Below are 61797 nucleotides of genomic sequence, written 5' to 3'. Positions count from 1 at the left end.
GTCCAGAGAAGGGCGACGAAGCTGGTGAGGGGTCTGGAGCACAAGTCTTATGAGGAGCAGCTGAGGGAACTGGGGTTGCTCAGCCTGGAGAAGAGGAGGCTGAGGGGAGACCTCATCGCTCTCTACAATTACCTGAAAGGGGTTTGCAGAGAGGTGGGTGTTGGCCTCTTCTCCCAAGTGATGAGTGACAGGACAAGAGGAAATGGCCTCAAGTTGCACCCAGGGAGTTTCAGGCTGGATATTAGGAAAAATTTCTTTACTGAGAGAGTGGTGAGACACTGGAATAAGCTGCCCAGGGAAGTGGTTGAGTCACCATCCCTGGAGGTGTTCAAGGCAAGTGTGGACGAGGCATTGTGGGACATGGTTTAGTTGCCATGGTGGTGTTGGTTGATGGTTGGACTTGATGATCTTACAGGTCTTTTCCAACTGTAGTGATTCTGTGATACTTGAATGGTTTACTGCAAAAGGAACACTCAAGTTTGTGAAGCAAACTTGAACTCTAAAGGCTGCAATGGGGGTAAACATAATGACAGATCTGCTGTTAAGAAAGTGGTGAAAAAACTCAGGTAAAAAAAAATCCCAATAAGGCAGGACATAATTGCATTTTTGTTCTTTACATATTCTGTAGCATCTCTAGTTTAACTGAATGTTATATGTATTTATGACCTTTCTCAAAGAAACTTAAATAATCTCATTTTAAAAATTAATGAGGAGTCAACACGATATGTTTTTACTGATCTGTCTCCACAAGCTCAATGTTAATGCAAAAAACATCTTGTGGTATTATGGTTTAGTAGGTAGAGAGGCATAATTATTGGGAGCTATGGCTACACAATTTTAATTTCATGATATTTATTAATACAGTTTGAATGATCTTGGAATAACCCTTCCAGACTTTTCTGGTGAATGAGTTCTCCTTACTAACATAGTTTTTTTTCCCCTGTCATGCTTTCTAGGGAATTACAAGCTGTATTAAAGCTTCCCTAGATGGCAAGAGCCTTCCCCTAGCTGAACCAAAGGAGCATCTAAGAGTGATACATTTATTGCATGGCTCATTTTCCCGCTCCAGTTTATTCCTACGTCCCGTGGTCAAAACTCCTCCCTTCTGTCTAGTCAAGTCAGGAATCTGTTAGCTTCAGAAACTTAAGGCATGCTGGAAGAAATAACAGTGTTATCACCACAACAGTCTTCCACTGGCTCTGTTGGTGCTGTGCTGACATTATTAAATTTCAGAAGATTCAGCGGGGAAGCAGAAAGCAGCGCTTTTCTTGGTTTCATGTTGCGTGGTATAATTGGAGATTGCCGTTTCTATCTGTGACATCCATGTTTTCTGTAATAAGAAAAAATAATTTGTAAACCAAGGCAAGCTTAAAAAAGTTCCAGTAATTCAGATACATAAACACCCAGAGGTTTTAGTTTTATTTAGCCTTTCTCCAGGCCCATGCTCATAACTCCTGAAGTGAACATGAATTATCCCAGAACCAAGACTCTCCCAGTTGCTCAGGCCACTACATGTTGCTGGAGTCTGTGTCTGGGGCCAAGGATTTCCAGTGAAGGTTTCATTTTTGACTAGAAATTAGGATTTTAACGCTCTGTTTGCTTATAATGGTGAAGTTTGCTGCAAGCTATTTCACCCATTTTTGTGTAATATTTATTAGTTTAATGCTGTCCCTGCAGTTTGGGCTCCCTGTTCTTCAGATTAAGACAGCCCCAGTGCTATCAGCATCACAAGTCTGTCCCCCTCCGAGATCTGTTATGTGCTGCCACATGAATTTCAGTTTCTAGCATCACACTGGCAGCATTCAGCTCTCTCTCTGCTGTCATCCAGGTATGAGGGCAGGGGGTGATAGCTGGAGAGACGGCTTAAAAATACGTAACTTCCTTCTCTCTGTGCTAGTCCTGGGTTGCAGAAGTTGAGTTGTCTCTGGATTGCTATGATTAGACGTTACAAATTAATTGGCAGCAATACAAGCTTAAGGTCTAGCTGTGCTTCTCCCACCCCAGGGTTTTTATTTTGGCTAGTCAGGAGCTGCTCTCCCTGCCGTAATGCATATAGAGACACTGAGCTTTGATGCATAGAGTAGAAACGCTTGAGAAGCGGCAGCCTGTTATACTTCATGCTATGCTGGGATTCATAAATTTTGTTATTGACCCATCTGGTTGTTTCTTGTGTGCGTTTACACCCTGAATGAATTAAAGCATCGCTTTGAAAAACAGAAAGCTGGAGACATAAACTGGATGACCTAGAGGTCTAAGGATTCCCAGCGGAGTACGTGAGAAGAGTCTGCATGTGCAAGCTGTACATGCCTGGCAGAGCACAGAGCCCGGCTTTGGCATGGGGTGGTTGCTCTGGCCCCTCTGCGAGCTGCTGGCAGGGGAGAGTCTGATGTGCAGTGTGGTGGTGGTTACACAGGGGTTTGCCAGGCAGTAGTGGACGCGTAGGAGGCAGGATTTAAACTGTTGAGCTTTCCAAGGCTCAGGGAGGAAAGCGGGGGACAGGGGGAAGAGAACAGAGGGCAGGACAGTGGTATGGGTGGGATGAGCAACAGTAGTGTGTTTCAGGTCTGTGTTTTCACGTGTCTGCTGAGTATTGGGTCTCTGAGAGAGAGGTGGGAGTGGGGCAAGGGATTCACTGCATCTACGTTCAATGCATTGTGTGTGCTCCCCGTGCAGTCGGTAGAGCGCAGTATGGCAGCGAGGGGCAGGCGGGCAGGGTGAGCCTTGGCCTCGCAAGGGAGCCTGGAGTTGAGGCAGGCACTTCACAAAAATCAGGAGATCTAAGAGGCGGCTTGCAACGTAACAGCCCTCTGCTTGGGATGAGTCAATGGGAATATGACACATACGGCTTCATTCATTTTGCTGCCTCCCTTTTGATATAGCTTAGCTGGCTCGAGGCCCTGGTCTGACGGTCCTCACCAGTATCCATATTACCCAGATCATCTTCCTTTTCTGCCTTGCAGAATCACATCAGCTAAACTCATGAGCTCATCTTGGCTAGCAAAGTTTCTTTAAAAAATATATTGATCATGCTGAGATCGGGCTTCTTGGGAGCTGAAATAAAGTAGTTCACTTCATTCAACCAGTGCTGGAAAGTCTACCTTTCCTAGGGCTCAGAGCGCCCAAAGTCAACAAAATGTAGTAATGCCACCACATCCAAATGAAAAGAACCTTTCACTGCAGGGTTTTCTCCTTTGATAAACTGGACATGGGAGACATTGAGAAGATGGTAGCCACCCGGTGTGAAGGCAGCTTTGGAAGGGAAAGGTAATATTTCAATAACAGGAGAAGGGAACGACTTCTTGAGTAGATACCTATTGTAGATACCTACTCCAAGTACCAACCAGTGACTTGGAAAGAATTCACTCATTGCTTTTCCCTGAAAAAGCCTATCTACTGTGATTTACTTCTGAGAATTAGTATTAGTGGTAGTCAAATTTCTATGCATTAGGTATTAGAGAATTAAATTCAACTTACAGGAGAAAAAAAATACTTCTGTGAGCACCTGCCACACTTTCAGATGTTACATACAGTGCTGTTACTAGAAATGTGATGTGGTGTGAAAATGAGGGGTAAATTTATGTAACAGTGGAATTAATCATACCATCTGTTCAATCTGAAATTGCAAGATGTGTGTCATGCATAGATGAGCATGATACGGTTTTCTGATGAGTTGGGTTTGGGACGGTTGTTTTGGTGTTGACTTCTCTGGAGGGGCTGACTGTCTTAATTTCTGTGACACAAGAAATGGCAGTATTTTTTTTTTAGCAATCAGAAATGATAATGTTTTTCAACAAGAATACAACCTATCAACCCTGATACAAAATTGGTACATGTTCAACAGCAAAAACCTCTGTAACAAATGTGTGAGCCAGAGCCCTGGAGTGTTAGTTGTTTTGGTCAAATGTCACAGCTGTAACAGATTCTTAGCATAGCATGGCCACTTTTAGGCTGAGATCCTCCTTTAGGAAAAGCATAGTTATGTAATTAGAGATGAAAAAAAGGTGTGCTACTTACCTTGGAAGCCTCTGTCTGAGCTTGTAGCAAGAAGACTGCTATGCACTGACGATACCTATTTTCATGCTGTATTAGGAAAGCATTTCGCAGACTGAAGACTGTGGAAAAAATATGGAGAAATTATATAAATTCCCTCATGCAGCTGTCAGTCCAATTTTATATCACATTCATTATTATTGAAGAAATTATATATGTAATCATATTTTCTGATTCTTAATAGGGCAATGCACGCTGATAGGGATGGTTTTTTTGTTGTGCGGGAAGCTTTGTTATTTCAAAAAGTTAATTCTGGTTGCATTTGTTTTATTTTTAATACCTTATCATTGTGCAGCTAAGGTGCTTTTGAGTCTAGCTGAAGATCATTAAGAGAGGTTTCCGTTCAAAGTGGACTAAATCATAAGTGAAGTTAGAGAAAAACTAATATCAAAAATTAAAGATAAAGGCCCCATTTTTCTTTTATTTCAAATAGGTCTGTATGACGGCTGCTACGTACGGAAGTGTCTGCACTCGGGCTGATGGTGGGTTTGGGCTCGCTCGGGGGCATGTGCGTGAGCTGGCACTGCTGCCCGGGGTGCCCCCGGTCGGCTGCCAGCAGCAATGTCTCGCAGGGCCGGGTGTGTTGCCAGCAGCCCTTTGGTTCCTGCCGAACTTCTGCGGAAGTTAATCGGTGACTCTGGATGTGACAGCAGCATCTCCTGCTGACAGCAGCAGATGACTTTGGGCATTATGGGGCAGGTTTCCCTGCAAGGGGACAAATCAGCACCAATGTCGCATGTCCGGAGTGAAGGGGTGGCCCAAGTCTGCTATGAAGTAAACTTGGGGGAAGAGGAAGGGAAAGCATCTTTACGTAGCCAAAATCCTGTGGCAGATAGCAGGTGTGCTTGGGTGGGCTGGTTGTGGCAGGGAGGAGGGCACAGTAACCTGTTATAATGGACTGGTTTCACATGGCGTTGCTTTTTTCAGCTGGAGTTGACATTGCTGTAAACGAAGCAACGGTGAGCGAGGTGCAGGATTGCCTCCCTGTGAGCAGTGGCCCTAAGCGGAGCCCTGCTCCTGAACCCACGCAGCCCGAGGAGAGCGCAGATCTCGAGCTGCCAAGACAAGGCAACGTTTTTCTACTACAGTTGACATATCTTTTGGTAAACTTATCTAGTTCATATAGTTTGCTCTGAAGCCTTGTATTATGTAGAATATCTTGCTGCTATGTAATGCTGCTTGTCCAAGCATTTCCAAGTGCTCTACAGTCAGACCTCAAAATGATTCTGGAAGATAAAGTGATCTATAATCCTAGTGTTATAGAGAACGAAAGTGGAGCACAGACTGGCTAAATTACTGCAGCAAATCAGTTAGCAGTAGAAATTTGTAGCAGCAGAGGGGGTATGTTTCAGAACTCACGCCTTCTGTCTGTCTGTGGTCAATGGGAAATACAACTTTACAGTTCTAAAAATGAATTTTCTGGGCAATGCTCTGCATCAGGCTCTCAGTAATGTTTTCTAAAAGACATTCTGTGGCTGTAAAGATTACCAGTCTTTGATATAGTGACAGACTGCATCGATGGGCCCAGGCCAATTGTATGAGGTTCAACAAGGCCAAGTGCCGGGTCCTGCACTTGGGTCACAACAACCCCATGCAATGCTACAGGCTTGGGGACGAGTGGCTGGAAAGCTGCCCTGCAGAAAAGGACCTGGGGGTGTTGGTTGACAGCCGGCTGAAGATGAGCCAGCAGTGTGCCCAGGTGGCCAAGAAGGCCAACGGCATCCCGGCCTGTATCAGAAATAGTGTGGCCAGCAGGAGCAGGGAGGTGATCGTGCCCCTGTACTCGGCGCTGGTGAGGCCGCACCTCGAATGCTGTGTTCAGTTTTGGGCCCCTCACTACAAGAAGGACACTGAGGTGCTGGAGCGTGTCCAGAGAAGGGCGACGAAGCTGGTGAGGGGTCTGGAGCACAAGTCTTATGAGGAGCGGCTGAGGGAACTGGGGTTGTTCAGTCTGGAGAAGAGGAGGCTGAGGGGAGACCTCATCGCTCTCTACAACTACCTGAAAGGGGGTTGCAGAGAGGTGGGTGTTGGTCTCTTCTCCCAAGTGACAAGTGACAGGACAAGAGGAAATGGCCTCAAGTTGCGTCAGGGGAGGTTTAGATTGGATATTAGGAAAAATTTCTTCACTGAAAGGGTTGTCAGACATGGGAACAGGCTGCCCAGGGGGGTGGTGGAGTCACCATCCCTGGAGGTATTTAAAAGACGTGTGGATGAGGCACTTAGGGACATGGTTTAGTGGTGGACTTAGCAGTGTTAGGTTAATGGTTGGACTTGATGATCTTACAGGTCTTTTCCAACCTAAAAGATTCTATTCTATGATTCTATACCAGTGGGTCTGGCCCCTTCAAACTTAGTGTAAAGCATGATTAGAAGAGCAATAATAAGTAATTGCAAAGATTAAATCCAGAGCAGAATGTTAGAAGGAAAGTGATTTCCTAACCAGAAAGTGTTGCTGCTTATGATGTTCAGACATGGGTTCCTACTATTACACTTGCATGTAAAGTTACATCTCTTGTACAAGGTCCTGGCATTTGCAGATAGTTCTGCTTTTAGGGTAGCTTCCCAGTGTTATGAGCACACCATTATATCTCTTATTTCTTCACTGATATGTAGCAGGCTTTGGTTTAGAATTATCCTGCATAATTATCAGCCTCCTGCCTGCTGCCAAAAGGGTATTTCTATGATATTGCAATATATATATTTTTTTCTAGTCCTTGTGTTGAGGTACGTTTCTTTCCAAAGTGACATCAACCCTCAGCAAACTAATGGATGCAAAAGTACTTGTTAGATCAAAAATCAGGGTTTTATTTTTGATTAACATGATGGATCACTACAAGTCACATGCTGCTCTTTCTGAGAACATGCTGACTAATCTTCTACTGCCACCAATAGTAAAAGTCTCCTTGAGACTGCAAATAAATTGGCAGCATTCCTCAAGGTCATGCATTCCTGACAATATTTAATATTTTCTTTTTTTTTTTTTTCCTGCAAAGGGACATTTTCCATTGTCACTGGAAGTTTTGCTTGTTGTTTTACACAAAATGGTGGAAGTCTGAACTGCAAGCTCCCTATAGTAATTTTTCTCATTATTTTTATTGTACCCTGCTCCAAGGGGTCCTGTATTAGGATGCGGCTTCCAAAGTGTTACAAGACTGCCACAGCAACAGCTGTAATAAAGCTGGAAGGAATATATGGGAGAGAAATCAGTCAATGAGGTCCAGAGTGCAGGGAAGGGCCATAACCAGAGGGCAGAGCCTGGGCTGGGATGCAGCAGGTAACTTTGTGTATTCTGCTGGTTGCAGCTGGATCACAGGGATAGAAGGACCCTGGTTATAAATTTCTGAATGTAGGAAATGCTGGCTTGGAAAAAAACCCCAAAATCTTACTCCCATCTCCATTATAGCTTTTATGCCCAATCTTGTATGTGCAAACCAGAGGGTGGCTGCATCGTCCTCTCTGGCACCCAGAAGCTGTCAACCTTGCATCTAGTCTGGGCTTGGGCAGGAGCGTGGGGCTGCCCTCCCCACCACCCTGCAGGCGAGAGGCGGCCACTGCCTTTGCTTCACTTCTGCTGGGTTGGTAGGGAAACTCCTTAGGCAGACAGGCAGTGCCTGGAGCACGTTTGAAACAAGGTTATCCTTTTCTGCATTCATCTCCTTATCTCATCTTCAGTCATTTGCCTTTTGTTGCCTGCCGTTATTTCCTGTTAGCATTGATGCTGAATGCTAATTACTCTGGGTGAATATATTTCAAAGTTATAAATTTTATGGGCTCTAGGTTTATTTTCCGTATCTGTTGATTTCCTACAGAGCACTCTAGCTCTCTCAGCTTTTCCTCCCAGTCTTTAGGATTAGGATGGCTGACAGGCCCTGGAGCCCAGAGATTTCCGTTTCTCTTGTTTCTCTTTGGTATAGGAGGCTCTTGGGATCTGGGCAGTGTTAGATTGAGGTATGTGAGAGCCTGCATGAGTGGCTCAGACCAAGGGGAGGCCTGATTTTTCATGCCTGCTCCCTCACCCAAGCTCTGATCTGGTGACTCCAGGGACATTGTTTTGGCAGGGTAAGGCTGGTGACTCTCTGTGGAGGTCAGTCCTCCTCCCCTCCTCACCCAAGGATGCAGCAGCAGATGTTATTTGGGCAATTTTCCCTGGCGATGCGTTTGGGTGTCTGTGAGCAAGGAAGCATTGATGTATGTTGGGTCACTTCCATCCTCTCAAGAGCCGGTGAGGAGGTGAGTAGGAGCAGCAGCAGGAGGTAAATCTCCTCTTCAGCCTCCTTGAGAATTGCTGCTGTGCATGCATGGGGACACCCAGGAGAGCAGTGCGCTGGGGTGTTGGGCAGTGGGACAACTGAAAAACTGCTGCATAACTACTACAGAATTGAAAATGTACTTGGGAAAGAGGCCCGGGGTTTGACAGAGCATGCTAGGACAGTTAGGGCAAGGAAATACTTGGTTCATGAGAAAGAAGTCACTGGAGTCTTCGTACTTCCTTTGAGATGAACAGATAATACCTGACAGTCGCTGGTGTGTGCGTGAAAGTCACTGTTAGAGGCGGGGGGACATGGAGTGTAATGCCTGTGTTAGCAGGTCATGCCTCGCAGTAGGAGTAGAGCTGTGAAGCCAAACAGTGTCGAGGCACCAGCGTTTGCGCTCCAGGCATCTGGGGGTGGTTTGTGGGCAAACAGCGTCTTATCCTTACACTGCTGCATATGCAACGTACTGAGGTGGTATTTATGAGGACGTTCAAATGCACGTGAGCACGTACCTGTAACGTGGACAGGGTCAACGTTTTTCAGTATCAGCCTGTCTAGCGGGATGGCCTGGTCTAGGACTGTGCAAAACCCACCCTCTCTTATGAAGGACTGCAGCTCAGGAGTGAGGGAAGGACAGACAGGGATTAAGCCGGTGTCTGAGCCCCCGTATTTCTGGGAATAGAACATGAAGTTGGTTAGCTGGTTGTCTGCCATCTGCTTATGAAGTATAGGCACTAAACAGCTCTAAATTGTGTATTTTCTCTTATTAAAGGTACTCAGACAGCTTATTTGCCTGAGGAACCTCAGAAAAACTCATCGGTGCCTGGAGTTCTCCTGCAAGGTCACACCTTGTACTAAAAAAACACAATAGAAACGCAATACAAGTCCACAGGCAGAAAACAGCCAATCTAAGGTGTTCAAAGGTCGTCTTTTCCTCCTTCCCGCTACCCCTCCCTCCTTCTTTTAATAGCAGGACTTTTTCTCTTTTCCTTGGATGTGCGTTTCCCCATCTCCCCTTGCATACTTGCAGAACACAAAATTGCTGGGGCTCCAGCTGGATCACAGCCCCTCACAGAAGGTTCACCAACACGTGTGTGGGGCAACCCTCAAAGAGACTTGTCTGTGGGCACCAGGCCCCTTGAATCCCTGCTCCATTCATTCCCTCCCGTGCAAAGGGATGGTGCTGCTGTTCTACCATCTCTACCTGTGCCTTCTCTACCATCTCGTACAAAGACAGAACAAGTGCTTCTTTAAAAAAAAAAACAAGTCTTTAAATCAGACACAAAATTCTTGAGATTTATCACAGGTCAGCTTATCCTTAATTTACATCATCTTCATAGCCTTAATTTACATCATCTTCACAAACTTAATTAGCTAGATATACTCCTACACTGAAGCTCTAGGAATTTCAGGTCGTTCAGTGCCTTTTTTGGTGGCTAAATACAGATATTTATCATCTATAGAACTCTCACTATAGCATCTTTCATCAATCAAAAATTTCTTAAGAAGAGTCATTATATCTCCATTTTAAACTAGGGGAAATCAAGGCAAAGAGAGGACACATACAACAGGCTGTGTTGGAACTGAGAATAAAGCCAACCTTTCATCTATTTTAGCATTTCCCTTTTTTTTTTTTTTAACTTCTTTCCAACAGTTCTGATATCTCTGGGATAAAAATTTCTCAGGTTGCTGGACTGAGTCATGAGGGGAGCATTAGAAAACTTCTTACATTCTTGAAACTTTTCTGAGCTTTAGGAATACAGCACATCAGAACAAGACCAGGAATATATTCAGGTCTTGTAATGTAAATTCTGCCTGTCATAGTATTCCTGTAACATACCAGGCCTAGAAGCAGGGTTTTGAATCAGTGTTATGGTTTGCTATTAGCATAAGGAAGTATCACCCGTCCTTCATGCTGATTAGTCATCTTGGATTTTTATCATTAGTTCAATCTTTCAAAGTACATTTAAAATATCTAGCAAGCTAAAAGACCTAACAACCGCAACCATGTATATCTCTATCCATTATTACCTTTTTGTTACGTGTAATTTTGGTAATTAATAGGAAATCATCGAATAGGAAGAGGTAGACATCAAGGAATCTTGTGCTTTCTGAAGAGAAAACAAAACAAAAAATCAATTTGATGGTGTCATTATTTTAAGGAATTGCTACTTCTAAGATGAGGCACATCTATCAATCACTGCATCTTACAAAATGCTTTTAATAAAGAAGCATGGTTTCTGACATAGTACACAACTACTCATCCCCTAGTCTGCGCTCTCAAATGCAGCACTTAAAAAATCATTATGTCTCTTGATGATTTTGGCTACCAATACTTGTACCTTGTAGCAGCTACCTCTTTATGAAAAAACAACTACTTGCCTGCCAGGAAAAGTGACCTGGATCACCAGAGTACCTACAAATAAAACAATCAGCATACTATAAATTAGCAAAACCTACCAGGTAAGCAGTGAACCTTCTGAAAATGGCAGAGATAAAGAAATAGGAAAGTGACACTTTTTCCCAGTACCTTTGAATACGGGTATGCTGCCCTCTTCACAGGCTTTTGCAGCGATGACATGTTAATTGATAGCATCACATAAGCGTTTCAAAAACTACACAAAATACCGTTGGCTTATCTTTTCTTCCTAGCTTAGAGGTCGTGAGGATGTGAGGAATACAACAACAAATGTCTGTGAGAATGCTTCAGAGTCTTTCAGGTTGATCTCCGAGCCATGTTGAAAACTCGGGTATTATTATAATAAATAATAGGGAGCAATTTAACAAAAGCAAGAGTAATTTTTTTAAGCAACTTCCTGCAGGAAACCTGGACTCTGTACTGGATATGCAGAGTTTGGTCCTGTGACCTCTTCCTTGTTCATGGCTCCGTCTATTCCTTTCCATGACTCTTTCATTTCCCTTTTTGGTCCCAACTTGCTGTCCTATTTCACTTCCAGAATCACCTACTTTCTCTGCTTCAGGCTTTATCCTTTATAATCTGTCCTCTGGCTACTCTGTACCAATAGGGCATCTCTGGGCATGAAAAGTAGACATGAAATGCCCAGCTACTCTTCACAGCAAATGGGGCAGGTCAGAGCTATTGCTCCCAGGCAATCTTGCAGGGTCCTAAAATACTTTCTTGGGTGTTTGGTTCTGAAAGTTTTGGCTCGAAAACTTCTTGTCTCATTAATGTTGCACAAAGCAACATCAGTAACTACCGAAAATTAAAATTCTAACTAGGTCATGGATCAGCCAGCTGCACGGAGAATAAAGAAACAACTGTGAGGACCTTCTTATGTGCCACTGGCAATTCAGAAGACTGCGAACAAGCAAGTTAATGTGTATTAGACATCTTATAAAAACTACCCTTCTGTAAGTTTCTATGAAGTCAAAAACTTTGTAGAGGGTTCTGCACAGCATCTCTTGTACAGCAGTAGGCTTTTGTGGGTGTTACGCAGGAGAGAATTACTCGTAAACTCTGTCTGCTGCTGTGGCCAAACTTTTCTGTTTCTTTGATTTATACTGTGTTCACAGAGTCATTGAATGGCATCAGCTGGAAGGAACCTCCGGAGGTCTCTAGTCCAACCCACTGCTCCCAGCAGGCCAAGCTACAGCAGGTTGTTCAGTCAAGTTTTGAATATGTCCAAGAAAGGAGACTCTGCAACCTCTCTGGTCCCCTGTACCAATATTTGACCACACTAATTGTTAACAAGTTTTTCCAAATACCTAATGGGCGAATACCCCATGCTGCAACTTGCATTGTTACGTCTCATCCTCTCTCTGTGCAACTCCAAGATGCCTTTAGATCTATCTGCCTTAAACCAGACATCAGGCAGTTGAACACAACAGTAATGTCTTCGCTGAGGCTTCTCTTCCCACATCTGAACAAACCCACTTCTCTCAGCTGCTCCTGTTCAATTACAGGATTACAAAAAAACCATGCAACTGTGGTCTCAGCGATCTCAGTTTCATTCAAACAAGCACAGTTCACCTTAATGCTAAATTTGTGTGAGTCTGTTCAGAGTGGTGACTTTAGAACCCATGTCTTTCTGTTGTGCGGCATTGTATTTGAGTTGTGATTTCATTTTTGTCTTGAAAGATATTTCATTCAGACGAGTGGCCAAATGCCAGGCACTTTTATGTTGCAGACTGCAGGCAGCTGTCTGTCTGGGTGGGTAAGACTTACAGTCATACCTCCTTCTTCATTTTCTAATTACATAATGCAGAAAGGAATGTGGACACCTGATGGCCACTCTTACCTCCTGCATTGGGGGCTATCTCGTCAAGAGAGCAGAGGGAAGTGTTGGCAGGAGAGGACTCAGTGGCTTTCTTTCTCCTCTGCCTGCCACCCCCTAAACATCAGAAGCAACCTTTTCTTGGGCTCTCCATGTGCCTGATGTTGTGTTTTCTCCTCTGCTACTATAATTCTCCTCACTTGGGAAGGAAAACAAAAACACTGAAAAATGGACCATGTCCCTTTTGCTGCTCCCTTTATAACAGTAATAATGGTGGTGGGAGACAGAAAGTGTTGTGTGCTTATTCTCTTCACCTCTGCTCCGGAGGAGGTGGTGAAGGAAATGCACATGGGCTGCGCTTGTTTCTGTCAAACCACTGCTACAGCCCTGCAGCCACCGTAGCACGCAGCTTCCAGTATCCTTTCAGATGATGGTCTTCTCCAAACTGCGCAGGCTCTGCTTCCTGCTCATGCGAGGAGGAAATCCTCCTTGCCTGTGCAGGTAGAGATTCTGCAGCAGCTCCCCAGCAAGCAACCTGTGCCCTGCTACAAAATGGAGCCTGGTGATAGACAGCCAGCTGTGTTGTAGGAATCAACATGCTCGTGTGGGACCACTGTGCTACCTGTGGAGTTACGGGCACGTTGTATGAGTGGTCTGTTCATAAAAGGGAAGCCACCCAGCAGGATAACACCTTCTTGTTCCAAGGTATCCATCAAAACAGCAGTCTTAGCAGAGATGAAGTATGAAATAAAAACAGGAAAAACCTCTGGGCTTTTCAGTAATTTTCAATGAAACACATCGTGGATACGGTGCCAGAGAGGTGACGTATGTTGACATCAGTCCCCTGGCACGTGGGACACCTTGTATAGGACAGTATAAACTTCCTGTTTTCCTATTGCCTCATTCTTGAAAGTGACAGTAAAATGCTCCCTTTGAGTGGCAGGCATTGGCCAGTCAAGCTGATTTCTTCAGCACCTGGCAGACTGAATATCCAGAAGTGACAATAAACAATCATGCAGATTACTCATCCTTTTGGCAGTTTGGCTGTTTCTCAGTCTCTCTCAGACAAGATGTACATTTGCTTTTGCTTTCCCACACCTGACCAAATACTGTTGCAGAGGTTCATTCTGGACCTGCCATAACAAAATATGATTCTGTTAAGCTAACTCTTGATACCAGGACATTCAGGGACATTACCTGCTAGTGTTAGCCTCCCTTCATGAAGGAGAAGTCTGTTTGCTGAAGACAAAATGTTTTCACTGCTGTTTTCTCTTAAGCTTTGTTTCAAACACTTGACCCAAAAAAGAGAGAGAGAGAGAGAGAGAATGGGGAATCTTGCATATCTGATGATGAACTGGGAGGCAACCAGCAGTTAAACAAACTGAGGACACGTGTGCTCTTATCTCAGGCTAAATACATCACACAACTAATAACTGAGCATGGCTGTGTTTCTTCAGCAGTGCTATTGCTTAAATGTGTTTACGCTTTTGAAATGTTAAGCTGGGTTTTTCTTTTCTGGTGTGAGTTTAATGGTTTTTGCAGCCCTGCATGTGAACAGACATAATCCTTGAGGTGAGACCCACTTGATGATGTTACCATAATGCTGCTTAAAGTCTGTCTGTACGGGTAAGGGGGTAACCACAGCAGAAAGGTGCACATGTTCCCAGGTATGCTGTGAAATTTTTTGTAATGCTATTTAAATGTAAATAGAAATTTCTTTGGCTCACCTTGAGGAGTGAAAGAGGCAAATAATTTCTACTTGGTATCCTTATAAAAAGGTAGTAATACTTACATCTATCCCATTTCATTCTGCCCCCTAAAAGCAAACACTGGGAGAGTCCTCCTGGATCATGTGATCGTACTCTCTTGGATGCTAACTGAGAGCAACCCGTGCTGCCATCCAAGGCACTGTCTGCATGTTCAGCTACAGTGTTTGCAGTGCTCAGGCTGCAGATGCTCCTGTTAGAGCACAGCCATCCCCAGTAACTAGAATATAGACAACCAGTCAACTTTAGATCATGCTATAGACATAGATTGGAAACTAAACCTTCCTTAAGGAAAAATGCCCTTTAAAAAAAACCTGCTTACCTCTGGGACAAAGAATCTCTTGTCACGATCCCAGACCTGAGGCCAAATTATGACCTCTTGCAGCTGCCTGAACTTCTGAAAGTTGTCCAACCACTTGACTTTACCTTCCAGATCCCCTGAAATATGTGAAACATCAGTTACTGCCAAGGCTGGCAAAACTAGTCATGTTTCTATAAGATGCTGAATACTGATTTTCTCCAGTGGAAGTCAAAGCACCTCACATGTGAAGCCCCAGATGAAATCTTGGCCTCATTGTAAAAAATGTCTAAACTCTTCTTAGGTCAGCAGAGCCAGAATTTCAAACCATGCATTCAAACATGCTTAAATTCACTGCTAAATGAAAAGTTTGTGTTTACTAATCTGACTGGGGAACAGGGAGAATCATATAAAACTCAATTAACCTGTAATCTTAAAAAGTTCTTTAAAAAAGAAATCCAGCCTTTCTAAACTGTCTGGGATAGTGAGAGAAAAATAATTTTCATCATATACAGCCTGATCAAAAGACTGTTGACATTAATGAGAATTAACGAGAATTAATTTCAAGTGAAGTGGTGTCAGAAAGTGACTGAAGTATTTAACTGGGATGGGGGTACCTCAGAATGTGAAAAATGAGGTCTAAGTCTTTGCTGATTCAGGGCCATTATGGGGAAAACTTTAATGGACATGTGACTTAGATTCCAAGTTTCTGTGTTGAGTGATATCGCAAATAATGGTTTCAGACACACACCAGTAGGGGAATGCTGGGACTGCAACTGTTCCTTATGTCACTGATTCACTGGTCAAAAAATGAAGGCAGATCTTTGTCAGGTGTCTGTGAATAAAGAGGGGTCACCCCTCTATCATTGGTTTCCTTGGCCCAGAGGTATTTAAACTCTGGAAGGACCTATTTCTTTGCCAGTAATATTCCCCAGATATCCCATGGTCTTTTGGGGCCATACCTAAAATTCCTGTTCTCCCAGCAGAAGTCCCCAGCCTAGTGACAAAACCGTCTTATTTTCCTAGGGGACCCGTTCTGTGCTGAAAAGTGTGCTCCTTGTGTGGCCATTAGGTTAGACTCCTCATAGACTTGGCAAGAAGAGAAAGAACCAGAGTCTCTCTTTTAGGTGGTAATTCTGTCATTATTTACCAAAGAAGGAGGAGCCCCAGATTTATCTGTCTCTAGAAGACATTAACTCTCTCTCTGCCTCATCTCCCAAGGAGATGTTCGAGCTTTCAGCCTCCAGGTCGGGGAGAAGGATGGCAGCAGAGAGTGAGTGACCATGCTGGGTGGCTCAAGGCCCTGGTGTGCCGCTGGTGAGGATGAAACTGTGCCTGGCACCTCTCCCTGCCAAGATTAGCAGGATAAGTGTTTTGCACTGTCTTGTCTTTGATTTCAGTGGGGGCTGCATGAGGCCTTTGGGGAATAAACCTATCTGCTGATGTACTATGTGACCATAAGACACTTAGAGAAGCATTTATAGCTTCCTGAACAAGACTGAATTAATAAATTGTTTAGAATTAATACATTATTTACATAAAACAAACTGCAGGGAAAAAATTAAAAATATTCCTGGACCAACCCCTTCTTTTTGCACAATAGCTAGAGAAAATCTGTAGCTGAGATAGCTCTTCAGCTACTTTACATGGCGGGACCCTGTCATTTAGTGAAAGGTCACTGACATAATATTCCCCTTGTGAGTGCAATTTTATCCTATTAAGGATTAGCCCCAACAAATCCTCCCTAGACATAAATCCGACTCAAAGACTTCTTTGTTTGAGATCTTTCTTGATTTGTTCCAATTTGTGATCTGCTCTTAATTGTTCGCATGTCACTGCAGATGATTCTGAGCAAGTACCAGTGACTCGCTGATTTGGGAGTCCTGTGACCTTGCTCAGAGAGCCTTTGACAGCACAAGGGTGGCACTAATCATTTCCTACAAAATGAGGAAGGGCTCAGGATTGTAGAAAGGCATGCACATCCTCATTGCATCTCCGCAGGGAGACCAGACCCATTCACACTCAAAGGACATGCACAAAAAGGCCATATAACTTGATAATTGTTAATTGCACGCTTGACTTTTAACCTTAGCTACTTACGTATGGACTTTTCCACCTTCTCTTTAAGTGACCAGATAAAGCCTTTCTCTGTTTTGTCAGTGCTCCTCTTCCAGATGTTGTTAAGGAGGAGGGGATAGCGTGTCAGCCGATGCAAAGGAGCAACCAGCAGCTCCGGCAGATGCAGCCTCTTGCACTGTTCGTTTTGTTCACACCACTGCTCAAGACAAACAATACCTGCCTTAGGCCTCAGCTTGCTCCCTGGCAGGGAGGTAGCAAACAGTTTTCTGCATCATCAGCTGACTGTAATGAGACAGGGACTAATTAAAGATGAACTTCTCACACAGTGAGAACAAGGGCAGAGTAAAGGCTCTCTACAGGGGCAATCGCATCGCTCCTCCAGATTAACTTTCTGCATTGCTGCTTCCCATTTCAGATGCTGTGGCATTGCTACCAGATCAAGCAGTGCTCTTATTTATCTGCCATTTTAATTTCATCAGGGAAACATCAGTTACGTCTGAGAGCCACCTTATGTTTTAGGGTCACCTGCCACTTCCCCTGGGAAATTTTTTCCTAGGCATGAGTGTATGAAATCCTTGCCAGGGAGCAAGCGATGTGAAATGCCCAAGCCCTAAAAGCTGCAGAGTTTGTCTGCTACAAAGAGGTGTCCTCCCGGTTCTGGGCTGCCTGTGGGAAAAGCCCACTTCTTCAGGCAGGTGTGGTGTCAGCAAAGACGGAACCTGCTCTAGTGCTGTAACTTTACAAAAACATCACTGATAGCTCTTTCCAGCCTTAGAGGGAGGTAAATGCTCACTTACTGGTAGTGTTTTGATACCAAGTTCTACATTTGCTTTATCTGTGGTTAAGCAAAATCTGTCAGAGGAGCTAAAACACTGCCATTGCGGAGGGTTTACTTGCTGTTCTATCTTCCTGTGGGCACATGGGTCAGCGAATACCCGTGAGCAAGGAAAGCAGCCTGGCTTTCTTGTCAGGGCTCAGCCAAAACCCAACCCACTCGCTCATCATGGGCTCCCAAGACACAGGAAGGCACTGACATGCTCCTGGATTTCTATTCCCCTTGTTTTGGCTTGTATCATACACCCCTTTCCTTAAGCAGAAAGAAGCCATCATATGCTTCTTCAGTTTTGAGGTTTGTGCATGTCACTGCTGATGTGGCATAGCATAGAGGCTGGGGGCTGTTTTGTACTCAGGGAATGGGAGCCCTGTCATCTGCTAAAGCACATAATACCCTACATACTGTGTTCCCACCCAACATCTAAACCAAGCTGATATGCAGGACATGTATCAAAGAAAAACACTTGAGAGAGCTTTTACAGTGTGGCTTGATTTTTGTTTCTTTTTTTCTGTAACCATTTCAGTTTGTTAAGGTGGAGGTCACCAAATCAAGGGATTATGTGTGAAACATCTGAATGATAGAGGCTGGCAGTACATATTTTCTGCCTGCAAATGTGCAGCCAGGTGTTCCCTTTTGGCTTCCCTGTCTTGTCTGTTCTAAATTACAAGTATGGACTTTCACATGTGCAGGAGAACATACACTCAGAAGGGTGACTCATATCTCTGATACCCTCTGCAGTTCAAAAAAATCTGTGTAAAATGCTATCTATGCAGTTTTGCTTCCAATGAGCTTTCCTAGTCTGATGTTAAAATCCTGTCATAAGGCAGGAAGGCTGAAGACACCACCACCACCACCACCACTACTACCATTACTACTTTACTTTCAGGTAGATGCCAAAATCTTCTCTCTGTCTCAGGTTTTCCAAGTAGAAGACAGCAGAGGTATAATTAAGGCAATAAATCTGGTGTGTCTGGCAGAGGTCACCCTGGAAAAACTGTAGAAAAGACTTCAAAACTTATCAAGAAAGAAAAATGACAAAGGGAGGAACAACAGTTTTGGTTTTGTAATGTGCATTTTACCTGAGATTTCCTTTTAGCTAGGAAAATAGGGGAAGAGGGAAAGGGGGAGTTAAAAAAGTAAAGGGCAAGTTAGAAAGTAGTAAATAAACCACAACAGTTCTCAAGCAATGCATGGAAGCACAGTTTTAACAGCTCTGCAGGCATGTGAAGCATTCTTAGACTTTGTTCTCATTAGAAATGAATGACGTGAAATTCATGTAGAAGCTGAAGATAAACCCCACTATCTATGCAACAGCTTTACATGGCCTCATATAGCATGTCACTTTATATCCGAGTGTGTTGGATGACTCTTAGAAATGGTGAATACCATCCATGATAAAACTCAGTTTTGTCTGGGATTTTGTCTGTCTCACACAAACATTATCGGTAAGAACACCTGAAGTCAGAGGTAATGTGGGTGAGAAGCCAAGCTCTAGTCTCCCTTTCCCTTTTTAAAATCCTAACCCTGAGGTAGGGTCAGTTTTAGTATTTTCCCAGAAGTTTTCTAATGGCCTCTACTGCTAGGGAAGGTTCAGGTCCATGAACTGATTTTGTGTCTGTATTAGTATTTCCAACTTTTCAGTCATTGGGAAGTTGTGCAGGAAATAGAGCCCCTGGAGACTGCTGTTTGGACAACTGCCTTGTTTACCATGCAGACTGCCTGAAAGGGTTGCAGGGCAGTGCTTGGCAGCGGCAGGACAGCTGTGTCTGTGCCTCTCTCTTGCTTAGCAGACAGAGGCCAAAGTGCAGGAGGTATTTCAGTCCCACTGAGCTCTTAATTAAGCACTTACATACACTTGTGGGTCTGGTCCATGGAGTAAAGGAAGGATCTATGCGATGGAGTGGAAGGAGGCAGGGAGCATCCAGCGATGGGGCTGGGGTGTGGTCTGAGGGAAACATCTTCCATAGGGCGAGAAGCTCACCTCTGCTGGTGGCAAAGTCTCTTCAGGGTCTGGGCTACTGTTCCCCAGGAAGGGAAAATCTTTCCACATACAGAGCACCTTTCTATGACCACCTCAAACATGTCAATGACTAAAAACATACTACTGACAGGAGGTGCTGGAGGCTGAGACCAAACTGCCTGTGACAGATGGCACGTTCTTGACTGACTTGATTGCTCTAAAGCACCTGCATGCCATGATAAATGGTCTGCTGCAAGGACCTGCTGATATTAAGCAAGAATACTTCTAATTATGTTACCTTTCTGAGTATAGAGCTGAAATCCATGGGAGAGTCTGACTTGTTGACATGCTCCTTCACAGTTTCAAAAAAAGTTTTCAGAAAACGGAGACTTATCTAAGTAAGCGGAAAAAAAAAGAGACATTTGCATCAGTGGTCTTTTGAAGTTAAGTTTAGAACAACTTTATTTCCCATCCCTGGTCTCTTCAAAGGCTCCAAGCCTAATGGGGTGCCTGTAGTTATCTCCCTGACATTGCCAGAATTAGCTTCAGAATTACACCCAGAATGCTTTAATTAGTCAGAAGCTAAACCAAATCTATACAAATACCCAATTATATTGTGATAATGCCATATGACAAAAGCTTTGAAAAAAGATTAGTGATTCCATTTAAACTTATTTTAGGGTAGAGGCTGTATTTAACATGAATTGACATGGAAAATTACAATGGATGAATGGTATCTACTGGAAAACACTGACTGTGTACGACAGAGCTGTGACAATTAAGGAAGTCTTCATGGTCATTTGAAGAAGATACCATCTTTCATAGTTTGAGTGTGTTTCATGCTATTGGAGATGAGGGGAATTTCTATAAAATGCTACAAAAAGGCACATATTCCCCACAAGTTAACTTTATATGATTGCACTGGATTCAAGGATGCCCACACTGTCAGTCAGATGTGAATGAAAGCCTGCTCTTAAGCCCACACTTGCCTTCTGAACACATTATTTGCAGACAAATTCATGACCAGGCTCAGCTTGAGGCCAAATTTTAGGCCAGAAGGGAGCATAATCCTCTGTGATACTGCTATGAAATGCTGTTGTAGCTGCGCACACTGCTTTGTTTGAGGTATTTATGGGGGTAGGGTTGCTTATAGGATGATGCTTATTCTTTCATTTTGACAAGGGTGCATTTTACACCTTTTACACCACACATTTTTTCATGGATTCAGCCTGCTGTCAAGAAGAAATGCATGCTGTAAAGTGCATGAAAAAAAGGTATAAAAGGCATTGAGAGCAGCTACTTTCTCCTACATTTGATCACTATTTTATATATGAGTATGCATAACAGATGATTATTTATCATACTCATTAACAAGAACAACAAAATAGAAAATGTATTAAAGATAATTCTCTCAAGACATGACCAGGTTCCAGTCAAGCTCAAAGCTTTTGTGATCGCTAAGTGGCACACAGCAATGTATACCCCAGTCCCTTCTTTGAACAAGAACGGAGGAATCGGCAACCACACATCAACTGAGCTCTAGTAGCTGGCTGCAGGTATGGTCTTAGCCCACAAGCAGCACAGGATGAAACACATCAGCTAAAAATCTTTCCTTGTACCTCCAAACCTGCTCAGGTGGTCACTCACAGCAGCTCACCTGGTGTGTGGTCAGTCACTGAGCAGAGGTGACTTGCTCATGTGTTTGAGCTCTGGCTACTTGTCCCTATTCTGAAGAGCTTTCCTGCTTTTCTTGTTTTGGCTAAAAAGGGATATGTTAACTGTTAAGGCAAGGGAATTACAATAAGGGAAAGAAGTAAGCAGCTGGTTTAGGGCATGTGATGTGATTGTGAGCAGTCATTCAACTTACGCAGCTGAAGAGCCCCTTCCAAAATTCGCTTTGCTATTAAGGGTGAGGTGTCCTGTAAAAGAGCTCTCAAGCTAAGAAAAACTTCCGTTTTGCTTCTAAAGTTATGTAAAACCTATTTTGGGCTTATGGGTTCCTTTAACTTTCAGGAGCTGAAAATGGTCTCCCAACAACTGGCCACAAGCAGCAAAGAACTGGAGCACATCACAGCCAAGCCTCATGGTCTCACTCCTCGTGGAAGCTGGAGGGTAAGTAGCACATGAACACAGAGCATCCAGTCTGTGTGGGAGATATCCTTCCACCCACACCAAGGGAAACCCCAACGGAAGAGGGGTGGTCATAATTTTGTTTTAACTTGCTCTACTGGAGTGGCGTAATAGATAGCAAAGTCTTTGTGCCCATCTGTTTGCGAAGGGAAACTTGTTATTGTAGTTATTTTGCCATTCTTCCTGTTTTGCTGTAAGGATTGTGCAGTTAGAGTTTATCTTCACAAATCCTTTTAGAAGGATGCTGCTTATGAGAATTAGTCTCAAACTCCTGTTTACTTCGGAAACAACTGCCAAATAAGTTCTCCTCTGAGTTCAAATGCTTGTTTATCTTTTGCTGGAGGCACATGAGAATAATTTGCACTGGTGAAATTTGACCCCCACCGATATACGAAATAGAAATGAAGGAAAGACTAACTATTCGAACTAAGTTCCAAATGTGAGCATTGAATCTGAATAGAAGTTTTATGGATGGTTTCTGATCTCCTTTAATTGGGCTGGTTGATTTCTGATCTGAGTAAGACTTTTATTTTTTTACTCACCTTGTTTAACTCCTCTAAGTTTGCGAAAAGTCTCCACAAATCCACATCCAAGAGAAATTCATTACTCTGGAGGAATCTTAGAGTGTTCATAAATACCTTCAAAAACAAAACAAATCCATGTTATTTACTATCTGTGCCAATTCAATATATGTAACTTTTTTTTTTTCCTGAAAAGAACATGTTTGCACTGTAATTCTCATGAAATGATCATTTGATTTGGGGAAGGCAGAAGATGACACTCTGAGAAACTTTTCCTGACCTGCCTCAAGGCTAAATATTGGGCTTTGTGCATGGAGGAGGGTATGAGTGATATCTCTGGGGTGTCTCTGCAGCTGCCACAGAGGCAGCTATGTCCCTGCTGTGCTTTCTGGCAGAAGAGGGGCAACTGAGCCCCCTGCAGATCTGTGTGAAGGAATTAATAACATCAGAGTCATAGTTACAGATTTCTACAACTTTTCTAAATGCTTTCCCTCCTACCCCATGGATCTGCTGCTATGTAAGTTGTTTAGAGTTGCTATGGGGAAAAGAAATTGTTGGAATAGCATAAGTAGAGGGCTCATGAAGATTTTTCATCTCTTTGGATTGTTTTATTAACCTGTATTGAGTGAAAACTGCATGTATATTTATCGGCTGTTTAAGATTTTGTATTATTTAAGCTCTGATGGCGATCTTGGAGCTGTGCTGAATCTGACCTAAATCTGAAAAAGGCTTAAAAAATGTAGATTACCAAGTAGATTTTTTTGTATATGTGTGAAAAGCATTAATGAAAAAACCCATCACCCAGATGCCAAGACTGAAGAGCTAGTGAGAGTGTTTGCTTAGCCTTGTGTAATTCTTCAGTTGCCATGAACAGTTGACCTGAGAGCTTAAAGGGTATTTACGTTGGTCTTCAAAGTTCCCTGTGGAGATTCATTAAATTCAGTGGAATATTTCTATACTGGGAAGTACTTAGAGTAGCAGGTATCTGTAAAACTAGCTGCCCTTTCTTTGGCAGGAGAGTTTGGAAAGCTGGCATGGACTGAATAGTTTATCATTCACGGGTCATGCAGGGCTGGCTAAGGTTTGTCTGTGGGTTCCTACGTTGGGTTCACTAAGGGATCTGCATGTCCTCACCCTTCCAGGATTCACCCATATTTTCTCTTCTCAGAAGAAAGAGTCTAGAAGGAAGGACACTTCCATCCTGCCTTGGAGCTATAGCTGGTCCTGTTGTCCCCTTTCCTCTCCCTTCCTGTTCTGCTCCACCAAGGAGGAATTCAACCCATTCCTTTATTTACTCCCTTTACTTTGCAGTACTTCTTGTCCTGCCTAGGCTAACTTTTCAGCAACATGGAAAATGTTTCACTAATCTTTTTCCTTTGACTAATAAGAAAACAGAAATTGTGCAGAATAAGAGAAAAATTATAGGAAGATATTTAGGGAAGCTTTCATCCTTTTAAATGGGTACACTAAATTCTGATATGTGATGAATGTAAATAGTGCAGCTATTCTTGTAACAGTATGTAGTATTCTTGTCCATATTTCAAAGCACTTAAAATTCACCAGGATGGAGGCAATTTGGAGGTTTTAAGAGAGGAGTTGTTTTTTAGTTTGTTTGCTTTCTTGTAATATTACAACTACAGGTCTGCTGCATTCTGAGGTTTTCATGCCCTAGTCAGGATAATCTAACCACAGCTCTATAGGAAGTTAAATGAAAAGTATAATGTTACAGACTAGTGGTAGAGAAATATCCAGTATAGTCAATTGGAGAGTGGCTTCAGTTCGGAGTTAGTGAGAGGAACAGTGGAATATCAGCTGAAATTACTGGAAGGATCTGCAATCAGATGGTGTTTACAAAGCACTAGAAAGTGATGTCTGGAAGAAGAGATGCCATCAAGAAGATAAAAACCAAAGGGAATTGTGGAAACAGGATGAGCAGGCAAGACGGGAGAAAAACCAAGTGCTTAAGTCATGCCCTCGTAGACACCCAATGAGATGTTACAGGTGGCTTTATGTCTGCCATGCTGACAGGAGGGCAAATAATGTTTCATTATTTTTGAGAAATGAAATCTGAAGTTACCATCTTGAGAACCAGCAAATGATCCAGAAAGTAAGTGCATTCACTTGTGAAAAGTTCCCACACTGCTGCTTCTTTTTTCACTTCTAACCGGCTGTCGATATCTTTCTGCTCAGTCTGTTGCGCCTTTATAAATTCATGCCAAGATTTACTCTATCGATTGAAGAAGAAAGAAAACCACCGACTGTTGCATCAACTGCTTCAGACCTTATGAAAAGAATCTATGATGTATTTGCCCATGTAAAGAGCCTGGCTGCCAGTATTAGTGATTTTTCTTCTGAAAGCTTAAAGGTTCCTTTAAAAAAATTGAAAAACCAGACATTTTCCTCCAAAATATTTTTAATATAAACACACTGAATCAAAAGTAACACAGTATTACAGCCTATATTTGCAGGATGCCCTATCAAAAAATAGTGGGCAGCTTGCAAACGCTAAGGAATTTAAACTGTCCTGCTGCTGCTGCTACTAGAAAGCAGGGATGGATGATAGCTTCCTATTTTCCAGATGGTAAAATCAAGGTACCAAAGGACTAGGTCTTCATAGGTACTTGGATATTGTTTTGTTTAGTCCTAAGGTGGCCACTATCACCTCTCCGACCTGCTCCAAAGTCAGACGTTCACATATAAGTTAGGCACTGACAGCAGTCCTCAACAACCAAGTCTATGGGGAACTGCATGTAACAGCCTGCTGTGAGAAGCAAAAGGTTTGCTTTGGAGGGGGGTTGGTGTTAGGTGTGGGTTATCTGAATATCACCCTGGTAACCCAAGCTTGGTATTTCTGTGGCTAGGGGGCCCTGGAGGCCAGGAGCCTTGTTTATCTGGCAGACAGGCTCTGGTGGGATTTCTGCAACTGAACCTTGGTGTTGGCACTGACCTCTACATGGCCGTCTCTGAATACACCCCTAAGGCAGCAGTGGGGATGACTGTGCCCCATTTGGCATCTCTGTGATACTGCAATTTCTTTCCCCAGATCTGCAGGCACTGCTGAGAGGATTGGCTTGATGCCTTTTTCTGGAGGTGGTACCCCCTTGATCTAGGGCAGTCTGGAAGCCCGGCAAAATCCAAGTGGTCGTCAGGGCCCTTCCTAACCACCTATGATACAGGTTCCCCCTCACCCATCCATTTCAAACAACAAAAAAATGCCTTATGCTTGTGCATTAATTTTGCAGAAAGGTCTCATATCCAGATTAATGTAGTGAAAAATGGTAACTCGAACACAAAACTTTTATCCTCATCTTTAAGTATCCTTGGTACAGTATACTGAGTATTTTGATACCTTAAAGCAGAGAAAATCATATGTGCTGCAGTCTATGATATTAACGGTTGAAAGACAGTTTTCCAGATCTGATGTTTGCTTCTGTTTGTCTTTACCCTGTTGAATGACAAAAAACCCCCCCGATTCATACACTGTTTGAAAGACCAATAAGAAGTTTACCCAGCTCAGTAACCTTGCTCTGATCTTTAAGGAGCTTGCCCATAACTGAGTGATTTCCTCATATTTCTAGGCTCTCCTACACAGAGACAAGGCAGAGATGGCAGGTTTATTTGTAGCTATGGGAGCTATGGGTGGGGTGTGTAGGTGGCTTAGGTGCGGGTGTGTAACATCTTATTTATGTAACACAGAAGTCTTTGGCAGGGCAACAGACACTGGGCTACCCTCAGCAGGGTATTTTGCTTCCTTCAGCACTGTCAGAAACAGGGGACAACGAACTCATAGTTGAAATCATCCTCCTGCCATAGGTATACAAAACTTGCATGTTTTGGGTTTTTTAAAATTTTTTTTATTTTAGCTACGTATTGAAAAAACTTCTTTGGTCAGCTGCAGAGTAGTGTCTATAAATTGAGCTTTTAGAAAGCTTAAAGAGCAGGAGGCGTTTGCCTGTGATCATGAAATAAAAACAATTGCTTTTGGTTTGGCTTTGTTTTTCAGGCCAACAGTGCCATGTAAAAAGTTTAACCAATATTTCCAAACTCTAATTTAGTGCTGTGAACATAGACTTACAAGATTTTTGCCTAAGTTTTGTCTGCTCTCTGGAACTGTATACTTATACATCATGGATTGCTATTGTGTGAACTTTAGGCACTGAACTCAAGCCAATCTTGAAATATGTGTTTGATTATAATATTTGAAATTCAGAGTTTAAGCTCAACTCTTAGTTTTGAAAGATAGCTTGAAATGGAGCAGAAACAATTATGCAATTAGATATACACACACCTAACTGATGCACCAGCAGATGAATCTTCATAAATTAAATTTTACAGCATTTAATAGTCTCAGAAATCACTTTTGGCTAAATATCAAATGCATTTTATTGCAAATTTCAAATATTTTGCTGAATTTAAAAATTCTCATTTTTAGGCCATACTCCTTCAAAAGCTATAGAAATGCTATCAAATGAAGTGGGAACTCTTGTACATGCTAATCTGAGTACTTGCATTGGTTTCACTTGCACAAACTCTTCTTTGATAGTTGAGATTCAGAAGATAAAATGCAAAAACTATTAGGAAGGGACTGTTCACAATTACGTGATTAGGGGTGCAAAGTTATTAAGACACTTGCAAATGATTTTTTGAATGATGAACAACACTCAAAAAGGAAATTCAGAGACCATACATAGTAAGTGAAAATTTTCATGAAGGGAAAAGACAAAGAAATGTGTTAGACCAGGAAATTATCTGCAGTCTGTTGGTGTGTATGCTTTTACTGGGGTGTGTGAGGGTGCCCAGGAGGACAGGAAAGGCCTAAGAAAGCATCTAAAAATCTACTTTGATAGGTAAAGCCTAGATCCCTTCCATGTGAGTGGGAGTTAGGCAGATAATTCCAGAGCCCTAAGGCACTAAGGTCTAGGTTGGCATGCAGAAAATACAGGATATAATGTGGTCAAAGCAATGATGAGACTGACTTACCCACCTTGTGCTTTCTTACATGAGGGAGGTGCACTGGACCTGCTGCCACCACTGAACACCTTGAATGAGAGCTGCTGCGTTGCCTGCCCCACTCTGCCCTCCTGGTGCCAAGGGCGCTTCTCCTCCCACCACCCATAGGGCTGGGGAGCAGCGTTGCTGCCTGTATTTTCATGGGCATCATGTGCAGCAGCACTGGTGGCTGCACTGGAGCCACCCTACCTTTATTGCAGATTAATGTCTAAGCAGTCCCGGGGTGGGCTGAGACCTCTGAGTTCAGCTCACCTGCTGGCTGCCTTCCTCCAAGGGCAGTAAAGTAAAGAAACTCTTTTTACCCAGGTTAGTTGTGGGAGAAGGCAAGGTCAGCGCAAGGAAAAAAATGTGATGAAATACTCACAACTCCTCTTCTGGCAAATGGCCACCTTGGCTTTTTGGACTCTAATGGGTAAAACAAATGTGTTATTAGTAAGGAAACAAAGAGCTAAAAATAAAACTGTTATTTATACCTATATATAATTTTTTTTTAGATGAAGCCTGATATACTATGCTCTACTTGGCTCAGATTTAATACTTGTATTTACGCAGTTTGTGCACCAGACTGAAAACCTATTAAGCCTGTTGGTTTCCTCCCAGCAAAGAATTATGTCTATCTGTGATAGGATCTTGGATGACGCTAAACACTCCCACTTGCTGCAGATGATCAGTATGTGATTGCCAGTTCTTTACATGGGAAAACACTTCATACCTCAGGCCAATTCTTGAAGATATCCATTGTTTTGAAGCAAGAATTAGGCTATGTTGCTCATTAGGGGTGTCTTGGAGCTATGCAGGTATTTAAAACTCCTGTGAATAAACAGTCCTACAAACCCTAAGCCTCAGATTTGTCATGGGGCTGGCACAGTGGTGTAGGCTGCAATTCATGGTCCTTAGTGAGGCACAGGGAAAGCTGGGGATCTAGATGTAGGAATGCACTGGTGAGAGGTGAGGAACGCCTGCGTTTGTTTAGCAAGGAATTTGAAAGAGTTTTCTAAATGTGGCACCTACCTTCAGGCCTGTACATGACTGGGAATCACAGTTGAAACGTTCTCCTTTTGGATTTTGAAGGCCTTGGTCATTCTTTCTGGGGATGGCTGGCTTGTTTGCTTTCATGAAACTGCTGGTTGTGACCTTGACCTACTTGTTTTTTGAGAAAATTTTGATCTCTAGTCACCAGAATCTTCTGGGCTCTGGCAATCACACTGCACACTATACTATACTCCATAATAGATATTTGTGGAAATTGCTTGCAGGTCTACCTTTCAGTGTTGGAAGGTCTTGTGAGCAACCTCTAACCATGAGCTGGGTCTGCTACCCTTGTGATTCCCACTGCTGGAAAGGGTGGCATGGGCCACTCTCTTCCCTTTGCTTGAAGCTGTGCAGGTAGGAATTTGTAACTCAACTGCTTGCAGATGGAGGTCCTGGCCTGGGCTCTGGTTGCTCCTAGCCTGTGGAGGATGGAGGTTATCTGCGTCCTGTCCCCCTCATCTACCTCTGACATTTTGCATTCAACAATAAAATGCAGGCAAAAAAAAAAAAAAATTGAGGGGAATTTTAAAATCGGCGATGCAGTCACTTCCGTGTGGGGTAACAGAATGCCCCACGGAGGCTGCGCTGCCTTGCATGTTGTCATTGCACTGATCCTCCCTCCCCATCCCACATGCACATGCTTTTTAGTCGTGGCTTTTGCTGGGCTCAGACAAGCAAACCCCACCCTGTGTCTGACCTGGGTTTAGCAGCAGGGCCGGGTGGGGCAGGTAGTCCATGGCACTGTCTGACACCAGGAGGTCTCCAGGGAACACCTCGAGTCCCGGCAGACTCACTACCACGGAGCTACGCCTGCGCTCGTCTGATCTGTGAGGCGCAACAACAACACACGTCATCTGTCTCCACTCGTGGCTGCAGAGGAAACTTCTGAAGTGCTCCTTGCTGATACAGGAGGAAATGAGCTAAAAACTCAAATCACAGCAGCTATGACAAAATGTGTTAAAAGAACAATGAGTGAAAAATTTCAGTGATCCACAGCAAATATCTAATTATCTTTCCAACTCCATGTTGTTGCTGAGATCAAGGTGCTTATGGCCATGGCTTGCCTCAGATAATAGGTACTTAGAGAATTTAAATATTGGAAATTCCTGGGTTCTTCTGAGGTAAGGCAAAAAGTGAGTGGAAATTTCACCATCTATGTTTTGGCACTGGAGTCCAATGGAGCAGTTAAATACCATGTCCCTAGCTGATACGTGGGTCGTCATTACTTTTAACCTTCATATAACTCAGGTGATTTGAAGAAAAGACAGCATACTAGTGAAACAGCTAAAATGTTGTGGGGTTTTTTTAAAATATTTAACCTTTTGGCTAGTTTGTGCCTTTTTCTTTCTAAATCTTTTTGGCGTTTTTTCTGCTAATTCAAATACTTTATATTTTGAATATAATATGACTTAGCAGCCCTGCTGATCGAAAACAAATGGCTCTTTCCAGCTATTGTTGTTACTAACAGAGGGCATTGTCCAGGATGTAGATCCATCAAGTGAAGTGACACAGGCATTCTATATCCAATAGTGTTTGTGCTACAGGCTGCTTGCATTCAATACAGAAATTATTGGTGCACATCAAAAACTTTTTTGGATTTTGCTAATAACTCACACCGATACCTAATTAGATATGTTAGTGTACTGTTGCAAAGTGATGGGTAGCTTCTGTTCTGCTTTCTTCAACTGATTGATGCATGACAACTGCATCAGATTTCAAAGGGTCAGTCATTAAGTAGCTGAGGGAGGAGGCATGAAGTGTTTGTGCATGTATAAAAATTATCTTTTTTAGTCATCATTTATTGTGTATGGTATTTTTGGTCAGTTAAGTATAATTCTTAATACTTTTTTGCCTACGCAGATAACTTACGGTGTATATTTAGCCATTTGCCAACACCTGATGTGAAACCTGGCAGGTATATTTTTCCCCTTAAGTGCATGAATAGTCACTTGACAACTTATCAACTGGCAGATGAACTCTGAGGTAGACAACTGGGATTTGATATGTATAGCAGGACATGGAGATTATGCTTTTTGTTATGATCTGACAGTGACATTGCTTGCAATTGCCTTAGCTAAACCAATTGAATTGTATAGATGAAAGCTGCTCCTAACTGAAGGATGAAGATGAAGGCTGCTCCTAACAACAGAGTGGGCTGTAGGCTATCAGGAGGGCCAGGTCTGGGACTTTAACACTTGAAACATGGGCATATTAGGGCTTGAAAATGATGTGTTGAGGAGTTTACAATATGCAATGTATGAGTTCTCTAAAAGCTTTTTCTTTTCTGGTAGTCCTACTGAATGGGGAACATTGGATCTGTTTACTTAACTTTAGGGATTTACAATGAAACTGTGAGGTTTCTCGTGAAATTGAAGCTAACGCATGGTTTGAGAGCTTTTATGGATGGGGTCTGTTTCTTGGTTGCCTGCAAGCCCATACCAGAGGAAGAGAGACCGCTTCCTGATGAGGTGTGCTGAGTGCTACGCAGTGCAAATTTTAAGTGTTGGTAACAATTGTATTAAGATGCTTTTGAATCACCTCTAGTGATTCCACCATGCAATCTCTTGGGCAGCTGGGTTATTATACAAGCCAGATGCTGCAATATAATAAAAGGATAATTCTAAAAGTTATCACTCCTGTACTGGGAAATTCAGGAGATTTATTTCAGGTTGGATTTGCAATAAAATTTTTGCCAATGTATTATTGATTCTTAAAGTATCTAGCCTACTTCAATTGCAGGAAATATTTTGAAGTTGGAGGCTAGTCACGTATGAAGATTCATAATGGGAAGCACAGTTCCATTGTAACTGAGTTAAACGGCGTTATTTCCCTAGATCAAAAGGGCCTTGAACTTTAGAGACATATACGTCTAAACAAGCTCTTCACACAGGTATGCAAGCCTGTGAAGTGTGGGAGCATGCCAAGGTCACTTGGATGTGTATCTACAATATACCTTTGCAATCTGACATGCCTGGTCTGGTTAACGACTTACATGCCTAAATTATGTACTCAAGCTTCACAGATGAAGGTACAGGTATCTGTGATCACCTGGCCCGATGCCTGTAGATAAATTAGATACGTTAGTTGCTCTTGTTGGTTTCACTAGAGAAATGAAACTGCTGAAGTGATGTGTGATGCAATTTATCAGTTTTTGAGTCTGTATGAAACATTTTACCATCTTTTCATGCCTGCAGACCCTGTAGCTTTGCCTTTTACTTTAGTTTTTCATTTTTCTTATTAGAGGCAGGGGGCTGAAGTGCTTGAGTGAAAGAAACGTTTGTACTTCAGGGATGAACTCAAGCACCTGAGGAGATATCATCTGCAATAGTTCCTCCTTTAAATCTACTTGTTTTGTGGAACAAGATAGTGTCACAGGTTTGCATTACAAAGGTATGGAAAATTATTAAAGAAACTGAAGCAGCTCATGGTCTGGAAAAACAAACATCCTGGTTATACCGTTGTTTCTAGGTCATGGAGAGTTTCAGCCGATTGCTTTTTAGATGTCTGTACCTTGACAGACATCTGTCAAGGCATAATCTTAGCCTAACTAGACCTTTAGATGTCCCAGGGAATAGACGTCTATATAAATCACCTTACTTAAATAACAGATATATTGTTTAAAGGAATGCCTACTAGATGAGAATAAAAGCAACTGAAGAGGTTACACGGGTCAACATTATAGGGTGGTCACAGTACTGAGATAGCTGCCAGGTGATGACACTGTTACCCAAGCCACTCAGGTAGGGTATTTGGACTCCCTGATGCAAAGAGTTAGCGTGACACCTTACGGGCATATGAGACATTAAAAGAGGAAGAGGAGCACTTCCAGATAGATGAGCCCAGCTCCCTCAACTCATTGCAAATGAGCTGCCTGGCAGTTACAGAGAAGACTTCTCATTAGGTAGCTGTCTTTAGGGAAGAATGCAATCCAGTTTTGCACCCAGTCTCTGATATGCTGAACAGTGCAAGGAGAAAATGAGCTCAGAGTAAACTAAAGGTTTTGTTTTATCAGCATTTCTTTCCATGTCAGTGTTGGCTTTAGCATCTCACCCTGTCTCCACCACACACACACCTCTCTCTGTGATGGCCCTCTGGTCCTTTTTGTTTATTTATTTTGGCTGATTATTTTTAATCAGCATGAGTTCAGCATGTTGCCATGCCGACAGAGATGTACTGGTATTACTGACTGAGGGCTGCGTGTGGGAAGGCTGCTTAAATGAGCATTGCTGTTTTAAGAGAGGTTTTTGAAAGTACAGCCTGGGAGGGGGGAGAAGAGATGTTCATTAAAACTGAAGGATGGAGGTATGTTTTTACCCTGGATGATACATAAGTCAGTCTTGGAGGAGGGTTGCCAACTGCACTTCTACATGGAGAGAATAAGCTGACATTTCAACATTTTTCTCTGGGTGTGATAAGAAGGGATTAGCTGTTAAGGAGTTAGACTAATGATTTGGATAAAGGAGGAGCTGAGTACAGCCCTTGCTGAGACCTTGGACCAAATTCAACCTGACAAAAAAGTTTAAAGCAGAAACTGGTGATTTTTGGTTTATATTTCTGTACATTCTAATATTGGTCAGGACAAGAAATAAAATCATGATACATCGTCCAAACATCCTTTTCTCAGTCTTTCCTGCTGGTGGCTGTAGAACAAAGCCTGCATTGTCCCTGTGTGATTTCTTGATTTTAAAATGTGTCTGGATAGAAGTCCAGAGCCAATATCCTAGCTGGCAGGTAGTGGCTTCACTCTGAAGCTGCCAGGCGAGTGGCACCAAGAGAAGGTGTACATTAAATGTTTAATGTTCTCCTGTTTAGCCATTTGCATTCAGTATTCTTCAAATTCTCCCCTGAAGTTTGCTACAGATCACACAAATCTTCACCCCATCAGTGAGATATACTTATGTATTCTAGTTTTGAGTTGGCTCAGTGCAGACTCTGCATGATAGGAGTAGGTCACCTGCTTTCATACAGAGATGCAAAGATCTCTCCCTCTCTCCTCTCTCCATCTCCCTCTCCCCTTTTCTACTGTAAATTTAAAATGCTAAAGAGTGGGCTGGAAATTGCAATAATGCAATCCTCTTATACAGTGAACAAGTAAACACACACACATCTGTTAAGCCTTGTCTAGGGAGCTGCATTGTGTAATGACTCACAGGCTGTATCAGCCTGCTCCAACATACCCAGTCCCAAACACAGACCTGTTTGCAAACTGCTAGTTATAACAGAGCTTTTACCTGAAAAATGAGTAAACATTGGGAAGAAGAGGAGGTACACCTCAACTAATGATGTCTGCTGCCTTAAAAAGTGAAGCACATGATGATCGAGTCACAAAAGCAGTGTATTTCTGTTTGTTGTGAGGCTGTTTCTGTCTTCCCCAAGCCTTCCTTACCAGTGCTAGTGCTTTTTATACGACCTGAAATCTTCAAGGGTATCATGCAGTAAAGTGAGCACTGCACCATCAGTGAGAGAGGTATGGTTATCAAGGGAGGTACTAGCTCCTACTTCCCTGTTGTTTGGGGAGAAAATAAACTTCGTTTCCCTTCTGTAAACATTTAAACATCTTAAAGAAACAAACATGGCTGAATCAAACTTACTTCTAATCAAGCTTTTACTTTCTGATAATTGCTTGTAAAAGCTTGATGCAATTCACTGTACAGATCTACAGTACACAACACCTTATCTTGCCTGCACTAATTTACAAAATTCAAATATTCTTCTTAGTTTGTAGGATTAACAATCCCCCCACCCAGCAGCAGTCCTAGATCTGCTTTGCTCGTGTATGAGAACAATATTGAGCTGTTCTGCTAGCTTTGCTCCCTTTTCCGTCCCACAAAGTTTTGAGGAATGTCGCTCAAGATTATGAGATGTTTCACATTCTTCAATCTGAAATTTGACACTGCTAATCCAAACAGCCAGACCTTTTGGCAGTTAGTGCCTAGTGCAGTCCTCTCCAATGGTCCAGCTGAAATATTGCATGAAATAGAGCTAAACATGTCAGGGAGAGGGCCACCTCTGCAAGAAAATCTCATTAAGAAGTTTAGTTTAACAAGCTGGTGACAGGCATTTCACAAAGCAAACGTACAAATTAAAGTTGAGTTACACATACATGCCTCACTGTTCAGTTTTGTCTTAGAGTGGATTCATTAAAAATGTACAGAAGTGAAGCTTAGAATAAGATAAAATAAATATATGCATACCTTTGTATAGGCAATCCACTCTGAAAGAAAGTGAGATATTCTTGTTACTTGGTCAGAAAGCAAGCAAGCAATCTGATTTTGTGAAAAAAGTACTCATTTGTTGAGAGAAATGTACTACATAGACTTAGACATTGGCTAAGTATTTTCGCTGTTGTGGGGAAAGGAGAACTCATTTGATATCCAGAATGTTTTCTAAATTTGAAGGGGGGCAAAAATAGCTTTTGGTCTGTGGCACAAAACTAACTGGTTAGTAAAGAGCTGTACACCTATTTGACACCATCCACGTTCAGTGAAATGTGTGTGTAGGTGCTTTGCGTAAGGATGGAGTCAAGCATGTGTCCAAATTTAACTGCTTGTGCAAGTAATGCAAGGTCTTTGGGAGCAGATTGAGTAGCAAACCTGGCTTATGCAGTGCGTCTCCTTTTCTTCTTGGGGTGAAGTTGCGGGGGATAGCTGAACGGTAGTTTGCTGCCAGGGAAAGATGGAGGGCTAGCTCCTCCCTTGCTTATTTCTCTTTACTGTTGCTGGCACTCACTGGTCCAGTGTTTCTTTTTTTTCAGAAAAGATTGCACAATTGCCTGCTCGTTTACAGAGCTGAACATAAAAATGGAGGGGGCCAGTGAGTGGCAGAGCTAGGTAAGTGGAAATAAAGAAAGGGAATGGGACCTCTTCCTTTGATAGTAGCAAACCTTAAATTTAGCTCAACTATCTTGAATGACTTCATTCTTGGTTTTGATGGGGTTAGTAATGCTATTCAGTAAAACAGAATAGAGAACTGCCCCAGCTTAGGAAGAACCCTGGTGAAGGACCCTGGCAAGAAAATAATCTTCTAAAACCCAAACCAGAACTAGATAAATTACTTAGTCTTGTTCTTTCATAGCCCCACAAACAGTTATACGGGCCCACCAGGGTGAATGGACAGAGGTGGGAAAGAGTGGCCATGACTAGGCCAACCTGGTCACCAAGAGACAAGGCTGGAACCATTGTCTCTTGCTGATTTGGAAGGAAAAATCTCCCTTCCTGATGAGTGCAGAGGTTGGTCTTTTGTATCAAAGGAACACAGGCCAGATTGCAGTTCAGGCTAAGAACTATGGTTTTGTTTATGCACTGAGCCATAGTGGACCAACACTGAATATGCAAGACTGAAAAGGAGGTTGCATCATCCTATTCCTCTTACCTGGACACCCTCCTGTGGTGTAGGGCTGGGGTGGGGGAGTCTCCTAGGCAGCGTAGCAGAGTTTGCTCTCCAAGAGTTTTGGAGTGTCTTATTGGGACTGCCATTGGTGAGAGGATCTTTTTGGCTTGGCAGCTTTGATCTGGGGCCAGCAGACTCTGGATCTGCTATAGTTGTCTCAGACTTGGCTTTGGAAGACAGTAATTTTGCATGGACACAAAAAGGCAATGACAATGAGGAAGTGGTAGTGCACCGAGGTGGACTCTTACAAATGTCATGGAGAGAGCTGGTGTATTCCTTTTGATTCCCCAGCTGAGCTGTGTCAGAGCAGTCCTGAAATGACAGTGCTTGTGAGGCAGAGGCCATCCTTAAACGCCTTAAAGTTGGAGAAGTGGAAATTCTGGCCAGAGCATGCCGGTCAAACTGGAAAGGTGCATGGTGGCTCCCAATGCACTCCTCTGCAGGAAGCTTCAGAAATGAAGACTCTGTATAACCTCGTCTTTGAATGTAGTCACCTGGAGGTGTGGTGGTGTCTGTCCAAGCTGATACTGCCTCCATTTCACAGGGACTGAAGACATCTTCTGGACTGCTGCTTCCAGACAAAGCAACATTTTCTTTATGAAGATCAGCTTCCCTGTTTAGAAGTTCCATGCTGATGCAGGTTTCTTTGACCAGGTCTGGAGAATACTCAGAGCTTGGTTGTTGCATTCTTTATTTGCAGCATGAAGATTTATAGCTGTGTGTACCTAGGAAACATGATCAGGAAAGGTTCTTAGAAACATGCCGTATGAATTTTTATATGAGAAAATATGCAAATGGAAAAAAAATCTAAACAAAGTAATGTAGATATGTGCACTAGTACAGAAACAATTGCCTGCACTTTGCATCCTGCTTAAATGCAGGTTTCAACAGTTTCAGGACCCAATTTCAGCAAGCTATTTAAACAGCCGCTAACTTTGAGTGTGCAAGCAGTGTCAGCATCAGTCATTAGAACTAATTAGATGGTAAAGGCTAACTGTGTAATTAGGAACTCTGCTCATCTGGCACTGCAGCCGCCTAATTTTCTGTTGCCACTCTCCCATCAATAAGTGAGATTGTGACACTGCTGTACATGGGATAAAAAAGAAATCCATAGCTCTCAGGACTCCTACTTCTTGCAAAATTGTTTATGTACAAATACTAATTACCTGCTGAATGCTTAAGCAAATACAATTTAACATTTCTGTAAGGTGAGTCTAATTACTCTTGCTTTTCTTTTCAGCACGAAAAGTATTTTGTAGTAAACATTATCTATATGTTGTAATCAAATAACGAAGACAACAATTTATCAGAGTAACTTATCTGTTGGTTGATCAGTAAATAATCTTATGTTCTGTGATTCATGAAGCTTTATTTTAAGGTATTTTGATGACTAGTCTCTCTAAAACTGGGCTGATATTTCAAGTTATAACTGAAGATTATTAATTCAACCTCTTCAACCTCTTCTTTAATTCAGCTTCTTTGTTTGCTAAGGGGAATCTTAAATCTGTTCATGATTGCTGGCTTCTTTTGGGCACTTTTATTTATTAGAATGAGTTTATTCAAACTTATGTTGACTTTTTTCTTGAGGTATTGTATATCACACATTGAATATGATTTTTTCCTAATTATACAGTCCCATCATATTGATTTAAAAAGTGATTAGAAACAAATTATTTCATCAAGTTTGCTAGTTCAAAGTATTGCTTTTTACAAACTCTCCAGCCATTAGAAGACAATAATTCAGATGCTTACAAGAAGAAAAAGCATATCTTTATGATGGAAATGGCTTCTTTCACCACTGTAGTGAATAGCTGCAAATATATTAGCATCTATTCATTCCTTTTTAATAGACAAGGGCTGATTAACACATGCTTATTAAAATGTACAAGCAGTAAAAATCACATTCAAGAGATATCATGAATGACAATAATGACAAATTATTACTATTTTCCACTTCTGAGCAAAGATATGATTGCATACTATTGCTCTAAGATTTGCTGTTACTGCTTTTTAATCTTTCAAGACTTTTATTTTGTGAAGTGCAATCACATCTAACTGATCGTTTTGCCTGGCATTCTATTTGCTTTTTTATTTTTTAATTTGTTTTTTAGTAATTACCTCTTTCTTCATGCAGAGTTTTGCAACTCGGCATGGAGCTCCAGATATTCATATGAATAGTGTTCTGTTGCAGAAGTAGAAAAGATTAAAGACATCTTTTCATGGAAATCTTATATTAAAAATATGATCTTTTCTTGCTTTTCAGTTTACCAAGCTTTTTTTTTTAATAAGGCGAAACTTATGAGTTTCTTTATGAGTACTTATCAGTTACCTCTATTGAGTAGAATCTCTCAGCAGCAAAATATTTGTACAAAAAATACATTGTTAAAAAAAGTGCAGAAATATGCCACACACATGCAGAAAAATTAGTGTATATGATTAAACTTACCAAGGTAGCCAGGTGAAGATTTATCAACTTCCAGTATGTCACATCCTTTTCATATGCAATTAAGCCAAATTTTCAACAAGTGCTTGATTAACTGATACTAGGCTTAGCAGTAGTGTTTTCTCTCTTAAAGCCTCCTTACTGAATGCTGGTATAGGGAACTAGTTTTTCTTCTTGTAGATTTGTTTCTAGGGGATTTGTTTATCAGGTCAGACGGAAGTGGCTTCAGGATCAATGCCCATTTACAAAAGGTAACATGATCCATACATTTTATTAAACTTCATTCCTGCTACAGGTTTTTTTGTACTTTTCACATTGACTGAGATCTTTCTTGCCAAACTTTATCAAGTATATAATAAATTGCAAGAGCAGATGAAATGCCTCCACCCCTCCAACAACCCTTTTTTTTTGCTTGTCTTAATTAATTTGGCTGGATCTAACTATGCATTGTTCATCCGTCATGGAAGAATAGTAGAGATAGATCCCTTGGTTACATTATTTACAATTAGATTTTAATTTTAACAAGTGTGCTAACTATCTGAGTAGTTCTGAACACAGACAGTTTTTAGTATTGGAGTATTTGAGAATTCATCCAAACGTCGATAATTCACTATTTTGTTGTGTTGCAGAACTGATTGGAAACCATCACATTTTATTTAGGCATTCTTTGGTTGGGTGAATTAAAAGTGAAACTTGGGAAAAGATGGCTTATTTGATAGGTAACTTGTGAGGAAGCACTGACATCCACAAATGTTCAAACCTACTGCGTAGTTAACACACATTTTCAGAGGGCTGAGTGAACACTTGCAAATGCAGATAACCTTTGCAGTATGACGTTTTCATTTTCTGTAAAGTTTTTTTTTCAAACTTCATCCACAAACGTGATACCCCAAAACTGGTGTAAGTAGGTGCCTTTGATTTTGCTTAACATTGGATGTGACTGTGGCTTGAGGGACGATTATTCCAAGAGAATGAAATAAGAAAACAAACTGACAGACTCTATTTGCAAGACTGTGACAGTGTTACAGTATGTATTTTAGTATTCATCTAGTTTGGCTTCTAAGAAAAAGAGATAAATTAAAAAAAAAAAGTTCTCACCCTGTCTGATAGTTGATAGTACAAGTGTATTTACTTTAAGCAGGACTTTTAGGAACATAAGACTTTTTTTTTTTTTTTTTTTTTGACTCCTTATGCTGCTCTTAAGCTGATACTAGGATCAGATGAAATGGAACAGACCTTGTTGCCTGATGAAATATGCAAATGTCTGGAGATTTTACAGTGTTCAAAGCTGTCCTTTCCAACCTCACAGCAGAGACCTAGGTGCACTGCAGCTGAGCAGGTTGGGGTGGTGAGGGTCTCCAGGAAGAAGTGCAGCCTCAGTGGGAGGGGGACAGACAGTCAGCAAGTGAAGCCATACCCTTCCTGGGGGGGAAAACCACCTCTGTGGTGGGGAGAGCTGAGAGCTATGCCCTCTGCTCCTGGCGCTCTTTACGTTTTTGTGTAGTGCCTAAACAGGCTCTTCTGCTGCCTAATTGAAATCTTCTGAATGTGCTTTAAAGCTGTTACTATGATTTTACCTCCACAACTTCTTATATGAAAGTATCTAGGTCGCCCTTTGCAAGCACCAGTCCCCAAATTAGTACAGGTTTTACCAGACCAGACCTTACTCCTGCTTTTCAGCCCATGGAAGCCTCATCGTAAATCTAAACCTAACCCCAAATTCTGAATGTCTAAACATTCAAATACTGCTATTCTGTTTGCCTACATGCAATACATAGGATGACACAGATGGCTGGGCTAGATTTCTTGGATACCAATACCCATACCTGGGCCTTGATAGCTGCCATGTGGGATCATTTTTGAAAGAGACAGTTGTGTAAATATTGATGAAAGAAAGAGGTTAGAGTGCTAGCCTGAGATCAGGGCTGGTGTGAACTACTCTCTGACATGTAGTGCTGGGGCTGCTTTAGGTGTCTATGGGCATAGCTAGGCAGAAAATTTGTTTTAAGGCCATTTTTGATCAATTAGTTCTGACTGAGACTTGGAGGTTTTTTGGTTTGGTTGTTTTGGGGTTTTTTTTGGGTTTTTTTAATTCTAGCTTATCCTTAATGTGATCAGTATACTGATATTAACCTAGTAGCAATTATATAAAAAGAAGTTATTCTATTTCCTTCCCATTTGCTGGTGCTAGAAATCGAAAACTATTTCTAACTTCCTTTACCCAGGATTAAAAATACTCTTAAAGGTTTAAGCATTTCTCTGGCTTAACTTAGGGGGCTATTTTTGGATGTGGGTGAAATCATAATTGCCCTTATTTTGCTCAGAATTCACTTGCACTGCCTAACTTGCCTCTTAGTTCTAACTGTAACGAAGCAGGTACCCCTCTCAGCTTGGACTATGTATGTGTACTTAACTGGCTCCTATCACCACCTCTTCTCAAGTTACATAACCTACTACCTTTCCAAACAAGTATCATCCTAGCTCCAGCTGTAAACTCAGTCCTAGACAAACCTTTGCCTTAGCGTTAATTCCATGAACTGTAATTTTAATCCTCAAAAGCAAACGTAGCCAAGTCATTTAACTGACTAAGCTCCAGTTACCTTCCATGTGCTTTGTAAAATAAATAATTACATTAGATGAATGGCCTCTTCTGGTCTAAGTTCTAACATTCATGCTCAAAGTTCAGCTTTTTGTCAACTAACTTTAGCTTCAGATTGGAGGTGTATTTTAGAGTAAAGTTAATCAGTTTTCTTTTATGGTAGTCTACTTTGAGCACAGCCAGTGCCTCAGTTCATTGGCCTTTGCTGACCTGGACTGTAATGCTGCCATCAGCGTTAGCCATGGTCTTTTGAACAGTTGCAGGGTTTGCCAGCTGACTCTTCCCAGGGTTAATCTCCCAGTTAGACCGATGCCCCTATATGGATCAAGATGAGACTGCAGGTCAGTGATCTCTTCCAACTTTGAACGTAAGCACATCTGTCCTAAGCGTTTTCTCCAGCCCTACTTTCCTGGTTGTTCCAGAAATACACACAGACAGATGTCCTTACCGGCCTCTGCAGTCACCTTCTGAACTCGCATATTAATCATGCTACTAAGCCTCTGTATGCTGAAACCTTATGCTTCATGTTACCTCAGCAATGTAGACCAATGGCTGCTCCAGCCAGCCCTCTCCCGTTTTCACCTGGCGAGTCACTTAATGCAGGAGATCCCCAGATTCTGTCTGTACAACTCCTCATCCTCTCATTTGGTTTAACCTTAGCGCTAGGGTAGCCTCATTTCTTTGCCAGAGGACTAACTATAGCCACATGGACCAAACTTGTTCTCAGCTTTGCTGCCTTGCCTCTTAAGAGCTAACTAGTTCTTAGAGTTTATAGTTTTGTACCTTATCTAACCCAAAACTCAGGCTGAGCTGTATCCTTCAGGCTCATCTTTCTAAATGGGTCTCTAGAGCACAAGTGAAGCTTGGTCTCAGGGCAGAGAATTGTCTAGAAGTGCCTCACAGCTCTGTCATGGACCTCCCTCTGGTTGTAACACACCTAGTTGGCCTTTTGGCTACTGAAAACCTCTTTAGGGTGGAAGGTCCAGAAATAAAATAATGTGGTCCAGGATTATGTACCTCCAGCGATATCCCTACAGGTCCTTCAGAGATATGTAGGTTATCAGAGCTGGCTGGAAAAATCTTCAGCTTTCTTCCTTGGTTTTCAAGCATCATTTGTTGTATTTGTTCTTTCTTGTGTTCCCCTGAGGTCTCTCTCTTGTTCTGTATCAGACCATATGTCAGATGCAACTTGTCTCCTACTGCTGACAAGTGTAGAAGGTCTCTCACACATTGGCAAGGACAAATAACATTTCAGCTATACCTGGCTGGCTAGGGGCCTGGGTTGCATCCAGGTCATAGGATAGGCTCATAGTTGGATCTGTGCTGTATTTTTCATGTACCAGAAAATGTTAGGTTGCTGATTATCTGTTACCTCTTGAAAGGTCTCTGTGCATCAGCCAGAGGGGCCGTCTATTACAATGCTCCCAACTTTTTGGCTGTCCTCAAAATCTTGCATGATCTCTACATTGAGGTAAAAAGCGTTCTCTGCTCCACTCTTCTTCCTCCATTCCTCCATTGATGGAGCTGTTTGGAAATGGGCTTTACTGTGTCCCATTTCAAATAACCTCCAGAATTTAGTGTATCCTGAACATACTCATCTAGTTATTACACTCTCTGAGCACGGCTCCCAGGTTAGTCCGTGGAATGGATGCTCACTTCTGAGTTCATATGACATGTTTATGGCTGCTTGACAGCCCTTCTAAAACAAAAGAAGCAAATGGCATGTCTTTGCAGTCCTGATCATAGCCCTGTGGGGTCTGTGGCAGCTTTTCACTATGACCTGGCCTTAAAAATCAGGCTGTGTATCCCATCTCATCTGCTGCACACCAAGCGCAGTGGGTTACCAGTACTGGGGCATGGTGTGAGGTTATGGGTTTCCAGCTAGAATGCAAGTCAGTGCCGAGAGCTGCAGGGCAAGCCAGGTAAGAGTTGGTCCTAAGGTCAGGTAGTCCACACTGTGGGTGTGTGGGCATCCTAATGAGGGCTTAAAACTTCAGAACACACTTGGAGTCTTATCTCTTGGTCTATCAGTGAGATTCCTCTAGGAGCATTTCTGTGGTGAGAAAGTTGGCAGATGTGGTCTCAGCATGGATGCTTTCACTAGACAAGGTAGAGGTAGCCACACCAATTAAAAGTAACTTGGCAAAAATAACTCATTCTTTCTGTCCAAATCAAAACATCTGAGATCCTGCTTTCCATATACTTAGCTCTGAATAGCACTTAACAGGCTCAGAGCACAGATGCTATTGACATCAGCTGCAGCTGTAAGTGTTCAGCTCCCTTGGTAATCAGACCTCAGGTCTCAAGTCAAGTACCCAGAAAATAAAGAGCATGCATTTAGTGACCCCTGTGAAAAGTTCAGTTCAGATGGCTTGGGCAGCACCACAAAGAAACTATGCAGTAGATGGAGAGATAAAATCTATTTTTCTGGGAAAACATTCACATGAGAACTCCCATTTCTCTCCCTATGAATGCCAGCCTCAGCCACCTCATGCTTATCAGCTTTTGAACAAATAAAGAGCAGTGGTCCAAAGACAGCAGTCTCCTACATGCCTTAGTGCTGATTCATTCCCAGAGCTAGGACATTCTGTACCCTGAGGAAGGGTCTCATCCAACACACAGCATGAATATGTGATTAAGACCCATCATAATGCCAGAACGGAATGAAATGGGGCAGGAGGCTGCAAAGGTTGCGCAACCATTGCTCCATCATCTGAACTGGAATCACCTCCCATTCCTTCCCCAAAGAGATGAAAAAAGGTACCAAAGGGATTTATGCTCTGGTACTTTCTCATTTCTGGGTGTTTAGCTTTGCAACCAAAATATCGGTCTTCTAAAAGCCTACAGCTTCCTTTTCCCATCCCTAATTCAAGAAAATAGAAAGGATGCTTCCTGTTTTCAGTTAGAGAGGAAAGTCTTGGCTTGTCCCAGAGCTGCAGCCACAGAGCATGCAAGTTCAGCTGATCCTTTTAGTAAGCATGGACAGAAACCTTTTGAAATTTAGTCAGGGAGACACTGTTTGCCATTTTTCCAAGGTGTTACATTAGATAAATTTTGGCAGATTTCATGGGACCAAAATAAATTACACAAAACCAATTTTTCTATTTGCCAGCAAAATTTCAAAGCTAGACTCATGAAAGAAGAAATTCTCATTTTGTTATTGTGGCACAAACAGTACATTTTTATCCTCTAGATTTGCCCTCAAAAATACAGAACATTTTGCCTGAAAAGTTTCAAAAACGTCAGTTAATGGCAGACACCTATTGTAGGAAACAGATGGTTCAAATCTGGCAGAGTAAATGGGAATTTAATCATAATGAGAGCAAGCATTGGACGATTTTAACATGCACTGCCAGTTCTGCCTTTAATAATAATAGTGGTTTTTTTTAAAATCAGTAGACAGTAATACTTTTACAGAAGTTAGCAAGTGATGCAGTGTGCATTCCCAATTGTACACAATTTCTGTGTAAAGCATTTATTTTTGAGCTTTCTCTGGAGAAAATGAAAATATGATTTATAGAAGAAAAACAAAACAAAGCCAAAAATTAAAAAAAACCCCACTATTAATAGAAAAAGTTTCTAAAATGCTATGAAAAGCAGAGACCTTTTCTATTCTTCAGAACTAACTTCTATGTAATTAATAGCCAAAGAGGATAAAAGGCAGAGGAGGAACAGAGTTGTTATTTCTCAAACACTTACCGATTTCTGTATGAAACCACCCATTTGGTTTGCAATCATTTGTAGGTATTTGTATTAGGCTAATTATATGTAAAGAAATAACGAAGGAGCAGCTTTGTCTTGGGCTGAAGCAGAACAGAAATGACTTGACTGTCTTGGCAAAACTTCTCTATTATCTAACTTTGCTCTGGCTTTAGTGAAGCATTGTTTTGGGTAGGTAATGCTTTTTACCTTAAAAATAGGTCACTTCAAGAGTTGAAACCTTTCCATTTGAAGAGTTACTTTAAAACATACATTTAGAAGAAAGCATTTGTTAAGTATTATTACACATAGTATTAGTTACTTCCAGACTACGTAATTCAGCAAATCTACTCCTTTTAAGAAGACTTCAGTCAGCTTTATTTATTCTCCCTTTTATGGTTCATCTTCTCTTCTGAGAGTTTCTTTACAAATTCCTTGGGGGTCAGCTTGAACTTTAGCATCTTGGTCATAACATTGATAGCTCTTAGCAATCTAGGTGATTGCCTTTCCTGTCAAATGCTGTGCCTGGTTTTCATCTCGCAGCACATAATTTAAAAACATGTGGTGTCATGCAAATCAGAACACTGAAGCAGAGTTAGGAGACAACAGCCAAAAGATCAGGTCTGAATTTCACCTGGCAGATCAGAGAGCTGCTGGACTGCTTTCTCCAATTTCACTTCAAGGTATTTGGGAGAGGGATTTGTCTCATTCATGTTTAGACAGGCATGCATCTAAAGCAGCCATTCGCCAGCCCCTCTATAGTCAGTGGTAATGCCTATTATGCATGCAGTGCACTTCAGGGGATAATTCGTCTGACCGATATTAGGCACCCATTTTAGGATCCCCAGTAGATGTTACTATTTCTCCTTAGTGGCTTTAAGTGTGACTATTCCAGATTTATCTGTCCATCTTACGTGAATCCTTCCCATGGTCTTCAAGCTGTCTGGCCCCTAGCTGCTAATGAGCATGTTTAGTGGCCTGAGTGTTAAGCACGATGCTGTCAGATGCATGAAGTTTGCATAGAGGTTGCCTAACCTCGTCTGCCCAGTAAGGAGCAATAAACTTGGGCCTTATCTTAATTTTGTGTTCTGATCCACGGGCATGACTGATAGAGCCTGGTCCCTCTACTGCTGCTCTGCTGGCAGAAAACTCTGCAGTATATGAGGGCTCTTGTTTACAAGGAGAAGACTGACAAGAACTTCCCCTGGCTGAAAGTGGCACTGGCCAAGATGATGATATGCTGAGCTATGTAGACCAGCTGCAACATGGCATGCACAACCAGTAATGTGCCCAAGGAGTTAGTGAGAGGTTACAGAGCTTGTTGGTGCGCTTGGGAGCCCTGATGTGATCTGGGTGATGTGTGAACATCCTTTGTTTCACACAAAGGATGCATTTTAAGGGTCTTGCAAAATATTTTACCTCATTTCAAAAGTTACAAACTGAGAGAAAAAGAAGCTAAATAAACTAGCAACAATTCAACGAGACTTTATGTCAGACTCTTCATTCCTGAATTGCAGACCTCCAAACCAGTGTCTTCCGTGCAGCTGCACTTGGTTTCAGACAGTGATATTCTCCTTTCTGCAAGTTAATTAGTACAGGAATAGAGTTGTAATGAAAAGAACTGTAGTGTTCCGTCTGAAGGCAAAGTGACTTTGAAACAGAGAAAGGAATCAGCTGGCAAATCATCAATCAGGAATACAGAGCTGAAAGCTGTGCGCTTGAGTGTTGATAAATGAGACCAATTCTTTTACTTTAATGTGGTTCCCAGGGCAGCTGTCATTAAATTGAAAGTTGCAGATGTTTTCTCCCAATGACCCTCATAACCATCTTTTTCACAGCTCAATGTAAAAGCTGTAGGCAGAAGAGAACACTGAACCAGAAGAACCCAGCATCCTCATGACCATAAGCCCTATATAATGCTATTATGGTGACAGATATTGATTGGCCAGCTATGGGATAAATCACAAGATAAAGTGAAAATCATAGTTTTAGATTAACTTTCCATTAACTAGCTTTTATTCTAGCCTTAAGGATTTTTATTTTTTCCTGGTGAGCTCTGTATGGCATACCACCAGGAAACATGTAACACTGGGAAGAAAAAGTTCTGAATTCCCCTCAACACCATTATACTTTGACATTGGTTTATCCAGACAGATGGATTTAGTGGATACAATAGTCCTGCCAAGACAAGACATGTTGTAAAGAATGACATCTGTTTCTGTTTGCTCATCAGTGGCTTCCCACGTGATAATCATAGTAATGAAAATGACAAGATTCCCATCAAGTATGTACAAATATTTTTCCATTCTGTGTATGCTTTTTAAGACCTAATGTGCTGTGAGAGGAGATTACTTTACAACAAGAACCCCCAATATTTTGGAAAGCTTTAAACTCATATCTATTCTCATCAAGTTAATTCAAATTTATTATCTAAATACCATAAACTACACCTATTTTCCAACCAAAGAACATATCAAGACAATAGAAGGGCAAGTTAAAGTGAATTTTCACTGCACTTCCTTAGCTGGTTGCCAGATGTTGCTGTTAATATTAGCTGGGCAAAGCGTTTTAACTCATCCTCTTCACAGCTTTTTGATTTTGGTAGCACACATCAGTTCACTGTTCGGCTATGCAGACAATGGATCATTTTTTAATGGTGGCATTTGAAACATTAAGAAGTGACGTTTGGATGTAAGCAAATGTCTGTGAAATGCTATCTTATGATGGAAATAGAAGGTATGAAGCCCACTACAAAGCTAGCACTGCTTCTTGTACCCCCGTTAGACTGGGTGTTCAAGTGATGTAGTCAGTTCAATTCATCAAAATCATTTGAATTACCCTGAGCTATCTTGGCTGAGAATTTGTCCTGTTTATTTGTCTGACTTAATCATATATAGTATTATCTAAGTACCGTGTGACTGACCATCCCCCAAACTGGGAAATATCACTTTGGATTTTAAATGAATTTAAATTGTTATCAACAACATTTTTTGATGAAGGAAAAATCACTTTTTCTGATGGATGTTCATGGGGATGAGAAAAAATTCATCCCCACTATGAATTGATGAGATAATTAATCCACTATGAATTACCATGATTACACCTACTCCTATGACCTGTTTCTTTTAGCGTTGACTTAAGAAGAAAAGATAATGGAGGAAAATAGAGATGGTATTTCTTATAATGAAAATAGAGATAAACATAAAATAGTTGTGGTAGTTTGTCTTTTTACCACATGGTAATTTTCTTACCCTCTTCTTTGTAGCCACTTAAAAACACCTGGGAATTTACTACAATACAACTGACTTCAGAATTTGTTTTGGTGTTGACAGTCAGTAGGCAGCAATTAGACTATTAGTTCCCTAGTGATTGCAACATAATGCAAAGACAAGCAAAAGAAGACAGCTTTTTGTTGCATTCATCCTCAACATAAAGCAGAGCACCCTTTGACTAAGTCATTGAAAGAGATAGATACTTCATTACAACATGAACAGTTTATTGTGTGAACACCTCTAAAAATCTCAAGTCTGCATCCATGTGTCCTGGAGAACAAATCCAGAGGTGCTGCTGACTAGCTAAGAGCATCACAAAACCAGGCAGTAATTTCCCTAGAGCTGCAAATAGTTGTCTTGGTTTTATTCCGTGCCGTGCCTTTGATATTTAAGAAATAGTTAATGATTTTCCACTACAGTGGAAAAATCCACAGATTCATCATCTCTATGGGATATTCATACATGTTTCTATATTTTAGATCCTTTGATAGCACACGACGGTAACATATGGTTACAGCTACAGACTGCTATTCATAGCCGTCTCCATGAACTGTTTTGGTAATCAACACATCTAAGTGATTTATACATCCCACTTAGGAATAAGGCTTGGAATTTTAGCTGTGTTGCTTAGACCAGAATTGCACCCATCCTCTCAGATACACATTAATCTAAAAGAAGGATTAAAAGAGTCACAATCTAAAGATTAGTATAGTGACAACTCTGTTCTCTTCACTTGCAGAAAGAATGAGATCAGAGGTCGGAATGTGATTTCCTAAATGGGAAAACAACAGCATAAGTGCATTGAGTAGGTTTGCTTTTACTCTGGAATTTTTTTTTTTTTTCTTCAAAAGTTGTGGCAGTTACAAAAAGTATTCTACAACCCTTTAGTGAAGGTTGGAGTTTGCCAGCTGGACTCATGCTGAGAAAAAACTACTTGGTGAAAATGTCCAAAGACATCAGCAGAAAACAATACAGATACAGATGGGTATGTTCCCTGATGGAAGGTATCGGACAGTACTGAAGACAACAGTTTGTGTGAAAAATAAGTACTTTCAATAAGCAAGTTTACAATCAGGTATCAAAATGGCAAATAGAACTCAGTTGATAAGATATCCATACTTACCAAGTGTTTATCTTTAACATACAGATTACTATTTTTGAAAAGAGTAATACCTCAAGAGGACAGTTATAGTACTAAGAAAGAAACATTACCTTTATTTCCAGTTTGAGTTTTGTATATCTGCTCAAACAGAGAAAAAAAGAACTCACAAAAAAGGAAAAAGTGAAAAGTGACAAGCTTGCTGTATGTAGATCTTTGTTAAAAAAAATGATAAGAATTTTCCATTCATTTTAAAATTGGAAATATTCTGATAAATTAATAGGATAGTTACCGTGTTCTTCCTTTTGAATATTTAGTAGCTACTAATTGTCTCATGGGCTATTGTCACATCCCCTGTACGAAAAAAGTGATCGATTGTTTTCTGCTATACAAGAGGGGTAAAATCCCCATCTCAGTGATGATGGCAGTGGTTCTGCCATTAAAATCAATGAGCTCAGAGATTTTGGGCTCACAATAAGGCCTTAGAGCGAAACTTGCCAGTGTAACATAGCTTATAAGTTCTGGATGGTGTTCACTCCCACCATCTGCTAAATAAGACCTCTTTTGGGACCCTGTCCGTCATTGCCTCCAAAAGGCATCTTGCATTGTGCCAAAGCTGGGTCACTGAATTTGGGGCTAGTGAGAGCTTACTGACCACTCATTTCTGGGATTTTCTGCTTTTCCTGAGATGTAGCACCACACATTGGCTGGGTTTGTATAATTCGAAAGAGTCTGAACCTTGTGCTTCATTTCTGTGAGAGAATGATCCTCGCTCCGCAAAGCTGCCAGGCTGGAGGCTCCCTAGCCCAGCTTATTGCTAACGTATCAGTCACTACAATTTCTTATGGCAGTGTCTGCAGATCATTGCATCCTTTATCTTTCAGTTATATTTATTTCATACTTTGCTCTTTCAGCATATTAACTTTTAACACGTAATATGAACCAATAAAATTTTTGGCTGAAGGAAATGACTTTTCATGTTTAGGACTGAAATTTGGAATTCTGAGAAATGTCTTTAAGTGCCTTAAGTTTTCAGAGGCGAGAGCCAGTTATTAAAAAATCACGAAATATATGAGTATTTTTTTCACAGAATATTCCTGCATTGCTTAACAGTCTATCTTGTTAAACAGTTTTTCCTAGATACCTCTTTATTTCTATATTATGAGAAACCTTTCAGTATAGAAAACAGATGGAAAAATCTCATGAGGGGTTCATTTCTGAAGAAATCCATCTCTAAAAAGTTATGATAACCTAAAGAAATTCCTGTGAAATTTTCCTTCCAAAGAAAACCTTTCTTCTGCAGAAACTAAGAAGTGCTTCAGTTGAAGAAGGTGGCAAGACCACAGCCTTTAGTAACTTAATCCATGTCATATTTCTATCTATCTTCTTTAATAGAAAAATTTTTTGAAGTTGTCTTTTTGCATTCTTTAAATATTGCCTAAATGGTACTTGAAATTATCTTAATAAAATAGACTCAATAATTATCTAACAGTGTCTGAAAGTTGTTTGAAACACTGTTCAGTTCTAGCTCATCTCATGAATAAATTTTCCAGTTGGCAGATGATGCCATCTGCAGCATGCCAGCACCATTTTCATCCCTGTAAAAGAAAAACAAATCTATTTAAACTGCCAAAATAATCAGTTAATCTCATAATGGAAAGGATAATAAATAATATAGCATATTATTAAAATGTCTATCTACTAGTGTAAGTACATATTACACTATCCTGTTTAGACAATCTACTGCATTAAAACCATTGCATTTATTTAAAACTGGTGAAATAGCATTGTGCTTGAAAATTGGGTGGAATCCTTGAAATCCACTGAATTCAAGGAAAAGCTGCTTTTAACCTAAACAGGGGCATAATATTAAGTTCCATTTATTTAGTATTAAATCCAGAGGAACACAACCAGCCTTCTAGACCTTTATAGGTGTATGAAGCCAGAAGACACATATCTTATACCGCAAACAGCAAAGAGAGAGTTATATTTGGGAAAGATTACATAGGGAAGTAGCTCACAAATGGGAGAAAACATCACACTTCCAGGGATCCCACTGCTCCATAGTGGCACCTGAAGTGTTGTTGGGTCTCAGGATGAGCTGTCAGTGTCAGCCTCACATGCTTTTACTGATTTGCTTGCACTCACACCTGGATATTTAGGTTATAGTTGTTGTGGGACATAGCCTCAATGTGGAAACAGCACTGGAACATCTCACAAGTCAGTCATTCTCCCTTCTGGTTCAGAGCATTTCTCAGAGCAGTAGTAGGACTTGCAAGACATGGTGTAGTCAAAGGTTTGGATTGGAACTTGCTTGGTCAGAGTTTGCTTGAGTCCACGATGAACTTTCTTTGTGATCTGGATGAGCCACTTGATCTGTATAAAACAGACATCAATCCTCTCTTCCTTTGTGCTGTATTGTACTTTTTCCATTTAAAGAAAATATCCCATTCACCCACCTTTGAGTAGTTTGCAAGAAGCTATCACTAACAGAGTATCTTCTTGTATAAAAGGATGGATTTTTGTGTGCAACAAGCTGCTATTCTGCATGAGTAATGATGGAAGAATTTGTCCTGGAACTTTTTAAACTTTTAGAATTGAAGAATAATTTTGATTGAAATACACACTTGGTCATCTGGTCCAAACCCTTGCTAAATGTTAAACTAAACCAATATTGACTTAGATCAAGGAGTATTACGTATCCCGTGCTCATTCTGCCTTGTGATACGGACAATTCAACTCTTCCCATTATACCTGGTAAATTTCATGACCCCCTCAAAGTGTCTGTGCAGAGACTATGCATGCACTGGTAAGTATAGGAAAAATATATATGTTAATGAAAAAAACTTCATTGAATAGCCACACAAGGGTAGAAGGGGCAGGCAGAGTGTGTGTGGGAGGGGAGAGAGCAAAAGTAAGAACAATTCCTTCTTTTCTAATGGAGAAAACAGAGGGAGACAACTCCTTTTGTGAGGAAGGAGTGGCTAAAACACGATCAAAATAACTGCATTTTAAAATAAAGGGGGTATAGAGTAATATGTGGATATGATGTTTGAAACATTCTTTTTAAAAAGTTGTAGTGAAATCCAGGCTATTAAACTGATAGTTTTGGTTACAGTGGATGAGGATTTTACCTTTTTAGTTAAATTCCTTGCTCCCTTTTATTCTTTTGTATTTATTGGCCCTCAAGACTTTTCTCCATTTCCTATCATTTGGCTATATAGGTAATTATAGCAGTGGGTTTATAAAGCAAGCAGGTGTATTAACCCAAAAGCCAAATGATCACAAGAGGTTCCAGTCTGCAGGATGCAACTATTTCATATATGCATGACAGTGGATATTCTGTGAGTGCTCTGGAGGAAAAACCCAGGTTAGCAATATCCATGTACAAATCCATAGTTTTCTCTGTGTGTGTATTTGTGTATATCTATGGATAAATACTGTAAAGACTAGGGGCATTTTATGGCCAGAAGTATGTTGTTATCATTATAATAAGAGAGCAATTTCCAGTAATCAAACTGTATTCACTGGTTCTAATTAGCTCTGTCACTGGGTATCCTTTCCAAGTTATGAGTGACTGTTTCCAATGACTTTATGGTTAAGAATCAGCAGCAATATCTTATAAAATGGAGCATTATGGAATATAATTAATGAAAGGGCTGGTTGTAGCACCATCGTTAAAGAAGAGCTGAAATTCTTATTTAAAAAAATGTTGGGTTTTTTCCCCAGTCTGTTGGACATACTAACTCTTTATGTCATAGCAACATGCCTTGGAGATGTCACTTTCTGCATTGATTATAGAGAGACTAAAGTTTGTTTGGGGGATCATCCCTAAAAACCTGCCCCACAATAAAAAGACTTTTCTGAGTCAGGTAGCTGTTCAGATTGCGGACAATAGTTTTCTTTAGTTAACTTGGCATTCATAAAGAGTTTACTGTTTTATGATATCTTTTCTCTTTGATGCATTTCTCCTAAAGATATATTACCATGCTTTGAGTTAGCTTGTTGGTCACTGGCTAAACAGAAAGTTGTCATGCCTTGGCTTAAACTGAGGCTTTTTAGGATGATCACAATGAATTTTGGAGCTTCATTTCTAGCCGGAATGGAGAGGGACATGAATTCTTACCTGAGAAAACTGATGGCTAGAGATCATTCACTGGCCAGGATGGAGTCCAAAGTGTCTTTAGCTCCAAGCTATCGTAACAGTCAAAAAGAAAAAAAAACACTTCAAAACCCAAGCTCCAACATAGCAAATAACCTGATGGTTATTTGGTGGGTACCCTCCACTTCTTAAAGGCTGTTCTCTCAACGTGTCAAAATGTTCTGCTTTTAATTAATTTCATAAAACATCCCATTCAGACACTTCGGTTCTCACTGATCAGTCTGTTCAGGTGTGAAATGGTTTCTCTTGAAAGATCTGCTGCTAAAACCTTTGGTTTAGTGCGTACTGTTAATTTCATTTTTCTGTCAAACACTGTCAGTAGATATATTGCAATACACCACTGAAGCCTCAACCTTGTGAGATCCCTCATCACTACTCAACTATCACTAATGGAAGGCATTGCTTCTTGCAGTAGTCCCAGCACCTCATACCTGTGATACAGAAGTTGCACCTCTGCCATAATTCAGCACCAGAAGTTGTGTAGAAGTAATTTCTCTATCAGTTTCTGAACCTGTTCAAATCCAGCAACCTTTGACATGGGTTTTTGATTTAGAAATGTCATTGTGGCTATAAGGATGGGGGGGCGACACAGAGTCACAGAGTAATTCAGGCTGCAGGTGACCTCAGAAGGTCTCTAGACGAAACTCTGCTCAAAGCCAGGTTGGCTCTGGGATCAGACCAAGTTGCTCAGGGCTTCACCGTGTTGGAAACGTCCAAGGATGGTGACTGTACAGACTCTGGATAACCTGTTCCAGTGCTTGAATGATTATACCATACCACTGCTGTTCTTGGGACAGTTAAATCAGTCTTTTTTTCCCCATTCCTATGCATCTCACATATATCTGGGAGATGTTTCCAAGTCCCATTTGTCTGACTATCATACTTATTCAGTTATTGCACAGTTCATAGAGCAGGAAACCAACATATAGGAAAAGGAGGGCAATTTGCTTTGAGCCTTAAATTCTGAGATACTAGACAGAAGAAATGTTCAGTATGTTGTAAATCATCCACATGTAAAGAAAGCCGGTGTCATGCTTTTACCTTGGATCACTGGTGCATTTATCCCTGAGGCATTTAGGTACGTGCAAGATAAAACCCAGTATTAATCTGCCAGTCAGCAATACAAGAAGTAATATAAACCAGCACAAGAGTTATACATTTATAGGCTTCCATTGTTTTTTTTATCAAGACCCCTCTTACTCCTTGCTTTTAGGGACCCCAGCATAGCGACAATAATTTTACTGTCTAACCCCCTCCCTGGAGTTTTCTATGAAAAGGCAACTGCCTTTGAAAGGTTTTAGAAACATTAGTTCACATAGTGATACTGGATGGAGTAAAAAAACCCCACATATTTACAACTGAAAAGGTACATTATTTTAAAGCATAACAAAAGCTAAATTTAAATATTGAAACTGATACGGAAATAGCCCTCCTTGGACTACAACGCACTGTATTTTTGCAAAGGAAATTAGGTTTTAATTGACTAAAATATGAGCATTTGGAAAACATGTCACTAGAGAAAGAATTAGTTGCTATTTTGAAAGAAATAGTCTGTGCATGCATAGTATAAGCCAAGCTCTCTGAGTTCCAAACCAATTACAAACTTGATAGTATATAATTTAAAGAAAAAAACCCCCAAAAAACGGGTCCAGGGAGTAATGAAAGATGGTATTCACAATTCACTTATATATTACTTTAAAGGCAGCTTGGTTACAGGGAAATAGAATAAAATGATAGGATTGGACTAGTGTTGAGTCAAACACCAAGAACTTTTGCATGGTTGCTGTGTAATTATTGTCTAAACAGTGTAGCTTCGAAGCAGTAGGGATTAGCCTTTTGAAACATTATCCTCAAAGGAAAATTGCAGGTAAACAACAAATCCAAGGGGAATCAAATACAGAAGTTGACATTAACTCAAGAGTACATTTACACAGTTAACCACTAAATATCAGGAAATGCCACGGTTCAGTCCGGCTGTGTAATTGTGCTGCTGCTGTTTCATGTGCATTATCTCACAGGCTGATAATGCAGATGTCTGAAGTCCCTCAGACAGACTCTATCAGATATAATGGCCCCACACAGATATAAACCTATGCATGTGTTCAGTATTCCTCAAAGATGTGTCAGTTACAGTGACAAATTTGTGGATATGAGGTTGATAGAGGACTCAAACTCCAGTAAAATAGAAGTCAAAGCTGTGTCATCTCAAGTGCCACAAAGACCTCTGTAAGGGGATCCCCAGATGCAATGTGGAATATAACCTGAATATTCCTGTGAAGGAGTATGAAAAAATATCTCTGTAGACTGCAAGTTAATGCATTGCTTTCTTAGAAAATTGAAGTCAGAAATGAACATGACATGCAACTATGAGATCCTGCCTCAAACAGAGACTAGTAGTTGAGGGTTCAGAGGTGGTTTCCAGCTGAGACCGTGTGTGAGATTTACAGATAATGTTCCCCTGTGACACAGGTCTGTGTCTCTAGCCTTGCAACCATCATTGCCGCCTCCTGCTATGCTGGTTTGTTGCTGTCACATTTGATTTTGGCAGGCTGCAGAAGATCTGCTGAGCTGAGTCTCTCATCTTTCACTTTTCTCTGATAAGCCCTTCCAAAACCTTAGCTACAAGACTCAGATAACAAACTATAGCAGAAACATTTTGAGTGCATCTGTGCATGTGTGTGGAAAAAATCCAAAAGAAAAAGAGAAAATGCCAGGAAAGGACAGCTCTCCTGGATAACAAGGGATTATCTCAGGGATGTGGAAGGGGGAAAGGAAAATGAAATTGGTTAACTTCCCAAGACAAAAGGGGCAAATCTCTTCTTCCCATGACTTTACAGGTAAAGTGGCAGATATGCCCTCATTTCTAAAATGAGTTTTGGAGCTAGACACAAAATTCTGCTTTACTTGTTGCCTTGTACTGTTGCCTGACTAAACAACAAAGCAAAATGGCTGCTGTGTTTTAATCAACAGTTGTAGTGTCCCTGTATGCAATGTAATTTCTAGCTAAGCTTTTTATCTATGTAGTCTAAATTATTTTGGGATGCTAGAAACTGTCCACAGCACCAACTTTGTTGTGCTCTTTTCATCTCTTCTCATTCTGGTCAGGTCAAAGTGGAAGGGATTTTCAGGGATTTGCAGGTGGTTCATGCGGTGTTGTGAGCCCTGGAATGGGGAAGGAGCTCCCCCAGTGTGTGGTGGTGTAAGTCACAAGCTTTCCACTCTCCTCAGCCTTTTTTCTCATAGCTGGGTCTGCAGTGAAGTGTGCTTGAGGAGCAGGGACAGCTGAGATGCATATGCACCTGGGAGGTGGTAGGGGGAGGTAGCTGAGACATTTTGTAGGGCAGTTCTCGTGAGAAGGCAGGGGAGATAATCACAATAAATAGACTGGGAACCAGGAGAAACAGGAATTGGTAGGAGCAGGTGGTGTGGTAATCATCCGTGGTCTGAAGCAAGTGGCTGCAGAAGAATCCATCCTTCAGCCATGTACTCATTCTCCCTTCTTTTCTGAATTTCCTTGTTGTCAGAGTGTCTTTGATAGAAAGAGGATTCAATGGATATAACAGCAGGCTTACAGGGCTATGTAAAGAAATACTATCACCTTTCTCCTCCTCTGATGTGGTAGCTCTGTGCAAACAGCAAAAAACTTCATAGCTTCACCCAGTACCCTGTGACTTCTCACCAGACACTATGTCAAACTTAATACATTGTTTACCATCATTCTCTGTGTATGATACTACAGCCAGATTTTTCATTCATGTAACTGGTTTCAGCATAAGCTGATGTGAATGAACAGCTGAATAAGACTTCCCAAAGCAGTGTAGAAGTACCTTACTGAAATTTGGATGGACACTTTCACTGGCACAACTCTTCCTGGTTTCCAGCTGCTGACAGTACAAAGTTACCAGATTAAGCCCAGTTTGGCTGCCTGTGAGGTATTCTGGGTGCTCAGAATAAGAAGCTAGATGAGCAAATAAGCGATGGATCATGTGATGGCACACAGGTGTTTGGTTCAATGGGAAACTTGGGAAGCATGTTTGGAGTAATTCCAGGCATTACTGGAGTGTTGTGTCAAGTTCCCTCACCTCCCTTCCTTTCATCCTTTTACACTGCCATGTAGGACTCTGTATTTTCCTAGATGGTTGGTTTTGATGGCAGTTACTTGGACTGCCAGCTGTATTCCCTCCTCCTGTCAGACAGACAGATTTAACATGAAATCCATGTGTTTTAGACAGGGTGGGTCATGCTTAGTAACACTCTAACTAGAGACAATTGTGGAGGTCTGGATGATGCAAGCAGTATAAAAATATAGTCAAGGGCTGGAAGCATTCACAGACTGGCTGCTGCAGTTGAGAGGTGTGCTCCGTCGTGGATGGAGGCAGCACACAGAGGAAGTATCAGAGCCAGGAGATACCATCCTCCATAGCTGCAAAGCCTCATCACAGAATTTGGTGGTAAGAAGTACCCTCTTCAGCAGCTTTATTCTTGCTTCTGGACAGAGTGGAGGAATGGTCCTTCTCATAAGGCATAGGGCTTTTGTGTACTTTACCAGATGCTTCTTTCAGCAAGTCAGGAGCTAAGAGATCTGGGGGCAAATAAATTGCCTGGGAGGACAGGGAAATAAGCCATTTTGGGAACACTATTGAGCAGAGGATGTACCAGACCCAAGGGGACTGTTTATATCTTGTTTTATCTCAGTAAGCCAGAGGGAAATGCTTTTTCAAACATGTTAAAATTCATTAAAGCTTTAGAGAGGAAAGCAGGGCCTGGATAACCAGATGTTTGGATGGGGTAAACTCTGGCAGTTGCTAATTAGCTATTATAGAAGTTGGACAGGAACAGACAGTCTGGTCACAATAGAAATAATAATATGCTGATCTTTTCTGTTTTTCTGTGTCCCACCCCCCTATGGCTGCCTGCTTGTTCCTCAAAGATATCAAACCATTGGCCACAGCAGTTGGAAATGTGGTTTAAACAGCTGTCATTTTACATCCTGCTGGCTGCTTAGCTCCCTTTTATCCTCTGTCCCAGATGCAGGGCTCTCTTTCCATCGATGATTTACTTGCATAGCTCCTCTGCTTGAAATACTGACTGTCCTTCCTGAGCAAGTTCTTCCTTGGTGTTATGTAAGACAAAAAACAACTCCCCCCCAACAGTAATGAAATTTATTGTCAAACATTTTTTATTTGTTGATGTTTGTTTATTGTTAAATACTGGCAGCTGAGCAACCATTGTCAATGATGGTGTCGGTAAATCTACACAGCACAATGGGCTGCTGTGTAAGCATACATTTTCTCTTGTGTTTTCTTTATCACGGGCAAGTTAAAACAATATAGAGCTATTTTAGTCACAAACCCTGAGCAAAGAATTAAGAATTTAACAAAGAAATCCTTCAAACTCTTCCAAGAAAAAGCAGCTGAACCTCATTCTCGTAATGAATGACTTCTAACCTTCTGGTTATAGACAGAAGTAGGAGAAAATGCTAGTCTGCTAAAAGTAACCAATGACTGCCATCAAAAAAGTCTGATTCAAAGACCATCAAAGGCATAGTTTACGTGCTGGGGCTTCCAGACAGGCTTTTCCAACTGAACACCTTCAAGGCTGTGACACAGTCAAGGGTTTGCCAGCAGTTAGATTTCCTGTGGCTTTATAATCCCAATCTGTACTGTGCAGCCTTGATATTGATGGATTTTCTCCCTGCAATGTGGAAGATAGGGACATCTTCAGTCTTAAGCAGCCATTTTTTAGTAGGTTTTACTTACACCCACATCCTGCCAGAGGGAAGTATGGCATCTGGATGAGCACTGGTAATTTGACAGTGCTGCAACAGAAAAGACCAGCTCAATTACTTCTCCTTTACTGTTAAAGAGATTTAGATGCACAAATCTCTAATTATTTCCTGGTATTTGGCCTCACAGATATTTCTGTTTACAGGCACACTAACCACAAGTGTGTTTTTTGCATCTAGAATGAGACTATGAGGCACTTCTGTGAAAGTGTACATGGACTAGGTTATGCAGAGTGGAAAGACTCATAGAAACATGTTACCATATTACATATTTAGGAGCCCTACAATCGTCTGAGACTTAAAGAGTGACAGAATGGAAGCTGTCTTGGGTAAAAAAGTCTAAGAATGTCCCCGTTACTGTCATCTTTCATACTTATTGCCAGGAGGAGTCTGTGACTTAGGTGACCTTGAGCACTTTTGGGACTGAAAAAGGGGTATATCTTGCTGCTTCTTATTCTGCCAAAAGGGGAAGGTAAAGAGCAGAGGAGAAAGATGAGGAAAGGAAATGTAATTAAATGAAAGAAGGCAAGGCCAGTAACAAATACAGCAGTAGTAAGAGGAGAGCTGCCTTCTAACTTCTCCTTGAGCAGCAGAACCAAGACAGGATGATATGACTCTGTCGCCAAAGCTTGAAGGACTCCTCAGGAAACAGAGATGGCTAGGAAGACAGGAGAGTTTGGAGCAGTAGAAGCATTGCTGTGGAATCTAGTGGGAGCCCAGCATAGGTACTATAACAGATCACTCAAGACTATGAATCCTAGGGTTTGAAAAATCCTCTCTTAGAAAAGTTCTTAACAGGAAGGACGATTTGGGGCACAAATAGTGTGTTTTCTGCCCCTTTTGTCATTCTCTCATCTCTAGTCCTGTCTTTGAGCTATCTTTTTTTTTTTTTTAATCTTGTCTGTTCAGCAGTCACAGGCAGTGTGACTTGGGTTGTTCGCTTGCATATGAAGCAATCCCCTGTTTTGTGCCTCTCAGGCTGTGCCATAACATCATCTGCAACTCACTACATCTAGACCTTGTTAATATGTTCCCATGACTGCCTAAAGCACAAATTTTCCTAGTTAGAAATAATAGTAGGTGATAAAAGTTTCCTATAATGAGCAAGGAGTTAATATGGGAGTGGGAAGACTTATTCTAGTTACGGACCTCAAAATCTGAGTAGTAATTCATATTATACGTATTTAATTACTATTGTTTAATTTTAATTTTTTTATTGCTGTAGAAGCGCTTTCATCAACCCTGCAAATAATGCCTTGAGGACAGACTGCAGTGACTGAAGTCAGTGAACCCTCGAGAGACAACATTGTGCCTCCATCAAGTACATTAAACAGGCTCATTTTTATGACTTGGGGTTAGCAACGGTCATAAATGCCTGAAAAGAGTCTTTATCACCACACAAAATTAAGTAACTAGTTCATCCATTTATCATACTGCATGAAGCCGTAGAACTTCTGGTTTTTTTGTGCTGGGACTAATGGCATCACAGGCACTGACTTCCTGGGAGGTGAAACTTTGGTCCATTACATTTCATAATGCTCATATGAACTGTTTGATGATGATGGAATTAGTGGAACCACTTCTCACTAATCAATGTTACTACACCAAGATACTTTCTGATTTACTGAAGACTTGTCTAATAATCATGTTATCTACTGTACTAAAGAAATCCATGGCCATGGTAGCATGACAACCTTGAAAAGCCTCAAGCAGTTTATAACTGGTGCTTGCCATCGTACTAAGCAGTTAGTTAAGCTGATAGTAACATTTTACTGGTTTCAACAGGTTTGAAGATAAAAGTATGTGGTGCCCTAAAGGAAGTGTGATTATGAGTGGACCCCAAAGTTCTGAGACCAAGTCTGAGCTTTAATTCAGTGCTTTCCTACCTCTTTCACTTTGTGGATCTTTAAATTTTGGCCAATGGAGAAGTAAAGCCTTTTGAAGACTTTGCATATATAGTTAATTACAAAAGATATGTGCTCTTTTAAAAATGTGCTCTTTTTAAAAATCTGGTTTTGCAGGCACCTTATAAATAGTCCACAGGACTTTGAGAGGTCCGCAAACTACAAGTTGAAAATAACTTATTTAAAGCATAAAGGGTGGTGTTCAGTGAGCCATTACGGTAGGGACAGCATTATCTAGTAATGATGGATAGGGAACAAACCCATAGTAATGGTAGCATCTTTAATACCTACTTGATTAATTATGTTCTTTTATCATCATTCTGCAAGGTCAAATGTTTGCTGCAGAAGAGTTTGTCATCTCTTGGCTTTGTCTGTGCATGCTTGTGCACGTATGTGTGTATGTGTTGCTGTGCAGTGATTGCTTCATGAGGAAAACTTATCTCTGTGGAGCTACTAGAGTTGTTAAAGTGCAAGGAGCAATCCTATCATTATATATGATTTATCTGGTGGGTGGGAAAGTTTTCTGCAGCACATGGATTTATTCCGAACTGTAAGAAGCTACAGCACTGTAAGAATTTTTCATTACTTAGATGCACCAATGTGTGAAATGTGTTGTTTGCAATGTTTGAAAAATAGCCCAAGATTAGGGTAAAAATCTCTCTAGCTTCCAAGAAATCCCATTATTCATGATGTAACTGTAAAAAAAAATCTACACAGGGAATAAAATCATAGATGTCCATTAATTTTCCCCAGGAAAAGATTTGCCCTTTTTTCAGCTTTTAACAGACAAAAGGATGTTAACCATTAGTGGACATTTGCCACTTGCTTGTGAAGACAAATTTGAAATGGAAATTAAGCATTTTCCTATTTTTATGAACTCTTAAACCACCTTTATAATGTTATATGTGTATTCATATATTCACACATACATTTCTGAAAGTTTTCCTTCTTGATTATTTTCTGAACAGCCTTTTTTTTGTTTAATTGTCTATGAAATATGAGCTATTCATATTTTTTGCTCAACACAAGGTGGCAGTAAGACATTGCCCGGTGACATACAATAGCTTGGCCTCCTGTTTACTTAGCCTTCAGATAACAAAAGCCCTTCTGATGAATGAGCACTGAAAGAGTTTGTAATAAGGACAGTTTAAAAAGATGCACAGATAAGGAAAATACTCCAGAGAAAAGATCCCAGATGATTTGTTACATTATAGTAAGCCATGTTGTATGATACTGTGGACAGTATCACAAAATGCTGTATTTATCTTTTTTCCTT

The 61797-nt window shown here is 41.2% G+C and overlaps 1 protein-coding gene across 1 annotated transcript; it reads right to left on the bottom strand.

Moving 5' to 3' along the window:
- Nucleotides 1-1222: 1222 nt before the first annotated feature.
- On the bottom strand, nucleotides 1223-36245 carry PLEKHG7 (pleckstrin homology and RhoGEF domain containing G7). Its single transcript, XM_059816687.1, has 16 exons — nucleotides 35541-36245; nucleotides 34364-34383; nucleotides 28867-28994; nucleotides 27502-27542; nucleotides 25477-25572; nucleotides 24205-24354; nucleotides 22149-22244; nucleotides 19775-19870; nucleotides 18397-18510; nucleotides 16703-16877; nucleotides 14627-14742; nucleotides 13736-13829; nucleotides 10335-10414; nucleotides 8816-8975; nucleotides 4015-4112; nucleotides 1223-1330 (listed from the first exon to the last, which is right to left on the bottom strand). The coding sequence occupies exons 1-16, from the start codon at nucleotides 36243-36245 to the stop codon at nucleotides 1223-1225; spliced, it is 2277 nt and encodes a 758-aa protein (XP_059672670.1).
- Nucleotides 36246-61797: the final 25552 nt, after the last annotated feature.

The sequence above is a fragment of the Gavia stellata genome, chromosome 4 (assembly GCF_030936135.1).
Source record: "Gavia stellata isolate bGavSte3 chromosome 4, bGavSte3.hap2, whole genome shotgun sequence".
NCBI lineage: Eukaryota > Metazoa > Chordata > Aves > Gaviiformes > Gaviidae > Gavia > Gavia stellata.
Note: the sequence above shows the minus strand (reverse complement) of the source record. Positions and strands in the feature narration are given on the sequence as shown.

Excerpts from the sequence above, each read along its gene's own strand:
- PLEKHG7 (XM_059816687.1), bottom strand. The coding sequence starts at position 36,245 with ATGCAACAACCAAGCTCTGAGTATTCTCCAGACCTGGTCAAAGAAACC. Across the intron at positions 24,355-25,476 it reads ATGATTTTCTCTGCTTTAAG|AGTAAATCTTGGCATGAATT; the intron begins GTATCAAAATAC and ends TTCAATCGATAG. Across the intron at positions 18,511-19,774 it reads TCAGCTCTATACTCAGAAAG|TTTTTCCAGGGTGACCTCTG; the intron begins GTAACATAATTA and ends TCTTTTCTACAG.